Source organism: Emydura macquarii, unplaced genomic scaffold (genome assembly GCF_026122565.2).
Source record: "Emydura macquarii macquarii isolate MOO-44397 ecotype Brisbane River unplaced genomic scaffold, CSIRO-AGI_Emac_v2 contig_2676, whole genome shotgun sequence".
In the NCBI taxonomy this organism is placed as follows: Eukaryota; Metazoa; Chordata; order Testudines; family Chelidae; genus Emydura; species Emydura macquarii.
In genome coordinates this window covers 37,169,751-37,241,839 of record NW_027132813.1, presented here as the reverse complement: position 1 = coordinate 37,241,839, position 72,089 = coordinate 37,169,751, and the positions used below count along the sequence as shown (strand labels likewise).

The following is a 72,089-nucleotide window of genomic DNA, read 5'->3' as shown; positions in this document are numbered from 1 at the left end:
ACTTTTAGTGCCAGAACAATCCAAATTACTCTGCAGATATTTCTGCTAATAATAATGTATTAGGAACAGCTGAACTTTCAGACAACCTTATGTTTCAAGAGTCTCACATTGGGATTTAACCCAGTTATATTGCTGAACTGAATAATACTAAGCATTTATAGAGGGCTTTATCTCTTGAAAGTGCTTTACAAACATTAACTAATTAATCCTCAGAACACTTCTGTGAGATAGGTAAATGAGAATATCTCCATTTTACAAATGGGGAAATAGGCAGAGAGGTTAAAAGCCATACACTGAATCACTGGCCAGAGCAGGGATTAGAAGGCAGGAGCTGCTCCTCCCCCACTCCTATCTCTCTAGACCACACCGCCGCTCTCAAGGAGAAAACACTGTGCTGAAGCCAAGAGGATTTGTTGAACAATGAGTATCCAGCAGTTGTTCAAATATCTCGTAAAACTTTTTGCGGAAATTGGAAGACACACGTATTATTGTACGTCACTTTCCAGAGGCCAGAAAATTCCTTGGGTGAAGTCCTAGCCTTATTTAAATCATTGAGAGTTTTGGCAAGCTCATCATGAAGCAAGCTCCCCACGGACAGGACATGAGGACACACCAACTCAAAGCAGCAACCAGACCCTGCCAGAACAACAGATGCAAGACCTGTAGCCATACCTTCACTGCTACGATGATTAATACCTCCCACAGCACACCTTTCAAGATCCATGGGTCCTACACATGCCTATCACCACATGTAGTGTACTTCATCTAGCCTAACAACAGCTATGTGAGTGAAACCAGACAATCACTGTGCTCTTGAATGAATTCACATAGAAAAATGGTAAAAGACAAAAACCCCTATTACTCGTGGGCGAACACTTTTCACAAAATAATCACTTCATATCTGACCTCTCAGTCCTCATCCTGGAAGGCTTCCTGCACAACACCTTCAAAAGACAAGCCTGGGAGCTTAAATTCATATGGCTAGACACCAAACATAATGGACGCACTAGAGATTCTTGTCTTACAGCTTTTTACAACAACCTGTAACCCACTAACCCTCCTTTGCCCTATGACTGCAGAGGTGTTAACTGCCCAGGTAATATTGAATGGTTTCTTACAACATGGTAATCATAAGAAGTTAACAAATTCTGTTCTGCCTCATATTTAAGCTATGTCTACATTACAGACCTTACAGCAGCACAGCTGTGCCACTGCAGCTATGCCACCGTAAAGTCTCCCATGTAGCTGCTCTCCCGCCAGCATAATTAAACCGTCCCCAAAGAGTGGTGGTAGCTGTGTCAGCAGGAGATGCTCTCCTGCTGAGATAGTGCTGTCCACACCGGCACTTTTACTGATGAAGCTTATGTTGGTCAGAGGGGTGTGTTTTTTTTCACACTCCTGGCCGACAAAAGTTTTACTGACAAAAGTGCTAGTGTAGACAAAGCCTTAGCTGTGACACGTTCTGAGTCTCTTTCCCAGCTCTGAACAAGATCTCTGCAGAGCGCGAGGTGTCTCTTTCACCAACAGAAGTTGGTCCAGTGCTTAATTTTTGTCAGGGCTCTAGGGTTGGCAGTTCATAGCTCCAGCACCTCTGAGCTTCCTGCATCAGTTATGAATATGAAAGAATTCCTTAAGCACTGGTACCTAATTGCTTGAAGCCTGGCACCTCTTTCGTTACAAATTAAGCACTGAGTTAGTCCAATAAGAGATAATATACCTCACTATCTTGTCCCTCACATCTTGGATATAGTAATTTTGTAATTACTTGCAAAGAAATACATACTTATTCTCATTGGGTAAGTGAAACCTTCCCTACATGGCTGTAAGACAATATGTATCATTGCAATAAATTGCCTATTCCAAAGAAAGCTTTGAGGACAAATGGAAATTAGTTTGGGATTGTTTTGAAAAAAAAAATGTTACGAATGTTTGGTTTTCTATTGAAGATATTTATAATTTCTGCAGTTAAAAATTGTCCTGTGATATGTTGTATGAACAGACACATATGTTAACAGTGCCCCATGCACCTGTGTAAATGCTCTGAGTGGACTATTTTATGTACTAAAACAGTTGCATAGAAAAAACAGTGAAAAATTTGACTTGCTTTCGTGGCATTTTTCTATTTAATTATAGGATTCAGTTTTTGACCTTGAAAGTATTTCTTTCTCATTGGTTTGTTTGTGTGCAGCTAAAGGCTTGTCTAGCTGTTGGCATAGCTACACCAGCATAGTCTGGTAGTGTAGAAACAGCCTACAGTGATAGAAGGGGTTTTTCTGTCAATATAGGAACACCACCTCCCCAAACTACCTTAGTTATGTCAACTGAAGCACACTTCCATTGAGATAGCTGTGTCTACACTGCGGATTATGGCAAAGCTATGTTGGTCAGAAGTGTGGTTTTTAACTCCCTGACTGATGTAACTATGCCTATATATAACTTTAAAAGTGTAGACCAAGTTTCTAAGCTTCTTTTTGCAGTTTAGCTTAATCCACATCCACTTCTTTTCTGCATTATTTCCCTATGTAGACAAGCCGTTAGTGTGACGTTCCAGAATGGAGGGATCAGAAGGATCTAGCAGAGGATGCTATGAACTTAGGAATTTTTTTAAAAAACTTGTTACGATGTGAAATGTTTTTAATTCCTTGCTAATCTTGTATATTTGCCTCAGTTTTAAGATTTTACTGCACAAGACATTTCCTTAGTTTGGGGGATTAATATTGAAATCCCATTAAATTTTTTTAAAATGGGATATTTAACTTTTGAAGGCATGCTAGAAACATTGTATTTTATAAATATTACCTTTCCCTGTTTTGGGAATCAGATATAAGGGACTAGGGATTTATAATTACTTACATAGCAAACTAGAACAGATTAGAGTACCTATCTTACCCTGTCTCGCCTGAGCCATAGTTAAATAATAATAATAATAATAATAATAAAAATACTTTGAATGTAAGGGTAGCACCTTCTATTGGAAGACATCAGAGTGCACTGCAAAAATTAAAAAATGAAGTCTCACTGTAGCCCCACTGAAGTAAGTAAACATTATCTTCTCCATTTTACGTATGGGAAAAGAGTCAGCTAAGGTCAGAGAAAGCCTGGCAAAATAATCCTTCTTCATGCCATATCCACAGGGCCCCACCACCTAGTGTTATGATTAGACTTCATGAGGAATCAGATGGCTCAGGCTCAGTAACAAATTGGAAAGGATGATGGGTTCCTTTTCCTTAAGCTTGGCGAGTTGTGAGTACAGTATTCATCTCTGGCATTGTTCAGGGATTGATTGCGTCACAGAGTACGCAACCCTTCCAAGGTTACCTATTACATAAATACATAACAAAATGTGAAGATAACACTCAGGAGAAATGCTGGAAATAACTCTATGACAGCCCTGCAAACAACTGAGAAACATCCCCTCCCTTTCATACACAAACAGGTATAGCAGGTTTAGCAGCGGACTAAACTGCTCCATTAACATGGTGAAAGCCTAATCTGAAGGGATCAGCCTAAGGGTAGAAGAGGAGTTCATCTTCAAGTCCTGCCAGTCACTGGTCTCTCTGAAGAGATAGTCAGAAAAGGTGCCAGTTGTAATGGTGATGTCTGTAAAGTGCAGAGTGCTAATTAGCCATTGGAGCCACTCCTAGTGATTAAATACTGAATCCATGCACAAAGGAGCTGGATTTCTCTCTAAATGTAATCCATTTATCACCATTTGCGCCTACTCAGCAGAACTGGCTCCATGTCCCCAAAGCTGATGGTAGTTGTTATACTACTTGAACAATTACGTTGTTTACTCCACTGCCTGTGAGCTCTTTAGAACACCAAGGAGAATAACTGGTTGGGGGAGGTGAGTTGAAAGAACACTAACAGGTATTGTATAGTAATCTTACACAGAACAAAAGATAACCTTTACAATGTAGAGCAACTAGTGAGGATTACCAGTCCCCATTAAATAACTTTCTAACAAAGCAAGTAGTAAAAGAAAAACACCTACAGAAATATATGATCAAGATATTATACCAAATGAATACCAAAACACAGAACTGAACACATCCAAGAAGCCCTATTAAACCTATTATAGGTCAAATCTATAGCCCCACCACCGCCCACACCGGGGATTTGACCTCACTTAACTACATCATGGTAAATTTAAACATTTTATTAGGAAATGTTTAAGCAAAAAAACAAAAAAGCAACCGTCAGGGTTTACAAGGCACAGTAATACAATATCCAGGGACGGTATGCAGTGACGGGGTTGGGGGGTGATCGGGGATCAGGGGGTGGCAGCAGCATGATGAGCTGTGGCCCTGTAGGAGGGGCTGGAAGTGTGGGACTTGAGGGTTGCAGGGGGGTATGTGGGGAGAGGGGGACGCTATCCAGCGTGGGGGGAGGGTCCCTGGGAGGCATTTGCCAAGGAAGGCAAGTGAGTCCATGTGTGGGAGTGGAGGTCTGGGGAGTACAATGACGTGCAGGGAGATATATGGGGAGGGGAGGACGCTATCCATCGTGTGGGGAGGATCCCTGGGAGGTATTTGACAAGGGGAGCAAGTGAGTCCATGCAGTGGGGTGGGAGTGTGGGTCTGGGGAGGACAATTGTGGGGTGGGCTGCAGTATCCCGGATGGGGGGTGGTGGTGTTAGGTTTAAGGTTTACAAGGAGATATATGGGCATGAGGGAGCATTTCAGTGTATAGGAGAACCATTGGGGGCATGTTTTAATAGAAAGAGTATATAGGTCTATACGGGGTGAAATGTCTCTCATTAGTCCAGTGTCCCTCACAGTTGATTGGCGGGTCAGTCCCGTCTTCTCCTGCGGTGGTCTTCGCGGCGTCCGTTGTGGCGCGCACCGCAACCTCTGGTGGTGCGTCCACCGCGACCTCTGGTGGTGCACCCCTCGACAAAGCCTCATCTCCACTAGGATTTTCCACTCAGGTATCTAGCTCATGTTAATTGTCTTCTTGTAAAAACACTTCTTTTTTGGCTGTGACAATATAGTCTTAGACACTTTTGAAAATGTCATCTGTTATCACTTGTATTTGTATTACAGGAGTGTGCAGAGGTCCCAGCCAAGATCAGGGCCCCACTGTGCTAGACTCCAATCTTAAAAGACAGTCCTCGCTAACACATCAACAGTCTACCTTCTGTGCTGTCCCCATACGCTGGATACCTGCTAGAGAAAGACTAGCGTAAATGCTCGTTGTATCTATACTTGCTAGAATCATTCACAGTGTAGATTATAGCCACTTTAGGGGCTGTCTTTCTGTTCTGTGTTAATACAGTGCCTAGCATAAGGATATTCTGGTCCATGACTGGGGCTCCTTCGTGGTACTACTGCAATACAAATAATAAATAACACCACCAACAGATTCTAGAAGTCAGTCGTGATGGGGTAGTCAGCCCATAAGGGCAATAGTGCCTAGTGGTCAGCCCGCCCCATGGTCCCTGAAAGATTCGAAAGGTGCAATAGTTTTATATATATAAGGACCTGGGGGGGGATATAGATAGAGAAGAAGTAATCATAGACTCAAGGGAATGAGTAGTGCTAGGGAAGAAATCCTGCCGCTGTGTCTTTAAATATGTGGAGCCAAGAGCTTTGTGGAGACACAGGCAAATCTCCCCTTACCCACAACCAACTGGGGATGAACTGGAACAAGGGGAGCAGCAGCATAAAGGCTGCCTCCTCCCTCATAGCAGGGCAGACACCAGGAGATACCAGCAGGGAAAGATGGCCTGCTGAGGACCCCGGAGCCTGATGGCTAATTGAAGAAAACTGCCAGCTGAAGGAGGTGCTGGCAAAGGCCATAGAGGTGGATAACCCACCGCTCAGTTCCAGAGAGAACTAAGGGCTCCTCTTAAGAAGGAGCAGAGGAGCTGATTAATAGAACACAGGTCAAGAAGGAAATTAAGGAGAGAGTGAGGGACTTATAATACCTCCCACATCCAAGGAAGAGAGCTGGGGACTCCTGCTTAGGGCAGGACTGAAAAGAGAAACCCAGAGAAAGAACTAAGAAGGGTTCCAGAAGGACTGTTGCCCAGGTGTGTGTGTGGAGCAGGACACAGGACCCCTGGAAGAGAAGGGATCAGGCACATGAAAGAAGGGTATCCTGAAGGAAAGAACCAGAGACTGAGCCCAAGACAACAGATGCCTCCAGGTGTATCTTAGTCATGTGCTACTTGTGCTTATGACTGTTGTTAATAAATGAGACCCTTGGAAGGGGGTGCTCTTTGATAAAAAGGTTTGTCTGGATTTGTTTATAACCCAGCTGAAGGGAAACAGAGGCAGGGCTCAACTGCAGTGTCATTCCTGACCAAAAGGAGATCTCCTGGGGTGACCTCTGTGCCACGATGTCAATCAAGAACAAAATCATGAATTTTTCAGAAAAAAGTCCTGAGCCAATTAAAATTCTCTTTTACAGATATGGAAATAATCCATGCTCTAAATCATACACCCTCAGTCTCACAACAGAAACACTGGGGAAGTTCAGGGACCTGTACAAAAAGTTACAAGAAAAATCTCAGTGATATCGCTGTTACTAAAACAAACAAACAAAACAAGAGACTAATATATTCCTGCCCAATAACACTACTGCTTACACTATCTGATCATATAATTCAACCCCACCCTATTTTATATATATATATATATATATATATATATATATATAAGGACCTGGGGGGATATGGATATAAGTACTGCGTGCACTCCAGAACTTTCCCAACGTCAGCAGAGCCAAACTAAGCCAATGCTTTCATAGGCCAATCAGTATATTAAAAAAAAGACACTATTACCACCATCTCAAGCAACTCAACATACACTCTCTCCTTCGGAAAGCACTAGCAGACAAATAGCAAAAAAAAAAAAAAAAGGAATAAAAATACCCTTCATTCTTATGCAGCTTCTCTTCCAGGCCTAAATAGCATTAGTGCCAAGACCCATGCTGCAATCAATCAATCATATGCAAAAGCAAATAATGCTGTGGACATTAACTCACAAATATAATTTTATATCTATAATAAATATTGTTGAATTAAATCAGAATATGACATGCTGGGAAGAATAGATCAGAATCCACAATAAGCTAGATTGATGTATTGACTTCTGCACAGAACCTTCACTACAGAAAAGACCCCTTATCACAATGCATGTGTAAGACACAACCAGGATATTATGAAATACAGAATCAACTATTAGAAACAGAAACACAGAGATGTGAGACACACGTGAAATCCAGGGAGGAATAGTTTTGTAATCAACAGGAGAGATCAAAGCAGAAAATGTCTTCTAGTCCGCTGCCAGAAATACAGTGCACAAGGGACTCACTTCCTCCAAACATCACAAATAATAAGAGATCCTCCTATTGAAAACTGAGAAAAAAGAATTGAGCAGCATTCTGGCAGAAATGAAAGTAAGGCCATGTTTACACTACCACTTATGCTGGCAAAACTTACGTCTCTCAGGGATGTGAAACACACCTAACGACATACATTTTGTTGGCGTAAGTGGCAGCTCTATATCAGTGGGAGAACATAGCTACTGCTGTGCCATGAGGTGGTTTTATTACGTCGACATCTCCAGTCAGCATAGAGCAGCTACACAAGCGGTCTTACAGCAACGCAGCTGCAACGGTACAGCCGTGCCACCGTAAGTTCACAAGTGTTGATGTGGCCAAAAGGTAGAAAGTTTCTTGCAGAATGCGGCAATATGCCTCAATTTGGAATTAAAAATGCCACCCAGATGGAGCCATAGTTAAAGAAACCCTCTACTGTTGTGAGCCTCTCCTAGTCAAATCCTCTCCTTGTTACATTGGTAACATAAATAAATATTGACAAAATATATACAATTCAATTATATACATTAATTGTAACACTATCGGGCAAAGTCATTCTTGATGTAACACCGCTAACTTTGGTGGAGTTACATCATGGATGAACTTGGCCCCTATTCTGACATTGTTTTGCTCTCTTGTGTCTCATGTTCACAGCTCTTCAGTTTGCACGTGCAATCCAACATACTTTGGCACTGATGAAACTCTGATCTGGCTGGAACACATTGACTCAGAGGTGCTCAGCTTTTCCTTTGTGTTCCAAAATCCTCTAGCTGCCATAAATAGAACCCTGTGCTCACACATAGATCTTGTTGCATGATAATATTGCCACAGTGTGAAAACAACATGCATTTCCTCAGCAAGGAAGAAAAGGAGAGAGCAAAAAAACAAGTGCAGTACAAACTCTGTCCTCAAAGCCAAGGTTCATTCTGTTTCTGAAGCAAAGACAATATATTCCATGAAAAGAGTGGACAGGATTCTAAAGACTGTGGGAAGGACCAGCTGGTTATGAAACACATCAGTACAAGTGACACTGCCTCAGAGAAAGACTAGGTGGGTGAGGTAAGACACTACATACTGCCTCAGGAGACACTTTGCAGATCATCAAAAGCTTCAGGGAGCTTGGAAGGGAGCTGAAGGAAAGAAAATGTCATGTGATCTCAGAGATTCTTTCAGTCCCACAAGTGAGAAAAGATAGACAGCAGAAGATATGGAGGTCAACCTTTCACTAGGTCTGCGGTGTAAGTGGAGGGGTTTGGCTTTGTGGAATACTAGGTCACTTTCTATGGAAGAGGAGGATGTACTGTTTGGACCACCTCCATCTCAGTAAGAGGGGAACAAATCTTCTGGGCAGCTGTCATCAGGACATGTAGGGACATGCATGTGGTCAGGAGGACTACAAGTGCCTTTCCCCTGCCCATGTGCTGTGAGTTTGTGTTTGAAACAAGCCATATGGCAGACCAACGACTATAAAATGCAGCTTCATCATCACTATCTTGTTTTCATTCCTGCTTCCTTCCTAACTCTGAATCAACTGTACTACATCTGAAGCTGTGAAACAAAAACCCATCCAGGTACTGGATGTACACCAGAGGAACTGTACAAGCCTGCAGAGTCCATAATTCTGCTAAGAATCTGATCTATATGAACTTTAACATCATTTGTATGTTTCGGATTGCTTTAATCATTTAACACCTCTCTTCTTACTTGTTTCTTTCCTTTATAATAAACCTTTAGTTTTAGTTACCAAAGTATTGGCTGGCAGCGTATTTTGGGTAAGATCCAAACTTATACTGATCTGGGAATGTGGCTGACTCTTTGAAGATCAGGAGAACATTTTTGATAAAGGGAATATAGTTTTAATATCTTATCTCTTTACTGGATCTAGTTGCTAACTGAGGACCAGAGACTGAAATCAATAAAATGGGCTGTGTAACTTCTTGTTTTTAGCTTCTTGATAACCACTGTTTGTGACTGGTTAGTGAATCTAACTACAGCGTTAGCCACCAGTTTGGGAGAATCTGCTCTCCTTTTGCAGCCTGCCCTGTCCTTGGCATTCAGGTGGGCTAGCCTAGACAAGGACATGCTCCAGCCTAGGCATGCTTCAGCCCTGCTCTTGCTGTAGTCCTGCTCCAGCCTTGCTCTCACTCCAGCCTTGTTCCATCACCACTCTGGACTCCTGATTCCAGTGCTGACCCCCTAGCTCCGACCACTAGACATGACTGCCATGGCTCCAACCACTAGACCTGACTATCCCCATCACAGTTTCTGATACTTATGATCAATGTACTGCCTGATAAATCACAAGATGGAATACTGGTAGGGGTCTATTATAGACCACAAATCAGACAAGGGAAGAGCTTTAGTTTCCCAAAACCGAAAAGAATTATGAGCAAAAGTGAGAGGAAATATTTAAACAAAAAATGTGAATGATAATTAGCAAAGGTTTAAGAATGTTTTATTAGATGCCCTAAATCCTACAATTTTGCAATCACAAAAGAAAGCTTCTTTAGTAAAAAAAACAACATCATGGTTAAAAAAGGAGGTGAAGTGAGCAATAAAACTTTTTAAAAAGTTGACAAATTGAAAAAATGGGATAGCTGATAGCAATGTGTATACAATGGTAGTTAGGAAATGCAAATAATTGATAAGGGAAGCTAAAAGTATGAATGAAAAGGCAAATGTGAGGCAAAATATAAGCAGGGAGGAACATCAGTAGGAGTAGAGAGTTGGTATTATTTCTGTATACGTCATCAGCGAGACCATTACTGGAGTGTGCTATCCAGTTCTCATGTCCGCACTTCAATGAGGATATTGACAAAGGTGGAAGGTAGAAAGGGTTCAAGAAATCAGCTACAACAATTCAAGGCCTGGAAAACATTCCTTAAAATGAGAGACTAAATAAGCTCAATCTGTTTACCCGAGAGAAGATAAAGAAGTGACAATCACCATCTGCATGTACCTACATGGGGAAGGGACATCTGATAGCAGATGCGCTTTCATCTATAAAAAAAAAAAAAAAAAGGAATAATGAGAGTCTAGACAAATTCATACTAGAAATACAGCGCAATTTTTTAAAACTATATTTTTATTTAAGAAGTTGTAACAAGTTTACAAATCCTTGCCATGTAAATATCAGACAATATAATAATCATTACAACAGTGAGCTTTTGTTTACAGAAACATTATATAGTAATATAATCATTGGATCTCTCTTTAACAGCATGTTATATTACATACAGAATGAGTATGTGCTGTTTCTAGTGGTTTTATGACATGGAGTGACATCTCTGATTACACGTATTTAACAAACCAGGCATGTCTGTCAAATGTGAATATTCAGAAAAACAATTCCAGTATGCTACTTTTTCTTTTCTTTTGTTGGTTTGGATTTTGGTTTGTTTGCTGGCGAATGTACTTTGTCTTAGTACTGAATGAATTGTAACCAAATTTCTAAATATCTACCTGTCCTCTATTTTGCTGGGTATGTAACTGCTGTGTTAATTTTTCCACAACAAACTCCCATATTTTTTTAACCATTCCTCTAGAGTTGGACTATTTATCTTTTTCCAGTGAGAGGCTATCAACAACTTAGCGGGTACTAGCAGATGTGAGATTAAGTCTTCATTTCTGCTAGGAAGCTGCAGATAAATGACTAAAGGAAGATTTGTAATAAAAACAATTTGTGATATTTGGTTACAAATTGCAACCCAATGCTCCCTACTAACTGGACATGTCCACCATATATGCATAAAACTCCCCTTTTACCACACTTTCTCCAACATTTATCCCCATTCAATCTATATGTATATGTTTAACCTGACTGGTGTAAGGTAGCATTGAAACAGTATCTACTCATTCCTCCAGTCTAGGAGTAATTTCTCTGTCCAGATTCTCTTTTCAGTGATGTGTCATACATAGACATGTTTTGTTTGTTTTTGTTAGGAAAGATATCTGCAAACACTGGTTATAAATTAGTTATATACACACACACATTTTGTTTGTTTGTTTCCAAACTGACCGAATGCCATCACTTCTATTTAAGCCTGGGCTACGCTACATGGTTAAATCAAAGCAAAGCAGCTTACGTCAGCATAGCTGTGTATGAATCTACACTTGAATTTCGCTTTCCGCCAATGCAAATGCCCTATTATGCTGACTTAACACCACCTCCCCGAGTGGCGTAGAGTCAAGGTCGATGTAGTTAGGTCAATGCAGTGTCAGTGTAGACATTGCATTACTTACATTGACTGTTAGTGGCCTGCAGGAGGTGTCCCACAATGCCCTGCTCTGACTGATCAGGTCATCATGGGAAACTTTGCTGTCCAGCAGCCAGCTGGCCAGGGAACTGTCCTTCCCCTTTAAAACTCTGCACATTTTTGAAATTCCATTTCCTGGTTGATCAGGGTGGAGAGCTCACCTAGCAACTCTGCAGCACGCCTAGCAACTGCCCAGCTGACTGTGCCAGCTACACTCTGCAGACAGGCTCCTGCCTGGAGTACACAGGAGTGTTGGATCTCTTGGGTCTGTGGAAAGAAGAAGCTGTGCAGGCACAGCTCTGATCCAGCCATAGAAAGGCTGACATCTATGAGCAGATTGCTGGGGCATGGAGAAGAAGGGCCACAAGAGGGACCAGCAGCAGTGCTGCATGAAAGCCAAGGGGCTGCATCAGGCATACCAGATGGCAAAGGAGGCTAACAAGAGCTCTGGTGTTGAGCTACAGACCTGACGCTTTTGCAAAGAACTGCATGCCATCCTTGGATGACACCCCCAACCCTCCCAAGAGCCCTGTGGACACTTCACAGGAGCCTGAGCCACAGGCCCATGCCATGAACAGTGAGGAGGAGAAGGTGGAGAAGGAAGAGTATGGGGGAGAGGCGACTGGGGGATCCAGTGGAGCAACGAGACAGGACATGTTTTTGACTCCTGCACAGTCCAGCCAGTCCCTACAGTCCAGCTCAGATGAGCCTGAAGCAGGTAAGTATGTTGTTTGGTTTGAAAATACAGGGGTGGAACCTCCAAAGTAGCCAGACACATCTGTTGATTTCCTCTTTTTTACTTGTGCTAGAAGAGGTGGTGAAACAACCAAGAGAGGTGGAGTTGCTATCTGCTTTTCATCCCCCCTAGTGTTAGGCAGAGGGGCGTCACGTAACACTCTGTTTATGTGCACCAGGATGTCAAATGAATCCTCCGTAGAGATGGCAAGGAAACTTTCCTGCAGGTAGCCTGCAATCCTCTGCCAAAGGTTTCTGGAGAGGGCTACCTTATTTCTTCCTCTGCAGGAGGACACTTTCCCACACACTCAGCAATTACTTCAGCAGGAACCATTGCAGCGCACAGCTAGCACCATATGGCCCTGGTCTCCAGCCAGACACCTGCAAGAGCTGTTCCCTTTCAGCCTCCATTACCCTCCAGAGTGAGATATCAGCTAAAATCACCATCACTTATGGAAAATGGTGCCAGTCTTTAGTTCCATTGCCCTATCCGCATATACTCATGCCCGTGAGCTATCCCCCATCATTTCCCCAATTCATCCCCATCTCCGGGCTGTACTCACCATGGCTGGTGCTGTGACTGCTGCTCCCAAGGAGAAGTGAGAATGTAGTGCTTACAAGTGGTATGGATCAAGAGGGAATGAGTTCAGTATTCTAAGTTTCAATTTATCTCATGAATACACTGACAACCGTACCACTGTGTATTGTATTTTCAGCAGCTGCAAATGTGGCCTTGAGAGTCTCTCCATCTACACCAGTGGAACAGCTGAGGTAGGTAAAGAGAAGAAGGAAGAGAACTCGAGATGACATGTTCCAAGAGATCCTGCAAGCCTCCGCTGTTTCAGATAACTAGCATAGGACTTGGAGGATCACCCTTGCTAACAGCATGGACAGGAATAGAGCGGAGAGGAGAAAGGCACAGGAAAAGGAGAGGGATGTGAAGCAGGAGATGCTTGAGCTTCTCAGGCAGAAAACAGACATGCTGCAGAATCTGATGGACCTGCAGGTTCAACAATCCTGTGGTTGCCTCCCTTTTCAGCCCATAGAGAACGCCATTCCAGGGCCTCCCTACACCTCTCTCACATTCCATGTGGCGCCTGGGGCTGCTGCACCGTCCCTACCACTCCACCTCTGGAGACATTAAAGACATTCACAGCCACACATACACTGACCTCTGAGAGACACGGTTCGTCTCTATGTACCTGAAATGGAAATGACTGTTCTTTTCCCTTCATAAGTTCTTTTCCCTTAATTTATTAAATTTTTTTAAGTTATAAATGTTTTTCTATTTGTATTGTTATGGAATAAAAGTCTGTTTTTGGAACCATAATTCATCTTTATTATTTCACAACTTAGACTAGATGGTGCTGACAGTCACAGACAGTGTTAAGTGCATTGGCAATGTTATATTCCTACACACACAACACTCACCAAAGGATTCAAACGGAGCTGCAAAAGAGCAAGGACAGGTAGAGCACACTATAGGAACATACACTTCTCTGGCTAACTATTAAAATGGTCTTTCAACGCCTCCCTGAGCCAAAAAGCACCATGTTGAGTTCTTATAGCCCTGGTATCTGGCTGCTCAGAATCAGCAGACAGCCACACCACCGCTGCCCTCCAACCTGGCAGAAAATTTGCACCCTTTGCTTCACAGATATTATGCAGGACACAGCAAGCAGCTGTGACCATTGGAATATTTTTTTCACTGAGACCCAATCTTGGGAGCAGGCAGTGCCAGCGACCTTTCAAATGACCAAAGGCGCATTCAACTGTCATTCTGCACCTGCTCAGCCTGTAGTTGATGCGCTCCTTCATGCTGTCAAGGTGGCCGGTGTACAGCTTCATGACCCATGGAACGCCACCAACAGCCTTGAATTATTTCTTTCTATGTCCCACATCAATCTAGCTTCTACGGAATTGTCATGTTCCCTGCAGCTCCTATTATGCTCTGCAAATATCGCAAGATCAGGCAGCCCATGCTCTCAACGCTCATCAGAATAGTGCAGAGCTGTGCAAGATCCATGCTGTCACAGATGGCAGATGGCACAGATGCGGGTTTGTGCAGGTGATTTTGAAACGAGGTACAAAACATTATGGGATGCAGATGAAATTATGGGATGGAGAACACTGCATTATGGGAAGCTGACCCCAGTCACCCCTGCGAGAGTCATTTCAGCCCCAGTGAGGCATTGGAACAATCTTCCCAAAACACCCTGTGCTAGATGGTGGTGAGTTGCACAGTGGGATAGCTACCCAGGGTACCCTGCTCTCTGCATCGATACAAGTGCTCCTAGTGAGGATACATACCACCGACATAAGGAGTGTAGTGTGGACATGCACAAGCGATGTAATAACTGTGGCAGCTGAACGCTGACATAACTTAGGTCGACATAATTCTGTAGTGTAGACATGGCCTAAATTAGCATTTTGTAGACAACAATTTTCCTAGAAAATTGAGAAACATAATACTAAACTTTAAACTATTGGTACTATGGACAAGTGGGCCTTTAGGTAGTTCTGATCTCTAAATACTTATAAATGTTTCTTTACCGAATAGCTTGCCAACCATGGCTCTCCCAGTCTTTGAAGATCTGTGATTCATTATATCGGTTATGAGCTGGATTATCTGCAATGGGTGTCATCAGCATGGGAAAATAACTTAGCTGTAGTTCTAACCCAAACCCATAAAGTAGCCTTTGATAGTGAATGTTCATACATTTCTGAAAGGCGTGAACTTTTTATTAATCCATGGTAGTCAAGTAATATTTACGATTTTCTTATTCAATAAAGATTTAGTGTTGGCTGGGTTAGAGCACCCCTAGTCCACTACTGCTTTGAGTTCACTAGCTTGATAGTACCATATAATATTTGGAACAGCTAGTTCACCCTATTTCATGGGTCTGTACAAAGTATCTGCACTCATTCTTGGTCTTTTCTTATTTCATATGAATTGTAACATCCTCTGTATTCCTGCTAAGGTTTTATGTGGGATGATTACAGAAATAATTTGAAAGAAGAAAGATATCCTTGGCAATCTTTGATGATGGCTATTCTTTCAATCAAGAAATTACACATTTCCCCAAGTTCTCCAGGTCTCTCTTCATTTGGTGTAGTAGTGGTTTGACATTTAAATCACAGAACTATTCTAGGCTGTTGGAGATTTGAATTCCCATGTATCTTACAGAATTTGTTGCCCATTTGTACCCAAATGTTTTCTGGAAAAATGGCTTCTCAGAGTCTGGCAAATTTATAACTGGCATTTCAGACTTGCCATAAGTCCTGGATTTCTTTAGAAACTAATTCTAGGGAAATGTTTGGTTTAGATAAGAACAATATTACATCACCTGCATATAATGCTATTTTCCAATGTTTTCCTGCAGGTTTTATTTCTGTGAGAGATTCATTATTCTGTTTCTTTTGTGCAAAAGGCTACATGGCCAATGCAAAAAGTAAAGGAGACAATGAGCATCCCTGCCTAATTACACCTCTGTGTAATTCAAACAGGGGAGATGGAATCCCATTGACCTGCTTCGCTGCTTTTGGGTTAGTGTAGAGAGAAATTACTCATGTAAGGAACCAGGGGGCTAATGTCCATATGGGACAGGACTTGAAACAGAAAGTTCCACTCAAGTCTATCAAAAGCTCTTTCTAAATCAAGTGATAACAAAATAAATGGCTTTTGTTTTTTGATCTGGCATTATAAATGATTCCAAGTACTCTCCAAATATTGTCAGTCTGTCCTTAAGGAATCCAGTTTGATCTGGGTTTGTATAAACAGACCATGGACTGCAATCAGCTAGCTAGTATTTTTGCTAAAATCTTTGTCATGATTTAGCAGTGATAAGGGCCTAGAAAAGCAGCATAAGGTAAGGTTTCTTCCAACTTCAGGGAGAACAACAATAGCAGCTTTCATAAGTTGTGGAATCATAGAACTAGGAAGGGACATCGAGAGGTCATCTAGTCAAGCCCCCGGCACTTATGACAGGACTAAGCATTATCTAGCCCATCCCTGACAGATGTTTGTCTAACCTGCTCTTAAAAATCTCCGATGGAAATTCCACAACCTCCCTAGGCAATTATTCCAGTGCTGAACTACTGTGACATTTAGGAAGTTTTTTCATAATGACCAACCTTAACTGCCCTTGCTGCAATTTAAGACATTGCACCTTGTCCTATCCTCAGAGGTTAAGGAGAACGAGTTTTCTCCCTCCTCCTTGTAACAACCTTTTACGTACTTGAAAACTGCTACCATGTCTCCCCTCAGTCTTCTCTTCTCCAGAAAAACCCAATTATTTCAATCTTTCCTCATAGGGCATGTTTTCTAGATCTTTAATACATTTTGTTGCTCTTCTCTGGACTTTCTCCAATTTGTCCACATCTTTCCTGAAACGTACCCAGAACTGGACATAATACTCCAGTTGAGGCCATATCAGCATAGAGTAGAACAGAATTACGCCTCATGTCTTGCTTGTCTCTCAGAATAATGTTTGCTTTTTTTGCAACAGTATTACACTGTTGACTCATATTTAGCTTGTGATCTACTATGCCTCCCCCCCGAGATCCCTTTCTGCAATACTCTTTCCAGTGGAGTCATTTTCCATTTTGTATGTGGGCAACTGATTGTGCCTGAGTGGAGTACTTTTCATTTGTCCTTACTGAATTTCATCCTATTTACTTCAGACTATTTCTTCTGTTTGTCCAAATCATTCTGAATTTTAATCCTATCCTCCAAAGCACTTGCACAACCCCTCCCAGCTTAGCATTATCCTCAAACTTTATAAATGTACTCTCTATGCCATTATCTAAATCATTGTTGAAGATCGTGAACAGAACAGGACCCAGAACTGATCCCTGCGGGACCCCACTCGATATGCCCTTCCAGCTTGACTGTGAACCACTGATAACTATTCTCTGGGAACAGTTTTCCAACCAGTTATGCACCCACCTGATAGTAGTTCCATCTAGGTTGTATTTCCCTAGTTCGTTTATGAGAAGGTCAGGCGAGATTGTATCAAAAGCCTTACTAAAATCAAGATATACCACATTTACCACTTCCCCCCATCCACAAGGCTTGTTACCCTGTCTAAGAAAACTACTAGGTTGGTTTGACACTATTTGTCCATGACAAATCTATGCTGATTGTTACAGGTTAGCATTAAATTCATCTCTCAAGAGACTCACTAAGGCCAGGTCTACACTACAACTACATCGCTCAGGGGTGTGAAAAATCTACATCCCTGAGCGATGTAGTTATACCAAACCTAGCCCTCTGTGGAGACAGTGCTATATCAGTGGGGGAGCTTTTTGCCCGACATAGCTACCACCTCGCGAGGAGGTGGAGTTACTAATCCTACAGGAGAGATCTCTCCCCCTTCGGCTTAGAGTGTCTTGATCAGCGGTGCAGCAGCACTGATGCATGTTTGTAGTGTATATCTGCCCTAATATCTCCTTAAATAATTTGTAAAATTCAGCTGGAAAACTATCAACTCCAGGAGTTTTACCACTTCTCATACTTACTATTGCCTCTAATGTTTCTTCTTCTGTTACTTATTTAAAGTTTCTTTATCAGTTTTGTTTATTGCTGGCAAGCCTGCTACTTCAGATATTTTTAAATAACTTCAGAGCTTGGAGTATGTGAAGTACAGATGTTTTTATAAGCAGTAAAAATAGCACTTCTTTCATTAGCGTGTGTAACTATATTTTGTTTGTTTTTAATTGGTGGAATATTACATTGTTCTTGAATTCCTTTAAACTTTTGAGCCAAGAGTTTATCACTTCCCCCCCTCCTTTTTCATAAAATATCTGCTCTGAATCCTAAGGGCTTTTTCAGTGGCATCCGTCATCAACATATTCAGTTTCCCCCTACTATTAGTTAATTGTTAATATTCTTATTTTGAACTTGTGTTTTTAATCAACGTTTTGTATCCTTTTTATCTCCTGTTCTGATTGTATTTTTCCAGAGCTTTCTTTTTTCAGCTGAGAGGCTTTGCTTATCAACTGATCCCTGAATACTACTTTATCTACCTCCCAGAGAAGCTGCCCTAGCAACAAACTATGTGTTACCTTCATCAGGGACCTAGGTTAGTACATGCTTGCCTTCCTGTAACCAAGACATAACCACTTGTTTTGCTGTGTAGATGGGGCTCTCTCGCATTGAGTGTATAGCCAGTTGGCTAGTTCTCCTTCTTCCCAGTTCTGTGTGTGGTAGAAAATCTAAGAATAGCCACTTGTTGCTGGTACCTCTGGTTTTGGCTACTCTGGGAAAATTAGGGCCTTGGCTGCAGAAAGATAAAAGGAGTATTTGTAACACATTAGCTAATGTGTTAACTGATATATGTTAAAATCCTAGCATAGACAAGACAGTTGTAATTTTAACATGTTAGCTGGTTTTAGTAAATCTTTAGTTTACCTCACACATGTTAAAATTACAACTGCCTTATCTACACTAGGACTTTAACATTTATTAAAATGTATTAGCTAATGTTTTAAAATATACCTTCTTTCCTAATGTAGACATGCCCTAGGTGTGTTTAGAAAACATGTTAACTCAGACATTTTAATTAAGAGAGAGAAAGTGGGGACGGTAATATCTTTTACTGGACTAACTTCAACAGAAGTTGTTCCAATAAAAGATATTACCTCATCGATCTTATCTCTCTCTGTGTTTTAATTAAGACATTGGTTAACACCACTTAGTGCCTAATGTAGTCAAAGACATTCATATTTAACAATGTAGTATCCAGTTCTGATTAATCTAGGGACTGCAGCCAGGTTAAGCATTTTTACATAAAACTATCCCTGTCTATAGTAGGTGCCTAGGTGAAGTTTAACAATGTGATAATTAAAATGTTTGTAGTTTTATAGCCAAGTTGGTCCTAGGTTATATGAACATGGAGTTAACATGTTTTCTAACACATCTCATTTTCACAGTATAGACAACAATATAGCATTTAAGTTATTATATAAGATAGTAGTGAGACATCAACACAAAAACTTCATCTTTGTGTAAACACAGACAGTTTAGTATGTCAAATATGTCAGGTCACTGTTAAAAAACTTCCTAACACACTTTGTCACAAGAAACATTCAGGATTGAATTTCTGCCTGTTTTTCCAGTCAGAGCCAAAATGGTAAGGGACACAACCCCATACTTTGAATGTCCCTAATCCTCTGACTGCCAGGACTGGGACCACTCAATAATTGCCCTGTTCTGTTCATTCCCTCTGAAGCATCTGGCATTGGCCACTGTTGGAAGATAAGACACTGAGCTAGATGGACCATTGGTCTGACCCAGTATGGCCATTCTTTGACCTTGTATCTACTTTCCTAATTACAAATCACATGAAAAATAACCCTACTGCTAAAAAGGATCACTGAGCTACTGGCAGCCTTGTCATCATCACATGATATTGCCATCTTTAAAAGCTCTCTTTATAAACTTTTGTAACTCTTTTCAGCTAAACTGAGCTCCTCTTTGTAAATATTTGGAATAAAATGAATCAACTGTTGAAATGTCTGAAAGCAGCAAGAAGCAAGGAAAAATTTAGGAAAGAAATAGGAATAAAATTGAGATATCATGTAATACTAAAATCACATGTAAAATATATACTAGTTACATTTCTTTTTAGTTATCAAAAAAGGATTTTTTTTTTTTCATTCGTGAAAAAATATTGCCAAATAATAAAACTGGAGTAAAAATTACACATTAAAGATAGAAAGTATTATCCGTCCTCTGGTTGTTCCAACATAATGTTGACAACTTCAAAATTTTAAAGTGGCAACATTCCCCTCATCAGTAACAGAATGAACTGAAGATGTTACTCCTCAGAAAAAAAATGTGTTAAGCAAACAGACAGAGAAAGGAATCTCCTCATGACTACATGGTAAACAAACACATCAAGAGACATCACAAGGATTAAGGAATTGGATTCTGGAGGCTATGGAGGGGAATACTTTGTTAATATATGAACATATTTATCCAAAATTAAAACACAACTGAGACTCCATCAGCCTCTGATTCCAGTAACAAACAGTTTAAGAACCCAAATGAAATTTCCAATGTCTACACTAGTAAAATGATCTACAACAAAAAAAATATGGAAAAGCAGAATATTATGAGGCCAAATAACTTGAACAACTATGGAGCAAATCAAATAGTCTCTCTGCTATTTAACATGCTACAAAACTTTATAAAATATATGGTATGTGCTTCACTCAGTTTTGCAAAAAATGTGGCATAGCTGGATTTTTATAGACATTTGGTGGGGGAAATACTCCAAAGATTGAGCAATTCTGGGAGTAAATAGCCCAAGAAAAAGAAAATCTCAATGAAAGAACTATCATCACAGAGCCATGAGGTGAATCCCTTAGCTTTGCCAATTCATTGCTATAAGGTTTGGCTGCCATTTATAAACTTTATACAATAGAAACAAACAACCGAGACTGGAAAGAATTAAGTGCCTACTCTTCATATATTCAACATCAAAACTACATAGTAAAGAGGCTATCGACTAGATTCTCCTCTGACTTACAGTGGTGCAAATGAGTAGTAACTCCGCTGAAGTCAATGGAGTTACGTACATCCACATAAAACTGATGTAAATGAAAGCAGATGCAGGCCCTAAGTAAATTTGCTTAAAACCACTGAAACATAAGAAACAAAAAAGACAAATGAACACACTAATTAATTGTATTTTATTTTATAGTAATTCTTGATACAAATGGGAAGAAAAAAATTCAAATGAGGATTTGTAAGAATAGTAACAAATACAATTATACCATTCCATGAAACCTGGGCTCTGCTTAAGAATCAGAGAGCTATAACTCATTCTCTCCTCTCTCTTGTAATGATTGGATTTGGGGGCAAGAGAGAATCTGTCCCTAATTTTCTTATTTACGAAGTCATATTTTTAAATGTAATTAGCTAAAACAAATATACGTGAAAATTAGTACATTCAAATTAAATTCATAAAGGTTTTTATCCTGTATATTTCAGATATATTTATGGTCAGTCTCTCTTTCATCTGTGTTGGGCCAAATTCATCCCTGGTATAACTCCATTGACTACATCAAGCATATGTTGAGCCATGAGGGTTTCCCTCCATGGGAACACAATTTTATTAACAAGTCATTTTCGTTATGCCAAACTGTGTTGATAATGATTACTGAAAAAACGAGAGTCCTATAGCACTTTAACACATGTAATTTCTGCAGGCATATGCTTTTGTGGGCTGCAACTGGCATGCATCTGTTGAAGTGGGTTGCAGCCCACGACAGCTTATGCCTGCAGAAATTACATTTGTTAGTCTTTAAAGTGCTACAGGACTCTCGTTGTTTTTGCTGTATACAGACTAACACGGCTACCCCTCTGGAACTTTTCAACAATTACTGAGAATCTGAGCCAGATTTATGGTGACACTATGAACATTTCCTAAAATGTCAAAATCAATTCAACAATCTTGACAGATTCACCAGATAGATGAGACTCATGCAAACCTTCAGGTGTCCTGTTCATGAAAAAAGTGTTCCACATGTTCCAATGGAGGCACAAAAACCATTGGGTCAGCAGTTTGGTTTCTTTAATTCTTGGTCCAATTTTCAAACTATGTCTTCTGAAAGAGTTTTTCACCCACAGTGTGATTTTTTTCTTCGCCCCTAGACACACTATTCACATTGGATAATGTTTGCAAAAGTGGCTAAGGGACAGATTTTTAAAGGCATTTAGGTGCGTAGAGATGCAGAGAGGTCCCTTATGGTATTTTCAGAAGTGCCCATCTCCCACAGATTTCAGCTGAAGGTCAATGGGACTTAGGGTCTGTAGTCACTCAGTTGTTCTTGAAAACTTTGCCCACTATCTATGTGTATTAAAATTCTATTTCAAACTCTGACACAAAGAGTTAAAACCAGATTTCTGTTTAGTTCCACCTAAATCATAAAACCTGAGTTCACTTTCACAAAGATCCGATCTGCTACCATTCATGTTAACCTAGCATTAAAGCCCTCGGGGTGAAGTACAATGTCTCAGTTTACTGCCAATGGCAAATCCTGCAGCGTGGGACAGTTTTTCTTTTCCTGTCATATCCCTGCAACCTCAGTGAAGGCCAGAAAGAATTTGGCTCAAGATGTGCTAAGCTTTTCTCACATCTACTAGATAATTTATAACTCCACAGAAGAGGAAAATTAAAAGCATTAGATTAGAGAGAGACAATAAACTTCAGGGAGAAAGTCGCTGAAGCCCATGGAAACATGCCCTTTTAGCTTCCCAAGTTCTTCCTGGAAAACACTCAATTATTTCTTAAATGACCCCAGTGGGTTTTGTTGTTGTTTTTGCCTCAGTAACCTTGTCTGGTTAGCCATTTTACATATTTATTATTCTTTTCATGAAATAATACTTTCTGACATCTGTTCTAAGTTTGTTTCTCTTTAATTTCCATTTATATCACATTTTCCTATCCTCTTTGCATGGTAAAATAAAACAATAACTATGCTTGACATGATGGAAGTTATTTAAGATTGTGAGCTTTAATTGACCCTTTTAAAATGAAATAAGACCTTGTTTAAAATGTATTAGGTCATTTTAATGATCCTTCATTAGCTCAGAGGACCAGCACTGAGTCCCTGTTTCAAACCCAGTGCATGTGGATTATGACCAAAGCCATCATTAGCAGCTGGCTGTCAGGAGGCCTGTGTGAGAAATGAGCTTGGTGGTCACAGGCCTGTTGCACTGATCCAGTGCGGCCAACCTCAAGCACTGAAAACTCACAAGTCAGGCCTCAAAAAATAGAGATTGTCTTAAAAACCCTTCAAGAAAATATTAAAGTCTAGTTTCTTTTTATTTGCCTTCTACTGAGGGCTAGAAAGTTACCAGATTTTAAAAAATGTAAGATGAGATTATCACTCGACTCCTGGAGCTGGGGCTTTAAGAACATCACCAAATGTTGCAAGACTTGTATTAAAACTATGAGTAGGCAACACTGGGGGTACCTGTCACACCCAGCATCCTCCATAAATAGCACTAATAGGCAACTTTGCTGGCCATTTCTGCAGAGGCCAGGGGGTGAATTAGCTTGGAGTTAAGCTAGACTCTTAATTCCAGAAAAGATCCCTCCCGGATGGTATAAACACATTGTCCAGGATCTGGAAGGAAACATGTCCTGCTGCTGCTGCTGCTGCTCAGACTAGCATACCCTCCAGCTTTGCACTGACATCTCCACCTTTTCTAGGGAGTTTCCAGAGTATTCATGAGTCTTCAGCTCATGCCCATGACTGGAGTCTCTCTCCTGGCTGCTGGTGAGATGTGAGACTGTTAAAACCCCTCTACCTGGCTGCTCAGTGCATCCTTGGTATCCTGCTTCCACTCCACTCTCCTTGTTCCCCTGCAGAGCTGAGGACCCTGAAGAGGCAGCAAATAACACTGCATGGGCAAAAGAGAGTCATATCAAGTGGTGGTGGCAGAAGGAGCCTCCACTTTTGGGCAGTAGTGATCTTTGGGGAGGAGTGTTCAACCAAGGGCCTGGGGGTTACAAAATTGGGAGTGAGTGGCAAAGAGTAATTTCTGCTCAGGCCTTCATGGGGGGGAGGGACAGAAAAATGGCAAAGGCCCACGAAGTGGTAAGAAGGGAAAATGGATACAGGAGGATGTAAAGTCCTTACACAGGAGGGGGAGAAGTCAGGAGAAGGGGCAGTTCTTGAGAGTAGTGCTGGAAGAGGAGGACGGAAGGAGAGAGGTGGGCCCCAAAAAGGATAATGCCAGTTAACCGGAGAGCTGCATTTATATTCTAATTGGGTGGGCAGGAAAGCCTGTCCTTTCCCCCTTCTGTGAAGGGAGATGTTCAGTTTCTAAGTGCAATCAATCTGGCCTCTTCACAAGCACTCAATTCACTTGGAGAGATGATGAGATGTACTTTAATTATGGCACTACTGTGTTTTATGTTGTCATCACTATTTCTGTACTAGCACTTAATGTAGTGTTAGCTCTGTATGTTGCTTACAAAGCTAAAATAAATTGAAAGAATCAATGGAACCTCTACCCTTGATACGTATACGTTTTTTACCATTGATAACAGGAAAAGCAAAATAGTCTCTATGGAGCAGTGCAATGGAATGCAGGTGACCCTGCAGAACTGCTTGATTCACAAAAGGACATTTTAGGCACCTTGCCAACCCAGTACACTTCGCCATCCTGATTGATAGGGGACAGAGAGATGCATAAGAAATGGATTCCCAAAAACCAGCAACATGAGCAGGGTGTCCCCTAAGCTAACCAATAGGAAAAGCTGAGAAGAGCAATAGGTCCTAAGCCCCACCCCTCAAGGTTTGGGTCTCCTACCTCCCAGGAAAATATCCTAACTGGGCTCTGGGATAGAGTGGGAGCAGATGTCATTCACTGTCTCCAGTTGAAGCTATTCCACTTTTTATAAATAATTAAATAGTTATTAGAACACGGACTTGAACTTGGGTCTCCCTCCTCCCAAGCGGGGGAGGGTGTGCCCTAACCACTAGGATACAGCATCATTCACAGGCCAGTTGCTCACTAATCCAGTGCTACCAACCTCAAACACTGAAAACTCACAAGTCAGGCCCTCTCTCACGGGGCTAATGACTACTTAATCATTTAAGCACAATGGGCACTACTGAAATATAAGTTTTAGATAAATAACTACATGTATACATACATACGCACATGTGTTTCAGGGCTTCACATTCCATGCCTTCATCCTGGCCCCAAGGCTACTACAGACACAGAGCTTTTATTAGCATGAGGAGTTAGTTTCTCTGAGTTGAGGTTTAGTTTTACTGCGCTTAGTTTTGCCATCTTCTGCTTTTCCAACCCCCTCTCTCCTTTTTCCACTGGTCTACATCAGAGCACCTCACTGATGTTCTTCAGTATAGTAGCAAAGAGTAAAGGCTGAGAAATCTCCATGCCAAATCTTTAGGAGCAATGGATCTTGTCCCCTGGTCTGTGAAGTTTGGATCATGGCAGCCGCATATCAGAAAAAGAGCACACATTCCATTTCTGGAAAGGAAAGATTACCAAACTTTATCATGGTATGAATACTGCTGAAACACTAAGCACACTATAAATAAACCTCTATTAAAATCATAGCAGTAGAAAAAAACCTGTGTCTGTAGAGAGCCTCTGGGTCATGTGATGCCAAATACACCAAATTCAAAACAAATGTATGGCTACACTCACATTGTAACAGTTTGGATAAAAAGAAAGGGGCTTAACATAAGGGCCAAATTCCATCAACTTCAGTGCAAACAGAATGGGCCCTAAATTTACAGATCAATAAAAATTAAATACAAGTGTTCCTTTGATCAATATGCTTCTGAATAGACAGAGCACTACAGGTATTAACAGGCAAATAATAAGAAAATTATTCCTTGAATAAACCTTGACAGTGAATCTTTACGGCATTTGTTTGTTTAACTTCTGTATACAGTGGAAGCCACTGAAATGAGTAGTCGTTAAGAGACTGTGGGCCACACCCATCCCTGGTTTAAACCCATGAGAATGCTCAGTACTCGGCAGGATCAGATTCTTTGTGGGCAAATACATGTTAAACAGAAGGCATTTGATGCATGGTAAATCTATTAAATTGTAACAAGGCCTTTATCAGTGACTGGAGGATTATTTCCTGTCTGGGACCTAGGATATTTGCCAGGATATTTATATCCTGCTTGAGAAAGAGAAATCAATATACTGTGTAGCATCACAGTTCTTCCCTATGCTTTGGAGTGGCTGATGGATTTGCTTCCCTTATAGAGTCTGACAAATATCAGTAGTGTACCAAATGTATGGGCTAGTGAGCTAGTTAACTAGATTCTCTTATAAGATTCAGGGTGTGATGGTAACAGATGTACTAATCAGAGTCTATCCAGAGCTTCAGGTCTCTCTGCGTTTGACCATCTACTAAATTAACTTTATTAACAGAAATTTCCTGATTCAGTTTCCCCTTTACATTTTTTTCTACCTGTGGCAGTTAAACCTCTCGTCTCACCTGTTTTTAGTCGGTTCATTTTTATACATAGCGCAAAACCACAACAGATCTTTATCCCAGACTTTGGTTGAGATATCAGTTCCCCCCCTTGGGTTCTAATGAGAAGGGGGAAGAATTATCATAGAGAGCCTTTACTTTATAAGGAAAAATCTGAGTAGCTTTTAGATTGCCTGTCTGTCTTTTACCCTGCCACAGGGCTATTCCGTTTTCCTTGGATATTGACTGCAGCCCAATATTTATCTCAAGAGTCACCGTAGCTAGAAGACAATTTGACAAATCAGTCAGAGGAGAGAAAAGGAAAGCTGAGCTTTCACATACAGGGCTTGATTATGGACAGTCTTACTCAGCTGTTGTGTATTTAGGCAAGTAGCCCCACAGAATCCAATGGGATTCCTTGTTTGAATAAGTGCTCAGAAGTGTCAGAGTGGCACAACCAAGCCCACAATATTTTATGATTAAATGTAACTAGAAGATTATGGTAACAATTTCATTTATAAAAATAGAAATTATTAACCGGTACTAAGATCATCTATGTTCTCAGTCACAATCTCTTTATTTATCTTAACAGTCAGGTGGTCTGCGTCAGTGCCGTTATGCTCTCTTCAATCTCTGACAGTTTCTTCAGCATTTGATTCACCTTGGCCTCATCAAATTCCAAACACAGAAATTCAGATTCCTAGAAAATAGAAGGGGAAGAATGTTATTTAGTTGAGTAAGAAAATTGTTCTTGATGAAGAAAAAATGTACAGGTTACCATGATTGTTGGCAAGCGTCCTGCATTTCACTGTAGGAGACCCACACAATGTTTTACAGAGCTTTAAATCACTGAAGAGTTATGCCTACAGACAATTAAGTTGCAGCACTGATTTACTCTGAAAGGCCAGGTCACATCACTCAAAAATACAGTTACTCTCAAGTAAGATATAAATCCAGATTCATGGAGTGGAAGAGATCTTGTAAGGGGCAGAGAGAATAAACAAAAAACAAAACAAAAAAAAAAACCCAAATGATTTGAGTGTGAAGTTAGTTAATAAAAATCTGTGGGAAAAAGTCCTCATGAGATTTCTCTCCCACTAATCATATTCATCAATATATCAAGAGATAGAAAAAGTTCCTTGTATAATTTGGAAGATAATATTTAGATACAGCAAGTGTCCCTGGCAGCATAGTAAATGCAACTCCAGGTGAAACTGCACCAATGGTCAAGAAACAATGGGAAATAATTACAAAAATGCTAGTGCAGACACAACTACTATCCTGTGTGACAGGTGCTGCACATCAGATGCCAAGGTGAGAAAGAAAAAAGAGCAAAAATAGCAATCATGGGGGTTGCACTTTTATATTACAAACCTCAGGTGTCTTGAAATGCTCATTTTTGAAAAACAAAGCAAATACTACATTTAAATACAGTAATAATTTATTATACCATGAAGGGAGCACTGTTTTTTTATAAAGAATGATGGGAATATTCAGCCTTCCACAGCCAATCTGACTCTCTGAATATCCAGGGATTCTCTATATCAATATCTACACACCACACAGTTTACTCAGAATAGAAGGGCTGCCTCAACTCTGATTTTATTTCTATCAGTTAGATTAAAACCTCTACCATTACGTCAAAATACATTTGTTTCAACATTTATTATTTTTTGGACTTAATTCTATGCACTTACCTGATTATTTTACCAATAAGATTAAATCACCAGAAAAATGCAACTTGAAAAGTGTCTGAAGTTGATTATCTAAATTTCAGAATGGCGTTACATGAATTTAAAACAAAGAACCAATTGTTTTTCATATGCGCATAACAGCAACTTCATTACTTGTTTTCTTCGCTAGTGCTTTTCATATAGCCTGTTGTAAAACGAGGCAACTATCCAGATGAGCTGATGTACACCGTGGAAGACCTCTCCACACCCCCAGGGATACACGTACCCCTGTTTGCGAACCACTGGTCTATCCCCCTGGATACAGTACTCCTGCTGAGGCCTCACCAGTGTTGAGTACAGCGGGACAATTACCTCCCATTTCCTACATTCAATACTTCTGTTAATACACCTCAGAATGACATTTGCCTTTTTTGCTACAGCATCACATTGTTAGCTCATATTCCATTTGTGATCCACTATAACCCCCAGATCCTTTTCAGCAGTACTACTGCCTAGCCATTTACTCCCCTTTTTGTGCATTTGATTTTTCCTTCCTAAGTGTAGTACTTTGCCCTTGTCTTTAGTGAATTTCATCTTGTTGATTTCAGACCTATTCTCCAATTTGTCAAAATCATTTTGAGTTCAAGGTAGTGCTCCTTGGGTGTCATCTGCAAATTTTGTAAGGATACTCTCCACTTCATTATCCAAGTCATTAATGAAAATGTTGAATAATACCAGATCCAGGACAGATCTCTGTGGGACTCCACTAGATATGTCCTTCCAGTTTGACAGTGAACCACTGAATAACTACTCTTTGAATATGTTTTTTCAACCAGTTATGCATTCACCTTATAGTTATTTCATCTAGACCACATATTTTTAGTTTGCTTATGAGACTGTCGTGGTACTGCCTAAAAAGTCTTACTAAAATCAAGATATATCACAACATATGACATTTTCCCAGCATTTTCATGTGCTGGTGATGAAATTTATCTTTATTTCACAGTTGTGGAGTTAGGTACATATCACTACTGCACAATACAATATTACTAAGGTGTAGTAGGATGCATTAGTAAATGTGAGGGTATTCCATTAGGACCTGGACTTTTCCATTTTCCATCTCTTTTACTACCTCTGCCCAAATAGGCTGTATTAGTATGCCTTCCACTAATGGGTAGTATCCTAATCTACTTAGAGCATCATTCTTGATGCGTGTTGCACACCATTGGTTCTCCAACTGTAGTCCACACAGCCCTTGCTGGCAAGCCATGGAGAGCTGGCTGGTCACATGGTGCTGTTTTGTCTCATTTCCAGCTGCTAAATTGCATTAGAAGACTTTTTCACAGGCACAAATACTGTCCTAATATTACTTTTCCACATAAACAATTCCTGTAGCTGCCACAGGAATGTTATGCAATCATAAGTGAGCCATGGGAGTGGAAGATTAGCCAGTCCTGACTCTGCATAGTTACACAGAGACTGCTAACTACTGCTCTGCTGAGTTCATTTTGCCTGAGGATACCTGTCATTCTGAATGGATCACCACCACAACAAATTAATGTAAAAAACTGATAAAAATATAAGTTACCATGACAACATACAGTATAGTGTGAAAGGTTCCCTGAAAGGGGAAAACATTTAATTGTGTCCATTTTTGCTTTTTCCTGATTCTGCACAAGAGTGGCAAGCATATAATTTCAAATGTGATTAGTGAGGCTATTTATGTTTGTGAACATGCTACATTTTTGCTGTTTAAATGTTCAGATTAGATGCACACAATAAATGGTAAAAAGGAAAAACCATGCTTGCCTAGGGCTGCCTCTCAGAAGGCTCAAGCTAGTGCAGCATGATGTAATAGGAGGACATTGCATTGGATCATCTATCATGTTTCATCACATCATGCTCGCACTGCAGGCCTCGAAAGTTATTTCAGGATCCATTAATATCTGCAAGATGTAGGGTGTGAGATCACCACAGCAAAATTTGGATAATCCCAGAAAAATTAGCTGGCAATCCTATTTGCCCAGTTAGTTTGGTATGACCATATTTCTGACACAACTTGACTCTTTGCTGATACATCACATCGAGAGCTATTTTTACAATGAACTTTTAATTGTAACATTAAAAAACCCTCAGGTAAAATGCAATGCATTTCCATAATTCTTCATCCAACAGACAAGATGAGTACAAACACTTAATATTCAGAGCACCTCCCAGTTTCTCTATATTATTTTGGTATTACATGAACTGAGACTCTCAAGATAACAATTATTATGTCAGCACAGAAAAAAACGTTACTTCTCTTTCAGTTTTTTAAAAAATTATTTTAATGTAGAATCAATCATGTCTATCACAGATTAAATAGAAAGGATTGTAGGGATGAGAGAAATTCCAGGAGCATGAGGCTACTGTTGCCCAGTAAATTTAATTTAGCTGCTTTTATTTTCTTAATTTATTGAAAATTTTTCATCTATCATTTTGAGCCTTAAATGACAGATGATTATTTAGATGCGTGAAAACACACATTAACCTTCTCATACTCATACCTCTCAAAATATCCCACTAACTTTATGTAGGGAAAATTTTACTCCCATCAAAATGTTACATGAAAACTCCACTATATCATAACATAGATTTTAATCAGCATATTTAATTACAAAGAAAAGTATACTACAATATTTCAATGTTATACACAATAAAGAAGAATTGAACAGAAGGCTGACATCTTAACAATTCAATGCTGAAAATTTAGTTTTTGTTTGTTATGCTCTTTTTGAATCGCTCACTATTTCATATATGAATTTATTATTATTTCCACCCCTGCTTTCCTCTGATTTTAAAGATCATATTTAATCTGTTGCTATTTCCTTTTAAAAATAATTGCTCACACCTATATCAAGTTTTACCCTAAGTGATCCTTATGCCCTGCTAGCAGAATAATGGCCAGTTTCATCGACTCTCCCAATACCTTTCAGTGAGGATTTTTTATGCATTCTCCCAACTAGAGAAAAAAACTAAATCAAACCACAGGGTGTAAATGGGAAGTCTGATACCAAACAAGTCATGTACGCATAATGTCCAAACCAGTTAATTATCTTGCATTTGTGATTATCCATCTCATGTTTCTTTTCATTATTGAAAAGGGAGCTGAGTCATAACTACTGTGAATACCTGCTTCCAGATGTTGCCAGGACATTGTTCATTCATTATTGATTTAGATTAGCTAAACGTCTGGTTTAGCTGTTTTGGACAAAAATCATTAATGTCCTTACACTATTGCTGTATGTTCTTGGAAAGTACGTCAGAAACAGCATGAATAATAAACCAGTCTTCTAGATAGAAGATAATTATTCTGGATAATGGAAAAATTATAGTCAAAATTTATGATGGTGGCTCAGACCAGGGGTTCAGATAATGGATATGTATAAACATCAACAGAATGAAATTCAATTCTCATATTAAAGTACCATTTGAATCCAACTTATTTGTATTGTGCAAACTGTGTGTGGTCACTATTGTTAGGTACAATACTGCAGTATTTTAAAAAATGGTAAATAAGGCATGGTCAGTTTATAGCAATAATCTTTTACATTGGCATAATTTACAGATCACTTACATTCTTTTTTGCAAAGATTGCTTTCTTCTATCTCCACACCTACCTACTGACACAGCAATTCTGCCAACTGAGTGTAAAACCCCTTTCCAATGCTGCTTGGATGATTGCCCACCATGGGATGTTAAAAGAATGGAGCATCGTTCACATCTCTCTTTCCCCAAAGACTATTCATATCATCCTTTATAGTGTACTTAGTGTACACCTGTTTGAGCTTGGGATCTGTGATTTGATTCATAGCTCAGGTCTCCCTGCACAATTAACTAATAGGATGCTGTGGTTACAAACTGCAAATTCTATGCATCTGTAGAGATTTCTGAGCAGTTTTTGTGATGTTATGGTTGACTTGTCATACAATGTGCAGTTCTTCAGAATTAATCCTAGTAACTGTGTACAAACAGAAAGGAAAGCTGTCTGCACAGCTAAACAGACTAAAATCAACATACATCCCAAAAAACTATGGTTAGAGAACATTAAAATTGCAAAGTTAAGCACTCAAAAGTTAGGAAATGTGTATCTCCATGCCTTATTTAATACACGCTATCCAAACCTGATACTGAACACAAAATTATTAATTTCCTCTTCATCATGTCTAAGATGCTCTCAAAATATCCGGGTGCTTCAGAAATATTAATGGATTTATCTTTGTAACATTTCTGTGAGATTAGGTGATATTCTATTTCCATTTTATAACTGGGAAATTGAAGCACAGAAAGATTAAAGCAGCGGTTCTCAACCTTTTTTTACAGAGTACCACTCGGGTCAGGTACAGTCGGGTCAAGTACCGCTTCACCTGACTGTACCTGGCCCGAGTAGGACTCGGTAAAATGGCGGGGTTGCATGGAGGGATCAATGCCCTCCGCCTAAGCCCTGCCGTGGTTTCCAAGTTTTTGGCGGCAGAGAGGCAAATGGGTTTCGCGGCAGGGGGGTTTGAATTCGGCGGCAGAGACCTTTTTCGGCGGCGGCGGGGGAAAAGATTCGGCGGCGGCAAGGTTTCTCAGCGGCGGAAGGGGGGGGATTCGGCGGAGGCGAACTTTCTCGGTGGCGGCAAGGGGGGGGATTCGGCGGCAACAGGGTTTAGCGGCGGCAGCAACGGGGGGGATTCGGCAGCGGCAGGGTTTAGCAGCGGCGGTGAGAGGGGGATTCGGCGGCAGAATCAGCAGCAAGTTTTCCCTCGCGTACCACCGAGCCGTCTTCCGCGTACCACTGGTGGTACGCGTACCACCGGTTGAGAACCCCTGGATTAAAGCCAACTTTGTCAAAAGAGTCCACTAATTTTGGGTGCCCAACTTAGATTCAAAGTACATGGCATTTTTATAGCACCTTCTATGTTCAAAGCACACCTCCAATAAACTTCTGTTGTAGTTGTGGGTGCTCAGCACTTCTGCAAATCTGGCCCAGGTGTCTCATGTTGGGCACCCAAGAAACGAGGAACACAGTTAGCAGCCACCTGTAAAAAGTTTGGTTTAAGTGGCTTGCCCAGCACCACATAGGCACTCCAAGGCAGAGGCAAAATACAATTCTAAAGGGCAGCACTCAACCACCTAAACCACGAGATGATCCTTTCTCTTCCGGCAATCCCCAGTTCCAAATTCTGCAACAAATGAGGCAAGGGTCCTGCAGACAATAGCCTCCTTCACTGTGCAGCCCTGATTTATTCCCAAAGCACTGGCTCCTGACCCTTCCGCTATGTGCCTATATGCCGCCCCCCCTTCCCCAATTCCTCTCTGCTCCCAGCAAACCCCTATTCCCTTCCTGTTTTCTATCCTCTCCCCATTCCCCCTCCCTTTCCTCACTCTGCTGCATTCAAATCAGATTGTTTTCTCCTCCTCTTCCTTGCTGCTGGGAGCATTAAGAGCCCAGGCGAGACAGTCTCTCTCTGCTCTCAGTTCTAGTGCATGGTATGACAGCGGCCCCTGGCAGCCAGGATGAGTAAGCACAGGAAAAGCCTATGTGTGCAGCGCTGACTTGGCACGTGCTTGGTGCAGTTGCAGAGAGCTGCCCAACAAACAAGTCTCTACTGAGCATGTACAAACTGGGATTTTCAGAGGCCCATGACTTGGCCACATGTGGGCAAATTTGTATGGGGGCAGCAAAAGGCACTTTCCTGACTCCAGGACAAACCCTTCTGCCAAATTTCAAGTCTTTATCCAAAGCAGAGAGGCACTAAAGTTTCTCAATGAAACAAATAAAAGATTAAACAAACAAACAAAAAAACCCATAAGCAAACCTAAATCTTTTCCCCTAATCTTCTTCTCTAAAATGCTGAACCTTTTTGCTGAAATGTTGCAAAAAAATTTAGCATGAATCACAGACCTGGAATGAGAAATTTCAGCCCAAACAGTTTACGTTTCACAATGTTATAAGCAACTAAATATAGGGTGTAAACAACAGGAAGTGTCGGGCACTTAACTACAGGCAGCACTACTAGCTCTGCCTATAATTCTTAAGAAAGAAGTAAAGCTATGGTATAAAGAAAAACTATTTATGGTTTAACTAGGAGCATAAAAGTGAATTGGAAAGGAGAAAATGGTCAGTACTCTGATTGCTTCTTTAAATGACGTATAAAGAAATTTTCTTTCTCTCGCCAAAAAATTGTAATGGAGTCCAAGTATCCTTCAAAATTCCATTTGCATTTGAGAGCTCTCTCAGCCTTTCATCAAAAGGAAGGGAGCATTTCACCTTTTCCCCAACTGTTTGTTCATCTTGAGGTAAATACATATAATACAGCCTGAACAAAAATCATTTTCCCACTTCATCATGTTTCTCTCAGGTTTGTTCCATGAAAGACAGAATAAATAGAGGGGGGCAGGGACAGGAACAAGAAAAAAAATTTACGTTCAGGTCCTGTTTACAAACAAATCTATTTTTCTTCTTTGCGGGGACTCTAAGTAAGATGAGGGGATAATCCTGAAGATTAGTTATGCTGATTTGACAATTCAACTGCGTATAGCTAGTGGGGAATATTCTGTATAGTATGTACAGACATAAGTGAGTGCTAATAAATCTCAATAGCAATAAATTCTACAGGTTAATTATGCATTATGTAAAATGCATTTTCTTTTACCAGTTTTAAATTTTGTTGATTTTCCACTTTACCGACTGTTCTCTTGTACTTGTGTTATGAAAAGGCAACTATAAGCGCCCAATTTATTTATCTGTACAGCTAATTTTAAATATTTCCACCATGTCGTCTCCTATTCATCTCCTTTTTCTGAACAGACACTGTCTCTCCATCGCTGTTCATACAGAAATGTCTGTATGTCTCTAATAGTTTTGTCATTTGGTTCTGGACCCCGTTTTCTCCTGTGTCTTTTTCAAGGTAAGATGCCCAAGCCAATGATTTTGCCATAGAAATAATGGCCATTGCAAGCAGACAGCATTAATAAGAATAATTTGTCATTTCTAGAATTTCCAATTTTTATCTCAGCCTTCTGAAATCTTTATCACTGTGACCTGAATCTTCTCCAGTCTGTTATTAATAACTGTTAAAGTCTCACAACAGTCATATTGTTTGGTAAATCTGAAACACTGAGGTGGATTAATGACCAATAAGGTGAGGAAAGAAATTAAGACCTGGTTACAGATGCCTATTACTTTTCTCTGCAAAGAAGTTTCAGCTTCAAACAACTGGAGAAAGACCAAGCTTCAAATATAGAACACTATAAGGCCTATGGATGTGAGACCTGGGCACTTACTAAAAAGGAATAAAGACAGTTAAATACTTTTGAAAATAAAAGTGTTGAGATGACCAGTAAAGGAGAACGAGATGTGGAGAAGAATATCTAATAAGGAACTGCTGGAGGTCTATGGAGAATCAAGTATTGTAAATGTAGAGAAATCCCAACAACTTCAGCAGACAGGGCATGTAGTTAGGATGACAGAAGACACACCAGCTAAGTTTCTCTGGGAAGGATATCCGTTGGTGTCCTACGTCATGGCCAACCAAGAAGAAGACGGAAAAAAAATACTGAGCAAGACCTAGGAGCTCTTAATGTGAATTACCATTAATGGCAAAAATATGCCCTTGACAGAAAGAGGTGAGGGCAAATTGTGAGAACACCATGGTCTATAAAGCCAGGGCGTAAGTAAGCCAGATCCATCATGTGAAACTAAAAAAAGGGTTCTCTTTGGTCAGTGGAAGACTGGGGGTGAAATGTTGCATTTTTAGGAGATGCAGATTTATTTTTAGATATTGCAGATAACACGCTCTGTCTGTACTGGGATAGCAGACTGTACAATTTAAACCTGAGTAATGTACTAGAAAGGACAATGCATTATTTTAAATGTTTAAAAAGTAGGTGTGGACAATTAAGTCAAGTATAGAATCAAGATGCATTAAAACTAGCACTAGTCCTTTTTATGAATAAAGCATTCCGTGTCTATAAGATAACTCCTTCTGGAGTATGGCCTTTCTGTGCCACAGATCATAAACACTGTTCTGTACTTTACATTCTACAACTTTTGCCTCAAATGGGGAAACAGGAGATGGAGTTATCCCTGTCAAAATCCCAGGATCAAGGCTAGGCTGTTTAAAAAATACATCTATCTATATCTATATAGTACTTTGCAGTTCAATAGCACCTTCCATCCAAGCACCTCAAAGTGCTTTAAAGCATTAGGGTGAAATTCACCCATTTAAAAAACCCACAAGAACCTATGTGCCACTTAAACTCCACTTTAGAATCGCAGTAAGAGCATACATGTTGCTTACATTATTTAGGGTCTTATGCACGACCTCTGTTCCAGACTAAGTTTCACCTAATAATGAATTAAGCCTTGCAACATCCCTAAGTATTTTTTCCGCTTTGCAGATAAGGAACTTGAGGCACAAAGAGATTCAGAGGAAGTCATCACATTTGTTTTGAATTCGCTAATAACATGAACTAGGATCATGAAACTATGAATGACAAAGAATAGTTTCCAATTAAAAAAATAAAAAGACCCAGATTCTGACACATATTGTGTAGTATCTTACTCCATGAGTAGTCCTAATGACCAAAATGATTTAATTTGAACCACTCGTGGAATACGATGGGAAGGGTATTAGAACATGGCCTTTAGTAAGAAACCACTTGAAGGTGTAGTAGGACCCATCTGTAAAATACCCAAGTATTGGAACTGAAAGTAGTATACATCTGTTACATGAGCCCTCTTTGCAATATTCTTACAGCTTTCTTTAGCACAGAAGCTTCCAAGCAGCAACCAACAGTGAAAGCTTATCACTTGGCTTCAGGTTTTTCTTTCTCTCTCTATGCCAGGGTGTGCTCCACTGACTTCTGTGGGAGATTCAGGTGCTAAGCAATTTTCAGGATCTGGCCCCCAGTTCTAACAAATGGAAATTTGATAACTGAAAGACAGATTCATCACTGGTGTAGCACCATGGAAGCTAATCAAGTTATACCAGGGATAAATTTGGTCCACCCCACTACTCTTGCTTAAATGTAATAGAAACCTCTCTACCCTGCTGCTAAAATACAACAACTACAATACTACTACAACTGTGGCCCTAAATGCTGCAGTAACCCTCGTATGATCTGTTGTGTTTTGGAGAGTTAACTGTAGTCTATTTTTCAAAGAGCAGTACTAAGGACTGAACTGTTTTCTTTCAGTGACAGAGGAGCCCAGTCTTCCTTTATGGCAGTGTTTCCCAACCAACATGCCGTCAACCTGAGCAGGTGTGCCAGAGAATTTTTTGAAAAACTACCTGAAGAGTTCTGAATTGGCTCATGAATATTCATGAGTTCATTTGGAGACTATATGGTGGTGTTCCTCAAAATGATTAAAGGTATCAAGGTGTGCCACGGCAGAGAAAAGTTTGGGAACCACTGCTTTATGGTACTAGCACTGTATGCTTCACTAAGGCCATGTCAACATGGGGACACTCAGGAAAGTGAAAAAGATGAATCAACTAAAGGTATGAAGTCAATGTGCATAAATTAAAGTGCACTAAAGCCCATGGATGCTCTCACTCAGGAGTAAAGTGGTCTTCATTCAGCGTAACCACATCCTTAAATTCCTGTGAACTAAGGCCAATTTACTCCTGAATGAGAGCATCCATGTGGGATGAGGTGGAATGGAATGTTAATACACTTTAGTTTAACGACGAGAATCCTGTGGCACTTGACGAAGTGGGTTTCTGCCCACGAAAGCTTATGCCCAAATAAATTTGTTAGTCTTTAAGTTGCCACAGGACTCTCGTTGTTTTGCTAAAAACAGACTAACACAGCTACGCTTCTGGAACACTTTGGTTTATGTGCGTTGACTTCATACCTTTAGTTGAGTCACCTTTAAGTTCCTGAGTGCTCCTGGCGTAGACGAAACCTTATTATGCTGGACCTAAAAGGACATGAACTCCAACAACACAAGCAAAAAATAAAATGCTGATAAAATAGCTTTACTCACTGAAAAATGTGTATGTTCCTATCAACATACAACTAGAGTGGGCACAAAAAAGGTCAGTTACGATGTGTGTGAATATGAACATTATGTAATACACTAGAGACTGCAGTTATCTAGCAGAAAGTTTAAGAAAACACAATCCTATTCTGTGGTTGCCAGAAGATAATGTGGAAATCATCACTATAGAATTGGCAGTGATACTCCACTATCAGTCACTGCCTGAATCCCAGGGTTATACATGAATGTTTAGGATAGGACAATTCAACACTTTATCAGAGAAAAAGACCCAGTATTTCCTCCGCCACTACAGAACACTAAAAAGAGATAATGTAAATGAGAAGAAAGGGGAGATACCAAGGAAGGGAGGAGGAAACAGAAGAGGACAACTGCAGAAAACTCCATCCTGCTAAACAGTGCACTCTGTCAGTCATGGATGGAAGCTTTGTCTATAAAATAAGCCTAATTCCAGCAACCATATGTGAAAAAGCAATAAGTTAAGGCTAGAATCAGTTTACCTAATGTAGGAAAAATCAAATGGGAAGTAGGGTGTCATTAAAATGCTTCTAGACTGCACCTATTTTTTATGGGTTTTTGGGAGAAGAACTCTATAGCTTGAGCCCCAGTGGGAGATCTGATCAGATCAGTTTCTTTCCTTACACTTTCTCTCCCTCTCATTTAATTCTGAATCTGCTGCAGTAGTGGTCACAGGGCTTCACCACTAGACTATCATCTTTAATCAGCAAGCAAACCCTTTCCAAAACTAAGACAGATTCCCATTTTATTAGTGGAAATAAGCGAGAGTTGAAGGTTGTGGCCGGCTTTGGAAAGATATCACCACTGATCTTACTACATGCTTCAGATAACACTTTGGAATACAGCACCTTAAGCATGAAAAGCACTGTATGGAACCACATTTTTTCCATTTTAAGTTAGATTTCTTCTTTCTTCCTTGCCACGCTATTGCTAATTCCAAACATTAAATTGGGAAAGAATAACAATCATGATATTTTGATTTAAGGGAAAGCCACCTGTGTGAACATCTCAGGCAGGGCCCAAGCATAATTTTTCAGGCCCAGTACAAACTTGTAACATGGGTCCCCTCGCACACACATACCCATAGGGGTTGCAGCCTGGGCCGGGCCCCTCAGGGCCTCCAGGCCTTGGTAAAATGTATCCTCCTCCCACCCCCCATGTGGGGCCCTCATCAGGGTCAATATCTAACCTTAAATGCACACAAAAATGCAATCTCCCTGTTCACTGAACAGAGGGCACTTAATTTGTGCTCTTCAATCCTCTAGGTGTGGGGACTTCCCATTCTATCCCTCAGCGTAGCTGGACTGGATAGACAGTTGCCACATACATTCCCTCAGTCCCCTGTGCCCTGCTTGCCAAATCTTGCTATATTTGGGCTTTTTTTAAAAAAAAGGGGTTCTCATGAATTTCTGTCAGAGTGCCATGAAGAAACCTTAGTGTGACTAAGAAATAGGCATTGTGTTTAAAGGTGGTTTTCCTTACCCCTTCCTCATCTTAGTGCCCTGACAGCATGATCTACAAAAGGCCAGCAGGGCCCAAGAAGTCTTAAAACAATTAAAAATACTGTATTAGATGCCAGGTACACCGAGTACAGTACAAAACAGGCATTGTTGGCATTACAGACAGGCAGGGCTTTCACAATTGAATTAAATTACATTTGGAATGCCACTCCCTTTGGATCAATAAATACATTTAAAAAGAGGGGATAAGCTATGTTTTTGGCAAAGCATCAGCTTCCTGTTTTATTACTAAATTACACATTCTCCAGATCATTTTGGCTCTCTTCCCTCTGCCAGACTTCCACTGTAGGTTCTCACAAAGACACTGAACAATAGAAAGCACCACCATCATTTACTGACGTTCTGCTGTGTCAACCATTAACTAACAAAGAGGCTGTCAGCCCGACTGCTGCAAGATTATGTGAAGTCTCCTAAAAGTCTTCCATTGAGAGATATCGAATCCTAGAAGCAGATTTCCTTCCTTGTTTACAAGAGACATGCTTTATTGTGTTCCCTTCCATGCAAATCTGTATGCTTCCTTCTATTCAAGTTTGATTTTGTTTAATTTGTTGTTGTTGGGCTTTTTTAAAAACACACCTGCAAAGCAACTTATGCTTAATCTCTAAATATCCACATCATTTTCTATTTTCAGGTCTTATAACATTGAGCATCTACTATGACTATTGGGGTTGTCTACAATAGGCTTTGATTTTTTTTTCTGGCTAAGTATTTCCAACCATTGCTACTCCCAATTCAGCAATGATATGGCAGGATGGTCACCAGCATTTTAACCACCATATAACCTAACCCACCTCAGAGCAGATCAAAATGAAACAGTGGTTAAAATAAAATGTTAAAATTAGCACTTCTTTTGTGAAGGGCAAATGTAAAATGAAAATAAGTTAATTTCACATATATATTCTGTTTCTAGTGTAATCAGGCTGTGGAAGGCATTCAGCACAAAAATGTACATACCTTTTTAGAAATCAAATTTCAATTGCTCTGTGAAATTCTCTGGCACTTATGTAGAACTCTACACATAAAAGTTAAACAGATTTAGTTAAATCAGTGTATTTAATTAACCCCATCATGTGTGGACACTCAAACCAAGATGGGGCAATTTATATGTGTAGTCAAGACTTTAGAGACACTTAAACCCATATTGAAAGCTTTTATACACACAAAAGTTGATTCACATTAATTATATTGATATAGCAGTATAACCAGTAGCCAATATAGTTAAAATGGAACAACTCCCCTAATATGGATGTAGTAATATCAGTGTATACCAGTGTTTGTTTATGTATTTATATCAGTATAATGTATTCCTGTGTGGGAAGGCAAATAAACTATACTAGTATAAGGCACCTTTATACTGGTATAACTGTAGGGTAGTACCAGAATAACTATTTTAGGTCAGTGGAGGGAGGGGATGGAGGAATCACTGAAATAGTTATATCATCATAAAAACCTATGTGCAGACCAGCCCCAAGGTATCTAAGAAATTGGCCTGATTTTCAGAGGTTGAGCAGTGATGGCTCCTACGGATGTCACTGGGTTGAAATCTTGGCTTTAGATTGCTATTTAGCTTTAACAGAGACTCTATTGGTGGTTTATTCCAAAAGCAAACAAAATATTAAATTACTTTAATTTAACAAATGTTGTTAAAGACACGTTGTTCTAAAACTTCTCTTTTGTTCCTTTCAAAACTACATGTGGTTTTGCTCTCGTATGGAAGGTGCAAGATTACATGGGTTGATTGGGAGCAGAAGAGCAGATGGATGATGAACAGACTTTTCTTTGTTCATATTTTTTCATAATTTAAAGGGAAAAATGTGACCAAAGAGAACACTAGTCAGTTTCACAAATGTGTACCATCATGAGGACCATGAGACTCTCTTGTTGGTTTAATTATTTGAGTAATGTGAGGCCAAACTTTCATAAACCCTGTCTATGGGTAGGTCTACACTGCATCTGGGAGGTGTAATTCCCAGTTCTGATTGAGCCAGGATGCTAAAAATAGCAGTGCGGCCAGAGAAGCACACATGGTGGTTCGGGTTAGCTCTTTGAGTACAATCCCACCTGAGATCCTAGGTATGTGTTCAGGCATCTAGCCTGACCTGCCTTGGCCACACTGCTATTTTTAGTGTGCTAGCTCAATCAGTCCTAGCCTGTGTATGTCTTCTGAGCTGGGAATTGCACCTGCCAGATACAGTGTGGCTGTATCCTAACTTTTCAACCATGTTTTTGTTACTAGACTCTGACATTCATCTGACCTGATTCTAGCACACATGGTTTTGTCCACACAGCAGTTTTTGCATAAGGAACTTGTCAAGCATGTTTGTGCATCTACTTCTGTGTAACACAGTGTTGCTATAGCTATGTCGGTCCCAGGATATCAGAGAGACTATTTGGGTGAGGTAATATCTTTTACTGGTGTTGTAGCCCGGAAGCTTGTCTCTCTCACCAACAGAAGTTGGTCCAAGAAAAGATATCATATCACCTCACCCACCTTGTCTCTGTGTAACACCGCCTTTGTAAAAGCACACTTATGCAATGAGCCACTGTGGTCTAGGCTGTCCTACTGCACAGAATGTTGGGAGGTTGAAGGACTGGTTGACCTAGATACAGAGACATGATAATACAGCAAATCAGCATCCGCCTCACCTGGCTACAAGAATACCAAGTCTAGGCCACTGGTTAGGGTTACCATACACACTAAGTAAGATTTAGCTGTGTTGCATATGAATACAAAACTGCAACCCTAGTTAAAAGTTGGTTTACATAGGGCAGAAGGGTTCAGCTAGATTATAAAAATAACAGTTCAATATTCGTTTTAAAATTTGCTTGTTCAGCCATGTTATGAAAAAGTGCAGCTCGGCCATTGGGCCCTGAGTTAAAACCTATGCCAGTGTATTGTGTTCTGGCCTGGCCTAGCCTGGGTATAAATGGGCTAAAAATAAAGTTTTTGCTTATGCCTTTACCTTAAGCTAAAAAATGACTTTTTAAACTTAGTTCTAACACAGCTTGACCTCATCCCCATAGCATGAACTGGCTACTGGTGTTTTAAGTGTTGTAACACATACACCTTCTCCAAAGCAGAGTTAGATGAAAGGATCATTCAAATGCCATCAGCTACTACACACTAGGGCCCCTAATACTGGAGATGAACCATGGCTAGTAACAATTGGATATTTATATAAGTCCTTCTATAGATAAGACAACTTCTTAGTCTGCAAGTTCTTCAAGACAGGGATCATCTCTGTTGTACAGCACCACGTGGATTAAACAAATGCATAACCACACACCACCTTTGAGAGATCTCGTGGGACTCCCAATATCATGGGAACTTGATTTTGAGCAACTTTAAAAATAACTTAAATGCAGTGCTCCCACCTATTCAATAGCCATTACACAAAAGTGTTTTTAAACACCTGAAGAACCTTGTAAATCTCATTAGCAGGTCACGGGTGCTCAAGTAATGACACACATAATAGGTATCACGAGGCACTGGCCAGCACCTTAGCAATATTTCAAAGTACTGTTACTATAAACAGAAAGACAACAGTTAAAAGTGCCACTGATCTTAAGTGATCTGAGTCCTTCCCTTTACTACACTGAAGGCCTGAAAATACCATTGCAATGGACAAAGGGACTATTAGGAGTTATATTACTATTGTAAAGCACAAATTCTTATTAGGACCTACATAATGAATTTAATTTTATAGAATAATTATGAAGTATAAGCAGACAAAAGATAGAGGACCATTTTAAAAAGAAGAAAACACTGAAAAACATATTTTAATTTGGTCTCAGATTAACCATGAGACGTTTCAGTGTAAAAGTTGTGTGTATAAAGAGAAAGTCCAAAATCAGGTTTATACTGGAACCTATTTTATAACCTAAAGTAGAGAGGCATTGCTTTATTACCGTTTCAGAATATCAGAGGACAGGACTTTCTGCAGGCAAGTATCAGTAAAACTGCAGCTCTTGTTAGGCCACTGGAATCAACAGGAGTCCTTCCCCTGACTTTGATCAGGCCCACTGACAGACACCAGCACCAATCATGGTCATGAAGCTACTGAAAGAGTGAAAGTTATTTCTTTTGGGGGAAAAAGAGAGTTAAAGATGTGCAAATTTTTCACTGCTATTTTATTGAAACTCACAATTGCTAACAATTGCTATAATATGTAACTACCCTATTGTCTACCTCTCTTTCCTTATAGAGGGAGAAAAACTAAGAAGCAGGGTGAAAGCTGAAGCTATGCAACTATGCGCATGCCAATCTTACAAAGAGATTTGTATGGTGGACCCTTATGCTCATGCAGAGTCCCACTGAAGTCAAGGTCCTTAGGCTCCACCTTTTGCATTAGTTAATATTATAACTTTGTTTTATTAAATATGTAATTTTGTAATTTGTTAGAGAAGTGAATGAAGCTGGGAGTGAAGTAAAAAATTACTGACACTGCACCGCAGACTTTTCAATAACTGAATCAATTAGGATAGATCAGAACACCGTTTTTCACTGTGCTCTTAAAAAGCAGTCTTGACATGAAGATATTTTTTTAAAACACAATATTTCATGTTTCTTTGGACAGACATCACACTTAACTACATCTTTTTACAATGAGAGTGGATTCAGAGGAAAATGCTCTAATTTTTGTTGACCTTTCTGTTTAAATTCAATGACAATTAGTACTAAGTCAAAACCATTTCCATAAGAAAACTGCAGAATAGTAATTTAACCATTTTAATAGTGATCCACTCTTCATATAAGTCACATACTTGTGCATGGGAAAAAACAAACTTTTGATACTTTCCAGCAGTTATTTTTAGTGGGTCATTTCCCTCCTCCTCCCCCCACACTTTGGCAATAAGTCATGTTCTTAAAATATTGGTAAGACAGGACCTTGAAAATATGTGAGGACTTAACCCCTCTGAAAAGAACTGTTAGTTTTCAGAAGATACACAGAGGTGCAAGTGAATGATTGAGTTAATTTTGTGTAATTTCTACTCAGAAAGCAGGAATACTTTCCACTCCCCAGAAATTCCAATCTGTATCCTCACTGTGCAGTTCGTTTTTACAGAACTTGGTCTGTGGTATATATTTCTTATCAGTATCAAAGCTGTAAAGTGCCTTCCAGTTTTCTATAGGCTCCCTTATCAACCAGACCTTCTGGGATTTGGAACTTTTCCCTAGGCAGATTTAAAGTCATTGCTTCTGCTTAAGAACTACAGTAACAGGACACGTTTCTTTAGCTTTCATACCTGTGACTGGCCAATACAAGTTCTCCCCAAAATTGGGCTGTCCAGGGGATTCCTCCAAGTTACTTCTGTGACCAAGACTTTCTATGACAGTTATGTTCCAACAAAACAATTGAAATGTCCACCTCAAGAGTGAAATTTGTGCATGCAGGAAACAGAGCCTTCTGGCAACTGACCCTGTAACCTGGAACTTGTTCCTGGAAGATGTCAGGCTGACTTCTAACTTTAGCGCTTTTAGAGCAAAACGTAAATCCCATCGTTCCTTCCCGTAATACCATCACAAAAACAGTCCAGTGCCCGCTGAACAGAAGTGAGAGAGAAAGAAAATTACATTTTTGTGCATATGCCTCATAATTCGTGGAGGCACTTGGATTCTTCAGTGGTGAATTATATATACTATCATACAAGATAGAGAGATAAATGGCAGTGAGGCAGAAGGCAGTCTTGTTTGCTCTTTAGAAAGCAGGAAGACACAATAGGAAGTCATTCCAAATGATTTACTCTTAAAAGGTAGAGGCATATGGCTGTAGCCTCCATCATTACAATAAGACTATATCAGCTCCAGTTACAGCAACACTCAGCATACACACATCAATCCAACACTTGATTAAAGTTCTAGATAGCTACAGATAGGTTCACCTGTGAAACTAGTTGATCCCTTAGGAATCCTGCTAACAGACAACATGGTAGGTGGAAAGCCTCCACCTCAGTTTATATATACACAATTTGGGTGTCATCCTCTAATGCGCTGAGCATACTCAATTCTCACTGGCTTCAATGGGAATTGAGGTTGTTCTGTACCATGCACGAGGCACTCAGCAAGACTGGGCCTGCAGTGATCACCAGAAAGCGAGTGGGAAAAGAAAGCAGAACTCACGAAGAGAGCAGAAACACAATTTAACAATCTGAACAACAAAACCAATCATCTCTCCTTGAAACTCATCTAGTACATGACTTCACACGAGTGGCAGAGAACCCAGTGACATTAAGATAGCACAGGTCAGTCAGGCTTTTCCTTTATTCCTGTCTTAATACTGCTAGTGCAATAGGTTTGGGAGGAGGAGATTAGGCCAGCGTGCACCGTCTCACTCCAGTCCTTCACAGGAACATAGGAACTGCCATACCAGGTGCAGACCAATGGTTCGTTTAATCCAAACTCCTACTTCTGACAGTGGCCACTTCCGGAGGTTTCCAAGGAAGGTGCAAGAAGTGGGCAATTATGGAATAACTTATCTCTATGAAAAGTTTCTTCCTAACCATCAACCTGTACACCCAGAACTGTTATGGGGACTCATAGACTTTAAGGTCAGAAGGGACCAATATGATCATCTAGTCTGACCTCCTACACAATGCAGGCCTCAGAACCTCACCCACCCACTCTTGTAATAAACATCTAACCTATGACTGAGTTACTGAAGTCCTGAAATCATTGTTTAAAGACTTCAAGGTACAGAGAATCCACCAGCAAGTGACCTGTGCCCCATGCTACAGAGGAAGGCGAAAAGCCCCTAGGGCCTCTGCCAATCTGTCCTAGGGGAAAATTCCTTCCCGACCCCTAATATGGCGATCAGCTAAACCCTGAGCATGTGGGCAAGACACCCAAGAAAGAATTCTCTGTGTAACTCAGAACCCACCCCATCAAACATCACGGGCCTGTGGCACACTTACCACTAGTCAAAGATCAGTTAATTAAACAGATTAAGCAATCCCATCATACCATCCCCTCCATAAATTTATGAAGCTCAGTCTTGAAGCCAGCTAGGTTTTTTGCCCCCACTGCTCCCTTTGGAAGGCTATTCCAGAACTTCACTCCTCAGAGGCACTAGGACCTATGTGGGATTCTACCTCCCTCCAGCCACATGATCTTGGGGAAAGAAAATGCAGGGAGAAGTCAGCCAGAGACTGAAGATAGAAGGAGCAGCTGCGGCAACAGCAGTTGGAGCAGGGACCTAGGGCGATTGATGATGTCAGAGTTTTATTTTACAGTTTCAACAAGACATTCGCTACATTATGTGAGTGACTGTTTGCACCAAACTCCTCCCACTTCTTCTTCCTTCACAATCTCTTCACCTCAGCATCATCTTAACACCTTCCCCTCATACCTTCCTCCTTCCTCTCCTCCCCATAGGTGTAGTTTGACAGCTATATTTTTTTTGGGGGGGGGGGGGGAGAAGAGGGAGGTGCAAAGCACAGTGGGCACATGCACACACACATACATGTACGCTGAAGCCAGTTATCTTCACTCACTGACTCTCCCTCCGCCTGGAATGGTTACTGGGCCGCTGGTGCTGGGGCGACAGACAGTCCAGTTTAATGGGGGAGCCTTAGCTGCTGCTGGGATGTTGCTGCTCTGGTGCTGCTGTGGCTGAGGGGACACCACATGCCAGGCTCCTGCTTCCCTCCACCCATTCCTGTATCCCCTTCTCTTCTCCATCCCCTCCCCGTTCTTCTCTTCACTGTCCCCTGCCCCATCTCATCCTCTTCTCTTCCCCCCACCACCTTCCATGCCCTGCCTCCCACAGGCACTCACCATTGTACATGAAGAGGTCATGCACTAGGACCCAGAAGGTGGCATCCAGCTGCGGAGGCAGGGAACCAGAGCACAGGAAAACAGCTGCTGCATCTCATCGCCTCCTCTGCTCCCCATGAGCAGAAACGGTGCTTGGGGGGGGGGAGGGAGGTGAAGGTGACAGAGCCACCATCCCTCCCACAGGCTGAGCAGAGCAAGCCCTGCAGGGCATCTTGGCGCTTGCAGAAATCGGAGGGGAGCAGAGGAGGGGGAGGGGAAGTGGTATGTGACCTCACATGACACTCCCCCTTGTAACCACCCAAACTACGACCATGCTCCTTCCTCTTTTCCTCTGCCCTATTCTCTTCTCTTCCCCTCTGACAGTGTTCTCTCTTTTTTCTCCTATCTTTTCATTTAGCTAATCCCCACCCAACTAAATATCACCCAATCAAAAAAAATAAATAAAAAAATCATGGCACTAAGATGATATTTGTAGGCCAACATGTTGTTCGCTCTGCTTGTCTGTAACATCCTTGTCTTCCCTGTCTATTTAGCTTGTAAGCCCTTCAGGACAGGGACTGTCTGCTGCTGTCTAGGCACAGCCCCATGCCTGGTTGGTCCCTAGGCACTGACATAATAAACATGACCAACAATAACAACCCCTTAATGTTTCAAAGGTTCCAAGGACAGAAGGGACCATTGTGATCATCTACTCTGAACTCCTATATAACTCAGGCCGTAGAACTTCCACAAAATATTTTGTAGGTTGGCTTATGTCCTCATGCATTAGGTTTATATCCCTTTCCAACTCTGAAGTGTTTTAAATTTTTTTAATCCTTACAGATGTAATTCTAGCAGTTCCTCTTAGTCATATATACATGCTATCCTTTTCTGAATGCTGCTAAGCACTTTGCCACAAGATATCATTGAGGCCATGCATTCCACAGACCAATGGTGCACTGTGGGAACAAAAATATTTCCTTTCATTAGTTTTAAATTTCTTGCTTGTTCAGCTTGGTAACTCCTTGGATGTCCCCTTGTTTTGAATTATAAGAATGGGCCCTACCATTTACTCTATCTACTACCTTCTCTTCACCATTCATTACTTTGTGTATCGTTATAATATCCCCTCTTACTCATAACTCCTCTAATACAAGCACAGTCCCAATCTTTTCAATCTCTCTCATTCTGGAAGTTTTTCTATACCTCTAATCATTTTCACAGCTTGCCTCTGAACCCTTTCTATTTCTATCAGCTTTTTTAGACTAGGTGACCAGATCTCAACGTAGTGTTGCAGGTGAGGGCATATCATTATTTTACATTTTCAGCTTTATGGCATCCTAATATTATGTTTGCTTTTAATTGGCAGCTGTTGCATATTGAGCAGTGAGTTTCTTTGAAATATCTAAAGTGATGCTCAAATCTTTTTTCCTGAATTGTTAATGTGGAACCCAGTGAAGTACACAAAAGTTTAAATTATTCATACCAACGTACATTACTTTGTCTTCACCTCTAGAGACTTCAAAACAAATCTTTGCTTCATTAATTAATGAAGGTAGGTTCAACTGCCTCAGGCTAGTGCTCATTTGTGTCCCTCACAAAATCACCACCACTACTTTCAGATACTTCCTATCTATTTTTGGTGTTGTTGCAGCCCTGTTTGTCCAAGGATATTAGAGATAGAAACTGGGTGAGGTAACATTGGTTATAGGACCAACTTCTGTTGGTGAGAGGGGCAAACTTTCAAGCTTACACAGAGCATGAAGACCTAAAGAAGAGTTCTGTGTAAGCGTGAAAGCTTATCTCTCTCACCAACAGAAGCTTGTCCAATAACCAATGTCACCTCACCCACCTTGTCTATCTATTTTCAGGAAGAACTTGCTGATAGCGCATTAGAGGTGCTGCATATGAGGGGAGAGATGCATTGGCAGAGATTCATGAAGATGTTTGGAGTGTGCTAGCTGCATTATGCTTGGCTCACAGCCAGCAACAATGTCTCGCTTTCAAGAGTTCTCAATTCACTCAAAAATTTAAAAGAGAATCAATAAATCACTAAAGAAGTTTTGAGAAAGAAATACATGGTGGCATGCTTGACTTGTATTAATTCTGTTCAAATGCAGGCTTGGTAGAATGCCACTGAACATCATAAAATGGGTCTTAATTCCCTTGGATAAAAGGATTATCCTGAGATAATATAGACAGAAAATTAGCTTTGCATTTATTAGTCCCTTCTCACCCCCCACACTCCCCAATAAATGGCTCTTGAAACAAGTTATGAACCCATATAGAAAACAATTCTAAATACAATAAAATGGGGGCAAGGGAGAGGGACTGCGTGTCTGCCTGGGGCTATTGCATATGGGTTTTTTCCCTAACAAGCTGCTAAATTAAATTAAGTCAGAATGGTGCTAGGCTTCTCCCTTCTCTCTCTCTGATTTTCAAAGAAGTGAGTTCTTTACTTGTACTCAAAATTAATTTAATCCATGTACCTTACTTCTATGCATCTCTGTTTATCATCATTCAATTAATGAGACTATTAAAATCATCCCTCTTGATGACACAAAGTTCAGATTCCCACCTCTTCGAATTCTGGTAATGGTAGTTTTGGGTTTTTTTGTTTGTTTGTTTTTAACTGTAGCAGAAATTAGGGCCCCATTGTATTAGGCATCACTCATATAAATAGTCCCTGCCCCACAGAGTTCACAACCTAGAATTCAGATAATATTTAAAGATGAACAAATGGGGGTGGGAGGGTAATAGAATGGGACGACAGAACAAACGTTTTGGCGTAGGCCCATCTTTAGTGCTGAGGAAGCTGTTTTGCGGATGATAGGCTTTGCTAATATTTATAATGGTTTGATCTTTTCAGCATGTTCAAATAAAAACTAATCATTCTGCCAAAAGTTTATAACAAAAGCACTTTGCATATTATGTAAACACACACACACACACACTTTACATGCAATTCTATGAAGACTATAATAGAAAATCCCAAGTGAAACAACCCAGGAAAACTTTATAAAAGTCTCTCTTTTAAGGTGCCCTTGAAATCAGTGCTGTTTTTAATGGGTTGATGCAGGTTATAAAACATTAATTACACAGTCTCCAAGGATGATAAAATAGTAACAGCCAACTTTTAACTTGTCAAATTTGGTATTTATTATTAATGTCACTGGGTTTACCTTATGACACTGTTCTTTTTTAATTCTATTTTATAAAGTATAACAAATTACAAGAGGAAAAGCATTAAACAACTGTTCAGTGATTCTATCTTTGAAACCCTCCAGGGGCTGGTATACTGATTTGGCTGTCATGCAAGTAGAAAGTGTATTAACTCACCAGCTCAGATGAAGCAATTTGTGTTACAGTAGTTATAGATTTTTAAAAAATAAATAAAACTGAATCTCATGGAGAGAGAGATTAACTCCTTTTGAAGATTAACAGAAATGCTTTTGCAACAGCTGGCAAATGTCTGCTTAGAGTTTCTCCCCTACCACTGCACCAGATCTGTCCATTAAAACAAGGGCACTGTGTCCTTCACTGATGCATTGGGGCCTTTTTTAAAAGTTCATTTTTGCTTTTTTATTATTTAATTCTAATGCTTGTTAACAGTACAGACTTTGTGCCAGATTCAGATACCTGAATCCCTTTGTGCTGTCATAGTCAAACTCAATACATGGTTGGTCATTTACATCTGATATTGGCTAACCAGGTGGTACATATGGCTTCACAGATGGCAGCAAGTTAGCTACAGAATCCCTTATAAATTCCACTTCTATTACCATGAAATTCGATGTCACTCTGAGCTGTAAATAGAGAAGTTTGAGTTTGGGTTTGCAAGGGGAGTTTGGGGAGGGAGTGTGTGGTGTTCTGGTATTGTTGTGGTCCTCTTTGGGGATTTGTTTTGGTGGGCTTTTTTGTTTTGTTTTTATTCTCTCTCACTGACAGGAAGTACCGTATTTCCCCATGTATAAGACGCACCTTTTTTCGAAAAATTTGGGGTCTAAAAACTGGGTGCGTCTTATACAGTGGTTGTAGATTTTTTTACCGTAATACATGTTTTTTCAAATTTCGGGCCCCAAAATTAAGGTGCATCTTATATATGGGAGCATCTTATACATGGGGAAATGCTATGACAAGGCTATGACAAATACAGAGAAGGCTATGACAAATACAGAGGCAGCACTGGTAGTGACCCAAGCTGTGGAAGAGGCTAGTGAAGGAGAAATAGAGCTCAGGAACAGGTTTGTGGAGTTGGAAAATGATGAAGGGGCACAGCAGGCAGTAACTGAAGGTGGGAGGGCAAGAAAGAAGAGAAGAGTAGCTAGTCCTATACAAAGAGTGGATGAGCCAATGGAGATACCACCAAATAAGAGCCCCAGGAGAATACAGGAAAATTGCAGAAAATTGCAATGGAGAATAGAAGATGAGAGGACCTGGGGATAGGCCGGAGAATCACAGTGTCAGCAGGAAAAGGCAGGTGTACATAATTAGGGACTCCTTAGGGAGAAGAACAGATAGGCCTGTAACCAGAGCTGATCCGGAAAACAGAAGGGTGTATTGTCTGCTGGGAGCTAAGATATGGGATGTGGCCCTGAGACTGAAGAAAATCCTAACGGGAATGGGAAAGAATCCACTGATTGTCCTTCATGTGGGAACAAATGATATGGCTAGATTCTTGCTGGACTCTATAAAGGGAGACTATGCCAGGCTGGGGAAGACACTTGAGGAAATTGAAGCTCAGGTGATCTTCAGTGGGATTCTGCCTGTCCCTAAAGGAGAACTACATAGGCATGACAAGATTATGATGAACAACAGATGGCTCAGGCAGTGGCACTATACGGAGGGCTTTGGGATGTATGGCCACTGGCAGGTATTCATGGTCAGAGGACTGGTTTCCTGGGACAGACTTCACCTGAGGGAGGGAGGGAGGGAAATAGACTTCTAGGATGGAGATTGGCACAACTGATTAAGAGAGCTTTAAACTAGGAATTTGGGGGAGATGGTTGGGAGATGCCCAGGTAATCTCCATGCCTGATTTTAGCACTGAGATGGAGGAAAATTAAGTAAGAAAGGATACAGTAGTGGGTAGGAGAATGGACATTAAGAGGAAGAATAGTGTAGACACCAGTCTAATAGGTGATACTCGTGATAGAATGACTGCCAAATCGAGTAAGAGATGCGAGTGAAGCCAAACAGCAAAAATTAAGATGTTTGTACACCAATGCAAGGAGCCTGGGTAACAAAATGGAGGAACTAGAGCTAGTGGTGCAGGAAATGAAACCAGATATTATAGGGATAACAGAAACATGGTAGAATAGTAATCATGACTGGAATACAAGTATTGAAGGGTACGTGTTGTTTAGGAAAGACAGAAATAAAGGCAAAGGTGGTGAAGTAGCATTGTATATCAATGATGAGGTAGACTAAATAAATTAGAAGTGAAGGAATAGATAAGTCATAGTTTGTCTGAGTGCAAATCACATTGGAAAAGAAAGCTACTAGAGCTTCCCCTGGGATAGTGCTTGGAGTGTACTACACAGCATCGGGATCCGATTTGGATATGGATAGAGACCTCTTTAATATTTTTAATGAAGTAAATACTACTGGGAATTGTGTGATTATGGGAGACTAGCTTCCCAGATATATGGAGGACAAGTGCTAGTAATAATTATAGGGCTCAGATTTTCCTGGATGTTATAGCTGACATATTCCTTCACCAAATAGGTAGTGAACCAACAAGAGAGGATGCCATTTTAGATTTGGTATTGGTGAGTAGTGAGGACCTCATAGATGACATAGAAGAACTGGTTGTAGGGGACAACCTTGGTTCAAGTGACGATGAGCTAATTCAGTTCAAACTAAATGGAAGGATAAATAAAAATAGATCTCTGACTAGGGTCTTTGATTTCAAAAGGGCTAACTTAAAAAAAATTAGGGAATTAGTTACGGAAGTGGACTGGACTGAAGAACTCATTGATCTAAAGGTGGAGTAAGCTTGGAATTACTTCAAGTCAAAGTTGCAGAAACTATCTGAAGCCTGCATCCCAAGGAAGGGGAAAAATTCATAGGGAAGAGTTGTAGACCAAGCTGGATGAGTAAGCATCTCAGACAAGAAAGAAGTGGACCATTAAGTACTGAGGATGGGGTGGAAGTTAAGGATAATCTAGGCATGGCCCAATATCTAAACAAATACTTTGTCTCCGTTTTTAATGAGGCTAATGAAGAGCTTAGGGATAATGGCAGGGTGACTAATGGGAATGAGAATATGGAGGTAGAAATTACCACATCCGAGGTAGAAGTCAAATTTGCTGTTTCTCAGTTTGTGAGCCTGTCACAGATTAGAAGATGAAAAAAAGCCTCGGGATGACATGTTCACCAAGATAATGAATGCCTCCGTGGCTGCTGACACAGAGCTAAGAGTCTGGAGGATTTCATTATCGGAGAAAATGAACATGGACATGGAGAACAGGAAGATAGCCCAAGAACATGAACATGCAACACAGGATGAGATGCTGCACATAATGAGGGATCAGTTGGACATGTTGAGGCGTTTGGTTAAGCTTCAAGAAGAGCAGCAGCAGGATAGACTCCCTCTGCAGCCCCTGCAAAACTCTCAACTCTCACACTCTTTCCTAGCCCCTACCCCTAAGCAATCTAGGAGGAGGTTGAGCAGGGTGCAATACATGCTCCACTCCACGCCAGGTGAGGGGAGCAGAAAGAGGCGCCCGCCTCTTTAAGAAGTGGGAATGTGTTGTTTTCTGTTTGCACAGTGAAACTTTGCCTGTGTCCCCTCAGAGCCCCATTACAATGCATGCAAAGTGTTGAAATAACAGTGGAAGGAAAGGAAGTTAACGATCAACAATAAAAATGTACTGTTTTAAAGATCATTACTCTTTATTACCTCTGGGGATTACCTCTGGGATAGGGAGACGGGCCTAGCACAGTGCTGTGGTGCTGGGGAATGGGTGGGGGATGGGAAGGGAAGATAGAACATCGATTTCTCAGAAACATTAGGTCTCACCGCAAAACTGATATTTCAAGGCTTTCCTCAGGTGCAATGCTCTGTGGTTGACTCTCAGCGTTGCACTGCTATCTGGCTGCTCAAAATTGGCAGCCAGCCTATCTGCCTCCATGACTAAACCCAACGGGAACCTCCCCCCTTTGTGTCTCAGACTTTATGGAGCGCACAGCATGAGGAGAGAATTGCTAGGATATTTTTTTTACTGATGTCTAGCCTAGTGAGTAAACTGCACCAGCGAGCCTTTAAACGTCCAAATGCACATTCCACAACCATTCTGCACTTGCTGAGCCTATTATTGAACCTCTCCTTCTCACTGTCCAGGTGCCTGGTGTACAGCTTCATCAGCCAGGGGAGCAATGAATACGCAGGGTCTCCAAAGATCCCTATTGGCATTTCAACATCGCCAAAATTTATTTTTTGTTCAGGGAAGAAAGTCCCTGCTTGCATCTTTTTTAACAGACCTGAGTTCCTAAAGATGCACGTCATGCACCTTTCCAGACCACCCCATACTGATGTTGGTGTAGCATCCCTCGTGATCCACAAGGGCCTGCAACACCATTGAGAAGTATCCCTTTCGATTAATGTACTCTGTGGCTAGGTGGTCCGGTGCTAAGATAGAGATATGTGTGCCATCTATCGGTCCTCCTTTCCCCCCAGTTTGGGAACCCCATTGCGGGAAAACCCATCCACTATGTCCTGCACGTTTCCCAAAGTCACTACCCTTCTTAGCAGAAGTCTGTTAATGGCCCGGCAAACTTGTATTATTGCAGCGCCCACAATGGATTTACCGACTCCAAACTGATTCCCAACTGACCAGTAGCAGTCTGGCGTTGCTAGCTTCCAAAGAGCGATGGCCACCCGCTTCTCCATTGTCAGAGCCGGTCTCAAGTGAGTATTAATGCGTTTCAGGGCTGGGGACAGCTCTGCGCAGAGTTCCAACAAAGTGGCCTTTCGCATATGAAAGTTCTGCAGCCTCTGCTCATCATCCCACATCTTCATAATGATGTGATCCCACCACTCAGTGCTTGTCTCCCGGGACCAGAAGCAGCTCTTCACCAATTGTAGATGGTGCATGACAGCCAGCAGCAAATGGGAATAATTTCATTTTATGGCTTGTAGCAGGGTGTTGTGAGTAATATCACAATTTGCAGTGCTGCAGCCCCTTTCTTGCCCTTTGAAGCAACTTCTAAGTTTCCTGTTTTGGAAATAGTCTCCTAAACTTTTATCAAGGCTAGCTATGAAGGTTTGCTTCTCACATTTTCAGATATTTGTTCTCATTAGCATGCATTAGAAAATGTAACATTCATTAAAACTCTTCTCCTCTGGAATGTGTTCCAGCATTTCAAAAGTTTTATCATAGTAGATAAGCAAAACAACACATGTAGAGAAAAACTGTTTCCCCTCCCCTTCTTTATAATTGATTGCTTCCCAAAAAATGACTCCATCTGGATGCTGCAGGTTCCTATTATATTAATGTGAAATCCTCTAATATTATTACAGGAAATAATTTTACTATAGTATTTCATTATCTATTTTTCTGAAACTTCCTTCTGACAAGTCCTTAAAATTGTATAGTCGTGCGTCTAGAATTCTGATCAGGCAAACAGACAAAAAGGCACTTAACAGTATCACAATGACCCTAAGTGAATGTAGCTGACAAGTTTTAAATAGCCTCTGTACCATAAATTATAAATAACTAAAGACAGCAGTTGACGGAGGAGTTATTTAATTTTAACTATATCAAGGAATAATTTTATTACCAAGAATTTGATCTTTTGCATCACTGATACGAAATATGGTAATCAGGACAGTGGAAAGCAACTACTCTTCATAATGGGAACAGTTATATTCATAGATAACAGGGAGATCTGCACAACAGCTTAGCAGGGAGATCTGCACAACAGCTTTTCTTTAATGATCTACATCATTCCAGCTATTCAAACATGGGTTGCTGGTTCATGGAAGGCCTCTTCATAGTACCATTGAGTGTCTTCCTCTGCCATGCTTTTCACAGATGAAAATTCTTTAGCACTTTTGTGTGTGTAAGTAGTTTATACCAGGTAAGCAAGTAATCACACATTATTTTAACTACATTATTTGTAGTCATGAAATAATCCAGTCCTTATTGTTTAAAATTCTAGCCATAGTATTTGACTCAATGACCATGAGCTACACAGAATTCTACATCTATATTGTATAAAGCAAGAATAACTTGTATGTGTATACAGAACCCATATAAAATTTTAAATTTCAAATGGGTTTCATCTTGATGAACTTCAAAGTAACTTTTCTTTATCATCAAGATTTAGATTTCTTTCTTCCCTTAGGGGCTAGTAACATACAGATTTTGTCAAATAACCAGTCCAAGGCTTGCCTAGCACCCTTCCTCATTGCCTGACCCCTCTGCAGCAGCAACCTGTTTCCCACTCTCTGCTCTCCCATCTCCACTTCCCAGACAAAGTCCTTTGTCTCCAGCTCCTCCCCATCTGGTATAAGAAAACTGTCACACATAACTCCAAGCACAACAATTTTATTAGATAACAGTGCATGTGCTGCATTCTGTACAGCCTAGCTTGAGGCCATTCTACTCCCTGGATCATATCCTTCTGTACATGGCAAACTAGCTTAGTATGAACAAGAACATGGAGCCTTAGGGCATTCCTTTGGTATGATTCTGTTTACCTATCAGGTCTAAACCTTTGTTCTTGAAATCTTGGGTATGTCCAGGTCTATGGAATCTCCTACTGTATGGTTTAAATATGTTTTATTAATGCTGACCTTCCTCTGAGTTTCTTCCAGTCTGTTTATTAATTAGGTGATACTAAAAATACCTACATGCAGCATATAAAAAGTGTACTTATTTCAGACAATGACTGTAAAAAGGAAGAGCTGATCTTTTATTACACAGCTCAGAATCTCTTGCGACTTGCTCTTTTTGATGCTAAATACATTTTGTTTTGCAATCTCTCCTCATGTTGGAGCCCTGAATCTTGTGACAGCTTTGTTTATCCATGAACACATTAATAAACAACTTGAATTTGTGTTTAATGATTTTATGGAGCTGAGATGCTGTGTGATTGAAGTATGACCATTTATATAATTGATACTACCACTGTTCTACAACTGCAATAAATCTTGTACTAAGTATGTCATGGAAGGTGTCAATTGAAAAGTTATGATTTGCTAAGTATGATTATCCTTTTTATATGCATTTATCATTTTTGTATATTAACTTATGAATATTGGCTAGGAATTTGCATCTTATATATGTGATTGTATTCCTGGGTAACACCCACCAGGTAAAATTTACTCTGAGGCCAGACAGCTTTGTATTGATGAGCCACCAAAGACACTTAGCTCTCACAATGGGCCATACAAGAAATTCATTCTGCCCAGACAGCTCTTCTTGAGGATGCTTCATGCTCCAGGGGTCCAATGCCTACCCCCTGGGAGTCATCAAGCCATGTAAGGACATGTGATATGCTCATGTGACCATGGACTCCATCTTCTGCCAGTAAGTTTCCATAAACTTGGCTGTGAGCTTTGTTGAAGACAGTAAATTTCCAGTCACATGGCAAAGGATATAAAAAGACCCCTGAGATTTTTGATTTCACCTCTTTCCTACCCCGATTCTCTGGACTGTGGATTTACAACTAAAAGGAGCATAATGAACTATGGACTGAGGACCTTCCAATCTTTTGGAAGTTACCAGAGAGACTTTATAAGTCAGCAGTCTATACAATCACTCCTACAATCCTGATATGGACTTTGCAATTATTTGTATGTATATGATCTATTAACCACTATTAACTCTCTTATTCTTTCTTTTATTATCAAACGTTTAGATTTTAGTCACTAAAGGATCCAGCATGATAATTGGGCAAGATCTGAGTTATATATTGACATGGCAAAGTGTCTGATCTCTTGAGAGTGGAAGTACCCTCTATTTGATTAAACTGGTTTTCAGTAACCACTCTTCATAGAGTCCAGTGTCTGGGTGGTGAGACAACGCTGGAATGCCTAAAGGAGACTGCATTTTTCACATCTTGTTAACCAATGTGGTGAGACTGTTGGTTTTTTGTTTTTTTTTAATTGGCTTGATATAATCTAATGATCCAATAACCACCAGTTTGGGGTGAGTCTGCCCTATTTCTCAGCAGTGTGTCCTGAATCTGGCATTCTCATCTGTGACACACTGAGGCATGGTGACAGGAGCAAAGTGGTTTGTATTTTTCAGTGAAGTGATCCATCCCTATCTAAGTGAGGTTCAGAACACCTATGTTAATTTATGCTACAATGGCTCTAAAAATAATTTGCCCTTGGAGAGTTTTGACCAAAACAAATTAATTATAATAAGCATCATTCCCTCATTATCTGCAAGATGTTATGCCTGCCAAAGGAACTAGAAACAAAAATAGCAATTTCATCTCCTTCAAAATGACAAGACATACAGGCTTGTACAACAAATAGTTCGGTCTTTCAGGGATGTAGTAGTCCGTGTCATATAGTCTCAGAAATTAGAGAGAGAAAGTGTTTATTAGATCTTCAAGTCCATCTCACTGCCTGTGCAAGATACTTTACAACCTATACAGCTGAGAGAATAATTTGAGAAGTTCAGCCTCATTTTATGTTTGTGAATTGTCTGTGAGCCATTTGTATGTTTCTCAAATGTATACAAGTTTACCACATCGTTTTTGTAAATAATTCTTGTTCTGCACGTTGTTCACTAACAATGAACTGCAAATTTTCAAGTGCATAATCAAATCATAGTTGTTATAATTAGATTTGGGTGGACATGTCAAGTAGTATTGGTTTTTGTTCCTGGCTGGAAAGAATGTAATTTTCAGTGATAATATCTAACCCTAACCCTTCTCTAGCCTGTCTGACAGCTGTATCTCTCACCTCCAATCTACTCAAAATGCAAAAAGCTAAATTATCTTTCCTGCCTAATCAGACCACATTACTCCCCTGTATGAGTTGCTCCCCTGGCTTCCTGCTGAACACTGTATCAATTTTAAATTTCAAGTCGTCACTTCTAAGGCCCTCTGCAACTGTGCTCAGCCTATATATCTCTGCTCATGTTGAGTGTTTGAGACTCAGGAGACAGAATCCTGCGTGGCTGATACATTTAAAGAACAATCCTTATTTGCCTATCTCAAAGAGTGTGGGAAGATTAGTGTTGGTAAGTGAAGTATTATCACCTATAGATTAGTAATCTTGGTGGATTATTTTGGGACCTCCTGTGTGATTGACCTTAAATCTCTTCTTCATCGAGACAAACTGAGAATATACTCATGAGAACTACAGGACCGTACTTTGATATATGTATCACAAAAGGCTATTGTATTACTTAGAACATCCATTAAAACAGTACATTCTCAGAAATAGAGTGCCTAAGCAGAGGGTGCCCAAAGACTTAAACAACAATTATGACAGAAGGTGAGAAAATTTTCTCTAATCCATGCCAGTCCAATAAGTGAAGGACAAACTACCAGTAAAGACAATGTTCTCAAGAAAGACCTTGAGTTGAGCTGAGTGATAAATGCCTGGAAGCATTAAGTTACGATGGAAACTGATAGACGTTTAACTAAGCAGCAAAAACAATTTAAAATTAAGTATAAGTCATTATTTGTGCAGGAGCTGTGTAAATTCTGAAAGGAGGAGGATTAAGAGAGATAGGTAAAGGCTGTGAGTTGTCAATTTCTCAGTCTTCCAAAGAAAGAAAATGCCCACAATTGATAATGTTAAATATCACTGGAGGGGTAATAAAACAGTGTGTGTGTGTTTGGTGGCTCTAGCAAAGAATTCAGTACTCAATTATTCAGCAAGAAATATTAGGTAGTATGAAATATGATGAAATATTTGAAAACGTGTAACAAATTTCAACTTCTCTAAATGACAATTAGCAACTGAAGTTTTTATATGTTTAATTTCTACTAGGGCAATAACTTAAGATGATAAACATTAATACTTAAATATTCATCTCAATTAATAAAATAAAATAAAATAAAATCCTTCTACATCCTTCTACATCCAACATCCTTCTACATCCAACATCACTTGATTAGATGACTGAAGATTTCACAAAACAGAACTGCTTGTTGGCCGTTGACAACGCTTAGATATCTGTGATAGCCACTCAATTAATTACAACTACTCTATTCATTAAGTTTTCCTCTCCTCTGCACTATATTTGTGCAATTAAACTAAATCAGCAGTTTGTATTTCCATTAGTACTCTTTTGAGCACTCAAGCACTCACCCTCCAGGACACGAAAAGGTAACAGGAACAGAGAGTGCTTGCTCAAGTGCATGTACAGTGTGTGCAATGAAGGGAACAATACTGTATCCTAGCAGCTGGTATTTCAGTGAGTCAGATACCTTTGCTTTGTTCTTGAACATTCTGGAACTCTTCAAGACTAACATGAGCATACATGAATTCTGTTCTCAAATTCTTCATTGAATCTTTATTTAAGGAAATAAAAATGTGGGCCTACTCACATGACAGTGTCCTTTTAATATGATGATGCAGGTTTGAAATAAAGTATCTGATAAATTAATATAAAGGGAAACAGCATGTTAGCTTTCATTTTCAAGACATGATTTATTCTCTAAACCAGTAGTTCCAAGATTATAGTCTGCAGGCATCCTATGTTCAGGAACTCTTTCTGGTAATCAACAGAATAAAGCATTTTGAGAAATCATCAGTGGGAGCTGAAGGAAATGCATTAGGAGGTGATCTGTTAATGGATCTCCCTCTTATAAAATGGAATGCAACACCTGAGGAAACACTGTTGTAGAGTCTAGACTGATACCCTGTGCAGTTCATTTACAAATGACCAGATTTTTAAAACAAATAGCCAGAGCTAAAAATAATTCATAATCTTTTATTCTTATTGCTCAGAGTAAAGATCATACCAGCTCTACAATACAGAACTTTCCAGATATTTATTTTCAGACTAATGTTTCAAATCGAGGAATCAAAAAGCAAAATTTTAGCTACTGCACCTTTCCTTTTTTCTCAACAACAGTTTAAAATCTTGAGACATTTATAGCAAATCCAGGTCTGCTGTGTTTAAGAACAGATACTGATCTGCAGCTGTTCTGTTTATTAAATTAACAAATGATAATAGAAATAGAATCACACTTAGCATATACATAATTTAATAGCCTTTGAATATTGTTAACGTGCAGTGCAGGAAAACACACAAAATGGATTCAGCCCAGAAGAACAAGGGGAGGAAATGTCACACACTCTCTCTCTTTCTATTGCTAGTCCCTTCAATCTGAGACAGAGTGAGATTCAAAACCAAGAGTCAAGTTCCTGTTCCTGACTATGAAAACTCTTACACCATAATTTACAAGTACTGTTGATAGATAACATCCATAACAAATTTACAAATCTAATAATGAGTCTTGTGATATAGGCCAAAAGTCTGTACACAACATAACGAATATGAAATAGAATGAGCCAAGTTTTATTTCTCAAACAAGGACAGTTCATTACTTTCAATATAATTTGTTTATTGTTTTGGAATTAGGCCTTCAGGTATTGTGATGGGTACAGTGTTAAAATGTAGATAAAAACTGATAAATATTACAGTACTAGTGGTCTGACTTCATATCTGGGGTACCTCCATTGATTTCAGTGGTTTTACACTAGGGATGTATCTGGTCTGCAGTGTTTTAAGAAACTACCACATCACAAAAAAGTTATATGCATTCTACCACATTCTTTTACAATTAACCTTGACACTGATGTCTTTTCTTTTCTGAGGGGGAAAAAGTGTGAATTTTTAAATGATGGAATTATAGCCCTAGTATAGAGACAATTACAGTGTACCACAACAGTCGTGTAAGTAACGTACAGTGTGGCCAGGTATATGCAAACTTTCATGACCATTGTTGTAATTCTGCAGCCTAGTGAGGGATCTGAAACGCCATCCCGTCAGCAAACCCTTTGGTATTCAGTTGCTGGAAATAGAGAGGGGGGGGGGGGGTCTTAGAAGAATAGTGGAAAATATACCCTGTCCTAAAATGTTTTTCTAAAAGCTAATCTTGAAAACCATTTCAGGTATCACTATTTTGGCTAGTCAGTATATATGGGACAAAAGAGTTGTTGAGAGCTGCCCAGTAGGTTTTGACCTAATCTTGAATGGTTTTCAACAGCCATTGTTTTGCAGTCTACACAGGCTGCCTAGCTGACAAAACAGTGTTATCTCAAATGGTTGTATCACTGAAAAATATTTCAGGCAGGGTGGATAATGATTTTTTTTTAAATTAAAAAAATCGGCTTTTATTTTATTTAAATCGGATTTTTTGGATTTTAAAAAAAATCATTAATAAAATTCTAAATTTCTCTCTCGTTTAAAAAATAAGTTACAATTAAATCTCATCACAAACATGCTAAACCTACACTTACAGTCTCATAAAAATGAACTAATAGCTCTAGTCTGTCCAGCCTAACTACCAGCTCTTGCTTCTTGAAAGCTCTGGGCTTTCAGTTTCTGTTTCTCAGCAGACTAAAGTCACATTTGCAAAGAAAGACATGGGCTGAATAGGATTGTTGTTCTGTGCTTAGGTCGTGGTGGAGCTGGGCCAACCAAGGCAGAGGAGTTAGTTAAGACTCTGTCTTTAAGACAGAGAGACAAAGGACGGAGGCAGAGTAGAAAGGAACAGTGGAGTGGACTGCAAAGAAAAAGGGAAGACATTATTCAGTACACACACAGCTTCCTGTATTCCCCCACACTTTTGCCACAGAAAAACTGTCATGGCTTCTGGGTGTAAAAGAGACCCTATCTGAGAATATTTTGAAGAAATTCCTTCCCTGGGTAAAAAAGGAAAACGTGTCAAGTGTAAGAAGGAGATGCAGGGCCTAGTTGCAAGAATGAATCATCATAATGAAATCTGCTTATTGGGAGAAAATGATGTGGATGAAAATGTGGATATGTCTGAAGAACAATGTGGATCAATTGGTTAGTAACTTAAATAATTCACTTTGCAATGCATCATTCTTCAAGACTCTCCCTATGCCCTTTAGTATAAGAGTGATTTAACAAGTAAATGCCCAAGCTGTTTGCTATGTTGGATGTTGCTAGAAAAAAAGTTTAGCTTAGCTAATCCTTATGGCCTGTTTAATTAGTTAACTATGTTTAGAATCTATCACCCAAGTATACGGTACAGAAAGCTGCAGTAAGAGAAATCTAGAGTTGTCAGTTGCCACTGGGTGTCATATTTTATATTATATATTACATGCCCCTTATTTTGGAACATCATGGTCACAGACCATAATGGTGATGCCATAAGTCTATTGTCTGTTTTACTTCAGCGTAACTCAGTTTTCCCAAGGGAATCCCATCCTACACTTGTTTTCTCAAAAAAGCAGAAGTACCAGTGAGTTCTATGGGGCTTACTCCAAAATTAGGTGTACTCTAAGTGCAGTCTGTCTTAGCTATTTTGGTAATTTGGAATCAGATCTGCATCCTTGCTGAAAAAATGTAAATGATTAACTGAATAATAGAGTGAGAAGAACTGAGAAGAATGACTATTCAAAATCATCTTTGAATTTTGTTTCAGGATCCCATTTAAGCTGACTGTGACTGTCTATCTTCAACAACTTCAGAGTTATCCACTGGTACTTTTAGCAGCACTGCTGCAACTAAACGTATTTCAGACAACAAAATACAGTAGCAAGCAAAAGATTTCAATCATCCAGTAAAACCACCACCATGGATGGGCTTGTAGTAAGGACCAGCAAATACCAACAAAACACCATAGATGAAAAGATTGCTCAGTTCATTTATGCCACAAATTTTCGCATTGTTAATAATAAAACACTTCATTGACATGGTTGAGTCCTTATAACCAGGCTACACTCCACCTGGTAGAGCAGACATCGGTGGAAGGTTGCTAGATACAGTGTATGAAAAAGAACTTGAACAGTGTGCAAGAAATACTGAGGGGAAATTTGCCAGTTTAAGCCTTGATGGATGCAGCAATTTACACAATGATCCAGTAATATGTGCCTATATGACAACAGAAGATGGGGTCGCATATCTTTCAGAAACAATAGATACATCGGGAAATGCCCATACAACAGAATATTTAAAAGAAGTGGCAGTGAAAGCTGTAATAAACTATGAACAAAAATTCAATTGTTACATGTGCAGTTTTGTCACAGACAATGCTGCAAACATGGCAAAGATGAGAAGATACTTAGAAGAAGACACGGAAGGATGCTCCTTAGCAACATATGGCTGCAGTGCCCATTTAATGCATCTTTTAGCCAAAGACTTAAGTACATCTTCTCCAGGAATAAAAGAAAATGTTGTTGAGTCGCAAAATACTTCCGTAACAACCATTTTGCTTCAGCTTCACTGAAGAGAGCAGGAGGATCCAAACTAATTCTCCCTCAAGATGTTCGATGGAATTGAGTGGTTGACTGTTTCGAACAATTTATTAAGAAATGGCCACTCTCATAAAAATTTGTGAAGAAAACAGTGATAAAATAGATGGAAGTATGTCATCCAAAGTATCTAACATTGGATTAAAGAGGAACATAGAGGATGTGCTCAGCCTATATCCATAGCCTTAAAAAAACTTCAGAGAAATTGTTGCTGCATTGCTGATGCTGTTGAAATTTGGAAGGCACTTCAAGAAACATTGAAGAAAGAAATACCTCACCAGAAAGTTAAACTGCAGGCAATAAAGAAGCAAATGGATCAAGCACTAACTCCACCTCATTTTCTTGCAAACATTCTCTACCCCAGATATAAAGGTAGATGCCTAACTTCTGAAGATGATGCTGCCATGGCATGGGCATCTCAAAATCACTCCTCAGTTATGCCAGTCATAATAAATTTCAGGGCTGGAGAGGAACCATTTAAACAGTACATGTTTACTGATGATGTTTTGAACAAAGTCACTCCCCTGAATTGGTGGAAATCATTAGCCAGGCACCTTGAAACAGAATTCCTTCAGTTGCTAAGCCAACTTTTCACAGCAGTAGCTTCCTCTGCAGGCAGAGATAATATTTTCATTGTTTGGTATTATTCACTCAAAGCTAAGAAATTGACTGGGGAGTTGAAAAAGCAGGAAGACTCATATTTCTGTTTCAATCTATGAATAAAAATGACAGTAAGAATGGGGAAGATGGGAGCTAACTGTAGAAGTTTTAAGGACAGCCTACGTTTATGTTGTGATGACTTGTCTGTTAGAGTTAATACAATTTGAAAATTAAAAAAAAGGAGTTTAAGGACAGCCATCAGCTGGCAACTCAGGAGACTGCTGCAATTGCAAATGTCAAATGTTTATGTGACATTTAAGATTTAGTTTAATAAAATATAAGTGCTATTGTGTTTGTGTGTGTGATTTAGTTCTTACTATTCCTAATGTACTGCTGCTGTATCTGCAGCTTGACAGAGGTAATGAGTATTATGTACTATTTCCTAAATTAATAAAAATCAAGTTATCTAAAACATTACACAAAGTATACCCTCCTAGATGTTGTAAAATGCTGTATTGAGTTGTAAATTAACATGTTTTAGTGATCAGATTTGCACCATTATTTAAGAAATATGAGAAGTAGTATCAGTGGGAAACTTGATTTAAATCAATGATTTTCTCTTGGTGATTTAAATCATGATTTAAATCAATGATTTAAATTGCCTTGATTTAAATCAATCCACCCTGATTCCAGGACCAAGCAAGTTTCTCTTGGAAGTCAGGCACTGCAGTAAAGATTTAAAGATTCAATGTGCTATAGAAAACAATATAAGAACTCTACAAATATGAACAAGCTTAAACTTTACTCATTGAAGTCACTCAGACTACTCATGTCAGTAAAATTAAGTGTTTACAGGATCAGGCCTAAATTTGTAATGTACCAATGCCAAAGACTCTCTAACTTAGTATTGTCCTGAATACAATGAAAGAAATAATGTTAAATCTCGATGAGATACTATTCACAGCCAGGCCATTCTCACAATATACAAAGCATACTGACATTCCAGGAGATGAACACTTGTTTCCTGCTATAGGAACTCAGAGAGGAAGGAGACTGTGCAGATTAATATGATCAAAAGCTCCTCACCCCTAACCTACAACATCCCATTCATTGCAGTTTTTGTGAAAGTGATTGTTTTGTGGTTTTGAATAAAATCTACATAAAATAAAATTTAGCTTAGTTTCATTTAAGCCATATAATTGTAGCAATTAAATAATGTCACAATAATCACTTCAGGTATTTCACAAATATTTTAAATAGGGATATTAAACTAATTTTATTCACCTGCAAAGGCTATGATAAATTAAGGCGTGCATATGACAATGTGAGATTTCAGTTTGTAAAGTGACCCAAAAAATGGCCCTATCTGCTTCCATGTTTATTGTTTCCCATTTATTTTCATATCAAATATGCTCAGTTCAAAGGTAAAAGAAGGGACTTCCTTCCTGTCAGACTCAGGACCTAGCTTTAAACTCATCCCAGGATTGGACAAACTCTTTCTTTCCCAGGAATTACTACCAATACAAAAATTCTGCAGGCCAAAAAACTGCATTCAGTTATACCTTTACAAGCAGAAGTGAACCTTAATGCCATATCATGTTAGTATCTTGGTTCCAAATACAAAAACTAAGCACTTGCATTAAAATTATCCTAGGTGCTGTTCTTCACTCTGTCTGGCTTTAAAAAAAAAAAAAAACTCTTGCAAAGACTATTGCATTATGCTTGACACTGGCTCAGTTACTCCATAACCTGGGGAAGCCTCAAACTCATGTCAAAGGTTTGCTGTCATACTGGGAGGACACATCTAGGGGGCTTCCAGAGTGGTCGGTTTGGACTCCGGTACTATTCAATATTTTCATTAATGACCTGCGTAATGGAGTAGAGAGTATCTTTATAAAATTTGTGGACGACACTAAGCGGGAAGAGGTCGCAAGCACTTCGGAGGACACGATTAGAATTCAAAATGATCTTGACAAATTAGAGAATTGGTCTGAAATCAACAAGATGAAATTCAAAGAGACAAGTGTAAAGTAGTAGGCCATGTCTACAGGTACAGCGCTGTAGCACGTCTGGTGAAGATGCTCTACACTGATGGGAGAGAGCTCTCCCATCGACATTAAAAATCAACCCCTATGACCGGCATAAGCTATGTTGGCAGGAGATGCTTTTCCACCGACATAGCGCTGTGCACACTAGCATTTATGTTGGTGTAACGTATGTCGCTCAGGGGGTGGAATATTCACACTCCTGAGCAACGTAAGTTTTGCCAACATAGGCAGTAGTGTAGACATAGCCCTACACTAAGAAAGGAAAAATCTAATGTACACATACAAAATGGAGAATAACTGGCTTGGTGGTAGTACAGCTGAAAAGAATCTGGGGTAATAGTGGATCACAAATTGAATGTGAGTCAACAATGTGATGCAGCTGCAAAAAAAGGCTAATATAATTCTGCATGTATTAACAGGAGTGTTGTATGTAAGACATGGGAAGTAATTGTCCTGTTCTCCTTGGCACTAGTGAGGCCTCAGCTACAGTACTGTGTCCAGTATTGGGCAACACGCTTTAGGAAAGATGTTGATAAATATGGAGAAAGTCCAGATGACAGCAACAAAAATGAGAAAAGGTTTAGAAAACCTAACCTATAAAGAAAGGTAAAAAAAACTGGGCATGGTTAGTCTTGAGAAAAGACTGAGGGGGAGACCTGATAACAGTTTTCAACTATGTTAAGGGCTGTTATAAAGAGAGCTGCGATCAGTTGTTCTGCATGTCCACTGAGGGTTGCTGGAGGATTTTAAGAACAAACTGGACAAACACCTGTCAGGGATGGTCTAGGTTTATTTGATCCCACCCCAGGGCAGGGGGCTAGACTTGGTGACCTCTCAAGGTGTCTTCCAGCTCTACATTTCTATCGTTTTATGAAACTCAGCACCTGTTTCTCGATCTGTCATATGGACATAATACATATCTACTACCATTGAGATACTCTGAAGATCTGTGTTTGCACAGCAATTGGAAAGGTAAAGCGCAATAAAAATACTAGGTATTACAACTGAAAAGCACCTCTGTTGAAATGGTCCAATTCACAGCTGTCTTGTAGGAGTCTACAGTATATCTTTCTATATGCAAAGCAGACAAAATAGGCTACAAGAATATGACAGGATTCTTAGACTGATTATTCTCCTTTGAAAGAATCTGACAAAGCTGTAGTTTCCCATTATATAAACATTCTACTCCTGAGGATCAAAGCAATCAGTTAAAATGTGATCCAATGGTAACTACTATGTATTGTCATTGTCAGCTCTTACTACAGTTAGTGCCTGGTTACCTGTGCCTTGCATAAATCATGCACTTATTTAAAAAGCATTCAGAACTGGTACATTATTCACAGTATATGTTTTTCCAATCCCTTATGGCCCAAGATCAACAAGTAAGGTTTTCTTCTAAATTTGGTGGGTGACCATTCCTAGGGTGGCACCTTGTATGCTATATTTTCACTATAAGAGACTTATGGCTAAATTAGAAACTCTGATCATTAGGGTTGATAGTACTTAATTAGTGGTGCTATTTTCACTATTTGCTTATAACAATAAAGCAATCTTGTAAATATGCAAATGAGAGGAGTTGTATGAATTTGGTATATAAAGTCAGTGCTATTTAAGAATTATTTCAAATCTTACTATATTGTCAACTCTGACAACTCCCTAGTCAGGAAAAACTCCCAATGAACTCATTAAGAATTTTGCCTAAGTAAAGAATGACTAAAGAGTGCTGAACAGGGCTCTGAATTAGTAACTGTACATGATCTGCAATTTCAAAGGTAAAATGGGTTTGTCTCTTTCTTTCCCCTTCCTATTTGATTTATAAAAAATAGCCAGAAAGGTTTGGTTTTTTAAAACTGTATAATTGGAATAGTACACAGTACATTTTTGTACCATACTGTCATTTCATTTTACAAAACTTGGATTGAATTTGGCACATACATGGAAGACCTATTTCTATTGTTTGACTATTTGTATTCTAGTAATGGCTGGAGGTTCCAACTATAAGCAGGATCCCATTGCACCACACCTTGTACACTCTCATAGTAAGAGAGAGGGAGTCCCTCCCTCCAAATAGCTTACAACCCAATAGACAAAACAAAGGAAAAATTATTGTGCCTATTTTACAGCTGGGGGACTGAGGTACAGAGAAATGTCATGACATCTGAAATTTTGAGCTCTGAAGCTAAACAACTGAGCTGGACTCAGATTCAACCTGGGAAACTGGAAAATCACCAGTTAGCCTGTCTTCTGATTTGTTACAAGTGGTGGAATACACTACTGATGGATGGCCCTCCTGGCTTCCTGCTCAGATAGGAAGTAGAGGGGTTAATTCCTTCTACTGCAGATGGGTGTTTGGAAGTTTAATTAATTAAAGTTTAATTAATCTGTGTAGTTTGTTTTTGGTTTATTTTGGGCGGGAGAGGGAATGGGGGTGTTTGTTTTGTTTTTACAATGGCATTTATCAAGTAATGTGACATTATACTACCCTAACATTTTTGTGTAAAAGAAAATCAATAAAATTAAACTCACTCTATAATCAAATTGTCATGTTACCTAGTAGAAATGTTATGGATCATTAGAAATAATGAAGGTACGTTAATTTAAAATTCAAGAATTCAGTTATTCTTCCAGAATTCTGAAGACACACAAAAGATACATTTAGTAAAGATTAATACAGGCAGTAAGATAAGATCCCAAGCAAAAGAACAAAAAAGATCGAATACTATGAGAAAGACAGAGGGCACAATAGATTTGATATAAAGTTTGGAAAGACAAGTATCATTTAAGTCTTTGGATGCAGGTTTTGGGAATCATCAGAATTGCACAGTAAGAGTTTTTTTGGTGGTACCTGATCCTTTTGTACTTGAAGGTTTTAATTCATTTAGTACCTCTCAAATTAAGAATATTTTCTTTTGTCTATCCCTAATTTGAAAAACTATTATCCATTCTTCCATTGTTTCTATAATAGACGTATTTCAAAGGTATAATTTTACTCACAAAACTGTATGATCTTGCATTCTCTTATTTAAAAATTGTTTAAAAAAACCCTGAAGTCTAAAGATGTAGCTTCCAATAGGAAGAAACAGAACACCACACCAAAAACTGGAGGAAGAGGACAAAGTCATGATCAGTTGAGATCTAGGACAATGTTACAGATGGTGTTACTTGTAGCTTTAGTAAAATTAAATATATAAGCAAAGAAATTACTCACTGGAAACTGCTTCTTTGATAACAGCTTTCCTTTTTCTACCTACCCATTAGGGACAATCAGGATTATACTGCATGATGACTCCACCTATCAAGCAAGGAAGCAGACAAATAAACTGTCCATCAATCTCTGCACACAAGGCATGAGTCCCTCCAGAAAGAGAGATTTGCATAGTGAGAAGTTAAAGAGAAACAGAAGAAAGATACAAGAATATAAAGAGGCACTTCCCTTTGGACAAGGATGTAGATGGGAGAAGAAAAGGCAGCAACAGGAATTTGTAATGAGTAATTTTATCATACATACATCTCACATCCTACCAATAAGGAAAGTGAAGGACATGGAGTGGATGTAATATGAGCAACAACATATGGAAAGTTTTCCTTATTGTGCCACTTGAACTCTGAGATCTCAGATGCAGACAGATCTAGCTGACTGTGTTTTATGGACTTTGTAAAGTGAGCCACATTGTCACGTTACATTTCTTGAAAGTGGAGGCTTCAGTCTCATAGCTCTAGAAGTCATGAACCCTCTAGCAGTGTGGGATACTGATGTGTGGCTGGCTTGTAAGCAAGTAAGAAGCAGTCCATTGCCATCTGGTAATATCGAGTTTTGTAGCAAACTTGCCATTGTTGCAGCTTTTCCAACAAACAAGCATCAAATCTTTCTCAACTTCTAAACAAGGGAAGCAGGACTTCATACACGTTTAACCTTAATGGAACTAAGTCTCCCATCCTGAGGAGATTGGTCAGATAGAAAGAATAAATTTGTTGAATTCTGTGTTCACGTCAGAGATGAACTTTGTGAAAAGACAGCAAAGCCACTATCACAAGACTGCTTAGCTAAACTGCATGTAGACATGCCCTTAGAAAAGAACTGAAAGATACAAGGCTGTAACAAGGATAGAGCTCAGTTCTTCCCACCTGTCTGACCCAGGAAGGAATGCCATGACAGCAAGTTTAACAATAAAGGAGAAAAAGGAGGAGTCTAATATTGAATGAAGTGAAAGGGATTTTTCTGATCCTGTTCAGAAGGGGAAGGGAACAAGATCCTGGAGTGCTGGGGAAGCAGGTCCTGATGGGACTCTGTATTTTGGTGGTTCTACCTAGAGCCTTTCCAAAAGAGCTTGGACATCCTTTATGGGTAGGCTGGCAAGTTTGGATTTTGCATCCACCACAGTATACTGGTTCTTCATTCAGATGTGGTGACAATCTATGGTGGCTACTCCATTATCCCATTCTACTTGCATCAAAGATGAAGTCACAAACAAAGGAAGAGGCCTGAGTGGAATCAAAGATCATGTGTTATGAAGCAATTGGCCCACCTAGTTAGGGTTTCTTCTCTAAGCAGCAAAAAAACCTTTTGTTCAGCTGGCTTGACAGACCATGTGCAATTCCCCATGTTTGGACCTAACAAGTCAGTTTGCAAAAAATGCTATCTTAGGTCCACCTTCAGCACCCTGAACAGAAAGGCCAACCGAGTGACAATGCAGAAGGACACAGCCATTATCTCTTAGGC

General features: G+C 39.8%; 1 long non-coding RNA gene across 1 annotated transcript; it reads right to left on the bottom strand.

Moving 5' to 3' along the window:
- Positions 1-20,997: 20,997 nt before the first annotated feature.
- LOC137164373 (uncharacterized) lies at positions 20,998-70,663 on the bottom strand. The gene is made up of 2 exons (XR_010923013.1): positions 70,578-70,663; positions 20,998-26,999 (listed from the first exon to the last, which is right to left on the bottom strand). It is a non-coding gene; the product is annotated as an uncharacterized lncRNA (long non-coding RNA).
- Positions 70,664-72,089: the final 1,426 nt, after the last annotated feature.